The sequence below is a fragment of the Triturus cristatus genome, chromosome 4_2 (assembly GCF_964204655.1).
Source record: "Triturus cristatus chromosome 4_2, aTriCri1.1, whole genome shotgun sequence".
Taxonomy (NCBI): domain Eukaryota; kingdom Metazoa; phylum Chordata; class Amphibia; order Caudata; family Salamandridae; genus Triturus; species Triturus cristatus.
Window position 1 is genome coordinate 152,563,194 of NC_140586.1, and position 72,089 is coordinate 152,635,282.

Sequence of the window (72,089 nt, forward strand, 5' to 3'; positions counted from 1 at the left end):
CTTGTCCCATTGCGGGCACACTCAGTGATGTTTGAGTGTGTGTGTGTGTAGTGTTTGGAATGCAGTCACGTTGTTGTGGATGCTCCCCCTCTCAGGGTAAGGCCTCTTCCATAGGGACGTCCTCGAAAAGATAGTCTTACCCACTGGCATTGCCAGTTTTGTTGTTTCCCTGGTTGTTGTCCTTGGCTTAGCCCTTGGTAACCTTGTTGATATGACTGATGCGAGATTGTAGGGCGATGATTACCTCTGCCCGTTAGCATCCTTGAGGGGGTGCCTCTACGCATGCCACCTCTGAATTGCTCAGCCCCCACAGATATTGCCGTCTCGTCTTTCTTTATTTGGTTGGTTCAATGTGTCGTCCACTACGCTTCCAAAGAGCTGTTTCCCATTGAATGGTGCATTCAGTATATTGTTCTGCACCTCTGGTTTGAATACTGAGATCCGCAGCCATGCGGGTTTTCTTTCTGTGATGCCGATAATTCTGTATGCTTTATGTTTCTGCAGCATCGAGGGCAGATTTTAAGCATGTATTTGCTATATTCCTCCCTTCCTCTACCAAGTGGCTTAATCTTTTTTGGTAGTGTTCTGGTAGGTGCTTTAGTAGCTTCTCTATCTCCTCCCAGTGTTGGTATGCATGTCTCTTCAGCAATGCATTTGAATTTGCGAAGCACCATAGGTTTGCAGCACCTCTCGACCTTTCTCCCCATAAGCTCCATACTTTTGCTGGTCTTGTCTGGTGGTGGTTGGTACATTAGCCCTTATGATTGAGTCAGCTGCCACCGAGCCCTTGGAGGAGTGTTTGTATTTTTTCTCTCCACTTCATGCCTTAAATGTGGGAGGCTCCTTAAATGCCTCATTTCCCAGATCCAGCACTCTTGGTAGCATAGGAAGGAATTGGTTCCTTCATTGTGTAGGCATGAACGTCTTGAGGAGAAAACATGATTGGGGTTTTTCTTCCTCTCGCTGTACTCCATAGGTATCTGCTGCCTTCTTGATAAGTTGGTTGTACAGACCGTGGTCGTCTGGCGGTGAAGGCCTCGAAGGATAGGTATTGACCGCTTCTTCTGGAGAGTCTGCGTCGAGGTCTTTCCGTTGTAGCTCTTAAACCTCCGAGGTTACTGAGCCCACTTAAGTCTGTTCTTCCCCAAAAAAGAAGGCTTCTTGCTCCGAGCGGTTTGGGAGTCGTCGGATGGCTGTAACTCCTCAACGCTCTTTTCCATTTCTGATGAAGATTCCGGCGGTATCTTGAATTGCTTCAAGCTTTCGTCAAACTCTCTTTGCAAAATACTATCCATTTCTGCTTTCAGCTTCTTCTCGATCTCCGAAGTGTACTGCATTTCTCTTTGTGGTCGACGGCACCTTCACCGCTGTTGGGGCATGTTTTGACAGCTCTCATTTGGACGTTGATGCGTCCTTTCCTGGACCATCTCTCGACGTCTTGAATTGGAGGGTCTTTGCTTTTATGAAATCTTTGTCCAAGGATCCAACAGTGTTTCTCTCTGGACGCAAATGCGGATGTCGAGTGCTACGATGCCAAGGCACCCTTCGAGGCCCTGGAGATGACTTTCTGGACTCGTGTAGTTTTTGATGTTGACAGCTCTTATCTCTCTCGAAGTCATCTTTTTGACCTTGACAACTTGGATGTCCATGTCTGCATCAACTTCTGGACCTTCAGCGGCATTGTCCTCTTCCTCACTGTGGAGGCCCAGGTCTCGTAAAGATGGTGCTGTGCCCTGCGCCCCTTCATGTAGTAGTTGGCTCTTCTGTCTCGCTGCAATCTTCACTTCGGTGATCCAGTGGTAAACAGAGGTTGCAGACTGGATGTTGGTCCTTCTGGGCGTACTTGTGGTGACAATTTTGGTAACATTTGAATGGAGTCTTGACCATTACCACGCACAGGGAGCCCCCTGTATGTGCATTGTCCAGTCGTCTGCGAGGTTGTTCTATCACCTCTCGGCGGCCTCTGGCATCTTGATTCGAAGTTCGGTATCTTGAATTATAGTACTGTATGTTCTTGAAGATTTCATAATATTAGTTTATTCTGCTCTTCAAATTTCTGGTGCTCCTTTCGTATCGATCCAGACCCAACTGCGGAAAAAAGAGAAGCTGAAGGCGACCAAACGTGGGACATTCAAGAGAAGCATGATGTCACAAGGGGACATCAAATGGTGGTACTTCGGCACCCACCAACAGAAGAAAAAAAAAAAAAAAAAAAAAAGGAAATACAACAGTTCCGGACCCAACCACTAGATGGCGGAATATTGCACAGCATGCGATTCAGAAAGGATTCACGCTGCAAAAGCAGACCTTCCATTAATTCATCTATTCTGGTCTGTGGCCATCAAAACAAACCATATGACTGGAACAACATGAAGACTCCATTAGTCAGTACTTGGCTTTGCTTTATACAAAGCCGAATGGAGCCAGTAGATGGTGCACGCAAGGGATACTGCTCATGCAAAAGTTTCCAGATCCGGCCAGACGCCTGGGAATATCTACGGTAAGGAATCTGCAGGTAGAAGTCTATCAAATAACCTTTGACTACATCTGTTCCCTTCTGGGACACCATAATAAAACTTGCTTGGCACTAGCCGACGAACTTCACAACTTCTTTCAACTGCCTTGTACATCACACTAGTGCTATCACACATTTATCCTTGCAGACACACTGGAAACTACAAACATCACACTAGAATCTGTTTCAAGCACAAAAAGGGAAAAACTGTCTTAGGTGAATTTTCACTGACATTCCTGCCACCAATGTGCATCAAAAAAAATGTACAACGTTATACATTATTGATTTTTTAAATTCTATAATAATTTACATCAGCCTATGTGACATATGTTCACGATATATACATTTGTTTTGGTTTCTTTTGGGTCAACTGTACTTTTTGAAAAAATAAGATGGGAAACTAAAGAATTGCTTACAGGTTGAAAGTGAGGCCATTGTTTTGGATGAAGGGGTCAAAGGCCCAGATTTACCTCTTCTAATAAAGCCCAGAACATCCAACTAGAAAAACTGCAGGTTATATACCCAGGAACAATTCCTGTTTCGAGATTGAGGCATTGTTATTTCTGACAGCTACCTAAATATCTTCAAAGACTGAAAGCCACGTAGGCTAGAGAGGCCCATATAACTGCGCCTACATCCTTCACTCGCCCCTAGTGCCATTATGTGCAGTCACCATAGGTGGTGTCATACTATGTGCTAAGGGGAAGGTTACAATTGAATGGAGTCTCCTGCGTGGTATAAAGCCGTAAAAGAATACACTCACTGCCTGGCTTTTACTCAGCCTATCTGTGCACCTGGAATTAAGCCAACACTCTCACCTAGGTCCAAGTCAGAACCAGCATAGCACAACACACTTCACAGGCATGATACAGTGTAGTCCTCTGGCAAACAGATTTGGACTCTGGCACTGAAAACATATGTGGTGGGGGGGCGGGTATATAGTTTTTTTACTTTAACTACACATTTGAGCAACAATAAGATCTTAAGCTGCAGTGTCACGAAATAAAACCTTTTTGGGTCTACTTTAAAAAAAAAAAAAAAAAGTACGTTGCAGAAACAGTTACACCGTCACACACAGGGAGGGTTAAATTCAATATATCCCATTCTTTTGTCTTGTACAAATGAGACCGGTCTTGGTTGCTATAATTAAAAAAAATAGTTAAAAAGCCAACTGTCATTCTTAAGCCCAGTATGGGTTAGATTTCTGGCACGCTCCATAATAAGTGCTAACTTCTACCTAAACGCTTCCTGGAGGTGAACACTTCCGCGTTTCCGTGGCACAAAGGCAGGATAAGACCTTGGAAGGTGGCTAGGGTTTCAGTACAAGCCACAAAAAACAAAAGGACTGGGAGAAAAGGTGACCTGTCCAGCATGATAAAATGGCTGCCTCTTGTACAAAGTGTGGAAAAATGCACGCCACCCTTTCCTCTCTTTCCCACATTGCCTCCCTTAGATGTAGTACTGCCTGTGAACACAACACATTGAATTTAAAAACAAAAGCTTTAGTGGGATTGTAAATTACATTACAAATTCTGAAGCAAAATAAATACAAAAGCATTTTCTATTTACAAATTCCATATTTAGTTAAAGTCTTTAAAAGCATATAAGGGGGATAAGTATGCGAATATTTCTTGCTCGAGGGGCAAAGATGGTCCGAGATACTGCATGCATGTTTCTCATAGCCAAGCTTTTCAGCACAGAAAAAGCGAGATGAGAGGGTAGGAATTGGGTGTTCCAGCGGTCCATCGCACTGAAGGGTGACAGTGTAAATGCCAGTTTGGACACGTCAAAATAAAAAACATACAAAACAGAGCCAGGAGTCATTTGCTAGAGATCAAGTATAAACCATTCAAAGAGCATCTAAAGTGTCTGTATTCTTGCTGAAAATAGTACTATCCATCAAGGTTTTAAAATCTATAAGTCTTTTATATTTTTTGCAGCCGCTCTTGATTTAAAGCTTTCGGAAAACTGCAGGAATATAGGAGGCCTGGAGTAAAATTCGTGTGAGGTTGCCACTGAACCACTGGTACCGTCCATCACTCTGGTCATGGAATTAGCTAAATAAATATTGCCAACAGCTCACTTCAGCATGGGAGAGGCAAAGAAGTTTCCTGGACGGCCAATGCTGGTCACAGACTTGCTTTTGCTCCCAAACCTAAACAAGAGGAAAGAAAGCAGAATAACTGAGAATACATATACACAACACTTTTCAAAGTATCCTCTTGGAAAAGGTACCCAAGAGCGCACCAGCTAATAATTCAAGAGAAAGATAAAAGGAGAGTATTCCGTGAGAGGAAGGTATACATAGGTAGAAGTACCAACACTTCCCACAGTTACTGCACAGAGCAAGTTCATCTTCTGTGAGGAACTGCTGAACAAGGTAGCTTCTCACCCACAGGTAAAAGGAAGATAACTGTTCTTCTACAGAAGATATACTAACAATGGACAAGAGACTTACTTGGGTGTGGTTTTGCCAAGGGTCGACCGGACTCTCTGGGACAATGAGCTGGACGAGGGGGTCTTGGAGAGTTGCTGCTCCGGGGTAGTGATTGGTCCAAACAGGGTCCCTAAAAGAAATATAGACCAAAAATAAACACCCCAACCAGGAAAACAAAGACTGGTGAAAATGAACGACGGTACTGCAGCACAACCATCAAAGATAAAGCAGGATACTTGTCCAGGCTTTAACAACTGGTGAAATGTTGCAGATAGCAAAAACAATTAGCACATTCATTGAAATATTACGTGGACGAGCTAGTCAAAATCTTCGTAATGCATTCTGTAACATTTGGTTCAGTCTGGAGTCCCTATGACTGACCATAATTTTTGGGACGGACAATGAGCAGAGAACAGCCAATAAATTACCGCTGGATGAGATTAGTTTTAGCTTTCAACCCAATACTTTTTCTGATTTCTTTTCTTCAGAGGCAAGATATGGCGTGCAAATGAAACTGTCCAGCCAGCAAGTTATTGTATTAAGCAGGTGGTAAGGTAGGTGACCAATACTAATAAATTAACAGTCTTTGTATGCAATATTGCGAGAAGAGGGAGGTAATCCAGCACTGCAAGGCTTTTCATAGATCATTGAACTTTACTTTAGATAACTGATGGAAGGAATGAATGTCCTTAATGCAGGAGTATTATGCAGAGCAAAGTTTGCCTTTGGACACTATGGGGTCCTGCTTTTGTTTTGTTCATCTGCAGACATAACATTGAAAGTCAACTTTCATACGAAAGAAAAGTTAAACATTTCACTTTGATCTGCAGCCAGTGGTACTTCTTGGTGAGCACGATCTGAAAAAGGTTTCTCCAAAACATAAATTACTGCACACAGGTCTTCTACTTTTGAAGGATGCGCTGCATCAAAGTACAAGAAAAGCCATTATAATTACACAGCTCAATTAGAACTGTACCTTTTATGTCCGGTGTGCCTGGTGTGTTGTAAGCATTTGTGTTTTCTATGATGTGACTTGGGTCCATGTTATCCTGTTCCACCATCATGAACTGGCTCCAGTACTCCACAGGCAATGAAAGCAAACGCTCTATCACCTTAGGAAGAAAGCACATGGTAACAGAAGCCAGAGTCTAGCTACAATTCAATGCTTGAACTCAGTAATGTATACAAAGCAAGTTTACCTTGGGCTGTCTCTTGGTGTCCTGAAGGATAGTCATGGGGTCCGGGTCCGGCACAGCGTGTGCAACAAGTGTGGGGCCAAATACCCTGGCTAGGTTAGAAATATCCATCTTACAGTCTGGACTCTGGGAAACTCTAGACAAGAAACAAGCAGTTTCCATTGATACCACCAGAAAATCAATCCACGTTATAATCAGACTTGTAACAAAATAAATAGCTTTTTTGAAGGTTTCACATTACAGCTCAACAGGCAAGGCCAACCCTTTCACCAGGTCCACAGAATCAACAGAAGGCTTTGAGCCCTCACCACTGCACCTTTCCCATCAGCAGATTACTGCTCACATACCTTTGTAAGTGAATCATAAGGAATGCCAAGGTATCCCGGTGTGCAGGGGGAAGTTCATCCACAGCCTGATAAATAGCAGCAATGCTGTTATCCTCGTCACCGATTTCTGTAAAAGTAGATGTTCGATAAGTCTCCCTTGTGGTGTTATTAAGCTCTCAGCATTGAAACGGTTTAGGTTAGTTACGGCAAGAATAATAAAAAATTAATTAAAAAAGGATGTACAGCAGTAGAGGACAATTCTGTTTGCTTTATATATTGTTGTGGAATAAAAGAATTTTCGCCCAAACTGCAGAGGAGTTTGTGCTTTTCATTTCCAGTGCTACGAGTGTGAGAAAAGCCAAGCGATATATCAGGTTCGAAAACTTCAACCCCCTCCCCCCCACCCCAACAGGAAAATGAAGGTACCGCACTCGATAGAGGTGAAACTCGGTTATTTTATTTCACCGAGATGAAGCACAGGACGGGTTTCGGCTTCACACCTTTTTCCACAGAAAAAAGTGCCACAAGTTCAACATTATTATATCCTGGTATACACATTTCACTTCCGGTGCATTAGCAGCAACATAAACAGACTCCAAAGAATATACTATAAGGAGTCATCATCCTAGCCGTGGTCAGGGGGTCCCAGAAGGACCCCCAAGGGCCAAAAACAATTTATTTGTTTTTTTCCGAAAAAATCTGCGAGTGCGCGCACCACCCAAACGGACAAAATTCTGCGAAGTTCGCGCAGCGCGCGCGATTTATCGAACAAAAAAATGAATTAGGCCCTTGGGGGCGAAGCGCTCCGTGCGCGCACGGCAAGAACTTTGTAAAGTGGCCTGGCGGTGTGCGAAGCGCACCGTGTGCCCACCATGCACGCACGGCACGAACTGCGTAAAGTGGGCGCGCGGTGCGTGAAGCGCACCGTGAAAAAGTTTTGTTTAAAAAAATATTGAATATGCTACTTACCAGTATGCATCTGTTCTTGGCATGTAGGGCTGCTGACATTCATATCTGTGCATAGATCGCCGCCTAGTGTTGGTCCGGATGTTTGCACGTTGTTGTCCTGGAAGAGTCTTCGAAGTATCCTGAGATAGGTGACTCCTCCCCTGGACCACAGTGCGCATGGGCATCCTCTCCATCCTCAGATTGTTTTTCGCCATTGTGGCAGTGATGGAGTAGATACAGAAAGTGATGACCATGCTTACAGTAATTGAGAGCTGCAGCTGCTACAGGCGCCAGGGAGGAGGGTGGGCGATATGAATGTCAGCAGCCCTACATGCCAAGAACAGATGCATACTGGTAAGTAGCATATTCAGTTCGAGGCATGTGGGCTGCTGAATTCATATCTGTGCATAGAATATATAGCAGTACCCTCTATTAGCGGCGGCCACCAGTGCCAGCTGCAGCGGTCTGAAAAAGAGTTTTGAGAACAGCCTGTCCTACAGCTGCCTGCTGTTTTGATTGCACATCTACACAATAGTGTTTGGTAAATGTATGTGTAGTGGACCAGGTGGCTGCTCTACATATATCATGCAAAGGAATGTTTCCCAGGAAAGCCATGGAGGCCCCTAACTTACGTGTTGAGTGGGCTCGTGGGGGAATCGTTAATGTGCGTTTAGCTTTTTGATAGCAAATTTGAATACATTTAACGATCCATCTGGCTATACCTGCTTTGGAGATGGCGTTACCTTTGTGGTGTGGGGCAAAGGCAACGAAAAGTTGTTTTGTTTTCCTGAAGACTTTAGTCCTGTCTATATAGTACATGAGGGCTCTCTTTACATCCAGTGTATGGAGTGCTCTTTCTGCGACAGTTTGTGGGTTTTGAAAGAAAACAGGCAGTTCAATAGTTTGAGTCATGTGGAACTGCGATATCACTTTGGGCATGAATTTTGGGTTGGTACGTAGTACGACCCTGTTTGCGTGAACCTGTATGAATGGCTCTTGAATGGTTAGTGCCTGGAGTTCACTAACTCTCCTCAAAGAAGTGATCGCTACTAGGAAAGCTACTTTCCAGGTGAGGAATTGAATCTCGCATGAGTGTAGAGGTTCGAAGGGTGGACCCATCAGGCGTGTGAGGACCAAGTTGAGGTTCCACATTGGAGCTGGTGGGTGGCTTGGAGGAATTACTCGTTTGAGTCCTTCGAAGAATGCTTTGATGGCAGGCACTCTGAATAAAGAGAGGTGCTGCCTGTTCTGGAGATAGGCTGCTATTACGGTCAAATGGACACGTATTGAGGTGTATGCCAGATTGCATCGGTATAGGTGTAATAGTTAACAAATTATGTTTTGGATGGATGCGTCTAGCGGGTTAATGTCATTGTTATTGCAATAAATTACGAACCTTTTCCATTTGGCTGCATAGCAAGCTCTGGTAGTGGGTCTTCTAGCTTCCTTAATGATGTCCATACAGTCAGGTGGCAGATTCAGGTAGCCAAACTCTAGGACTTCAAGAGCCAGATTGCCAGGTTCAGCTGTTGCGGATCTGGGTGCTGAATCTCTCCATGGTTCTGCGTCAAATGCGCGGGTTTGATCCGCAGCCTTTGATGCGGCACCACGGAAAGTTCGAGAAAGGTGGTGTACCATGGTTGGCGTGCCCATGTTGGAGCAACCAGGACGAGTGTCAGTGAGTGTTGTCTGAGTTTGCGCGCCACCAGCGGTATCAATGGTGCTGGGGGAAAAGCGTACGCAAATCTGCCGGACCAGTTCATCCATATCGCATTGCCCTGCGACTGCGGATGTGGGAACCTGGCGGCAAAGCTTTGGCATTTTGCGTTTGCTTGTGGCGAATAGGTCTATGTCTGGATGACCCCACTGCTGGAAGTACGGTTGGAGTACTGATGGGTGTAACTCCCACTCGTGCATCTGGTGGCTGTGTCTGCTGAGCAGATCCGCCATCTGGTTGTCCTTACCGGGGAGGTGTTCCGCCATGAGGAACATGTTCCTCTGAATGGCCCACTTCCACATGCTCTGAGCCAGATGAGACAACTGTGGAGAGTGTGTTCCTCCCTGCTTTTGTATGTAGTACATGGCGGTCATGTTGTCCGTCCAGATCAACACGACTTTGTTGCACAAGTGTACTTTGAATGCTTTCATTGCTAGGAAGATTGCCATCAGTTCCAGAAGGTTGATGTGCATCTTCTTTTGTTGTATTGTCCATAGTCCCTGCACTGTGTAATTGAGTACATGAGCTCCCCATCCCTGGAGAGACACGTCCGCTGTCAGTATTTGTGGAACAGGCTCTTGGAACGGTCGGCCCTTGCAAAGTTTTTGTGGGTTCCACCAATGCAGAGAGTTGTATGCCCGACCGCTCACCAACACTAGGTCTTTTAGTTGCCCGTGAGCCTGATTCCATTGACGTGCTAAGCACTCCTGAAGCGGGCGCATATGTAGTCTCGCGTGTGGGACTATGAAGATGCAGGAGGCCATCATGCCTATCAACTGCATGAACACTCGCGCAGGAAGGGAGTGTTGTGGTTTGAACTTGGAAATCAGCATTTGCATGCTGTTGATCCTCACTAAATTTGGCTGAGCTGTGGCTGCCAGAGTGTCTATGGTCGCACCTAGGTACTGTTGTACGTGTGCGGGTTGGAGATGTGATTTTGGGTAATTTAGTGAGAATCCCAGACTGTGAAGAAGGTGAATGGTGTGGGACATGTGGCTGGCACATTGCTGGGCTGACTTTGCCTGAACAAGCCAGTCGTCCAGGTAAGGGTAGACGTGAATGTGTTGCCTCCGTAGATGTGCAGCCACAGTAGCTAGGCACTTTGTGAAAACTCTGGGTGCTGTTGTCACGCCGAAGGGGAGAACCTTGAATTGGTAGTGCTGCCCTTGAATAGTGAACCTGAGATATTTTCTGTGTGAGGGGTGAATGGGTATGTGGAAATACGCGTCTTTGAGATCTAGCGTGGCCAGGAAGTCTCCCTGTTTGAGCAGCGGGAGGACTTGTTGTAGGGTGAGCATGTGGAAATGCTCTGAGAGAATGTAGCGGTTGAGGGGTCTCAGGTCTAGTATAGGTCTGAGTGACCCGTCCTTTTTTGGTATTAAGAAGTACAGGGAGTATATCCCCGTGCCTTGCTCGTGGACGGGTACGACCTCTATTGCGCCTTTTTCCAGCATACTTAGCACTTCCTGCTGTAAGAGCGCTAAGTGCTCTGAGGACATAGGACGGTGTTTTGGCGGTATTGTGGGCGGAGTGGAGGTTAATTCTAGGCAGTAACCGTGTTTGATAAGATCTTTGACCCACATGTCCGTGGTGATGGTGTTCCACGTGGACAGGAACCTTTGTAACCTTCCCCCGACAGGTGTTATGTGGTCGGGAGGAAGGGAGAGGGCGTCACTGTTTGTTCTTGGGGGGAGGACCTGGTATTGCCGTATCCGCGTCCTCTGCCCTTTGTGCTGGAGCCACGATACCCACCCCGGGTGTTTTTATCGTAGGTACTTTGTGTGTTGCCCTTGTTGTAGGTTTGCTGTGACCCCTGTCCTCTGCCTGCTCCTCTATTCCCGGGGCGACGAAAGGAGCCACTCCGAAAGGTCTGTGTTTGGAGAGCCCCCATGGACTTTGCAGTGTCTGTGTCCTTTTTTATTTTCTCTAGGGTGGCGTCAACTTCTGGCCCGAATAAGTAGTCGGGGTTGACCGGCTGATTGAGGATGTTATTTTGAACCTCAGGTTTGAATCCGGAGATTCGTAACCAGGCGTGTCGTCGTAGCATGACGCTGGTGTTTATTGCTCTGGCAGCTGTATCTGCGGCATCCAGTGCACACTTAATGGATGCGTTTGTGAGGAGTTGTCCCTCCCTGATGAGGATCTCTGCTCCCTCTTTGTATTGGTCAGGGAGATGTTGGAGTAGGGTTTCTAATGTGTCATAGTGTGCGCGATCGTAGCGAGCTAGGAGCGCCTGTGTATTGGCAATACGCCATATGTTAGCTGCCTGGGCTGCAACCCGTTTGCCGGAGGTCTCTAGCACCTTGGACTCTTTGTCCGGGGGGAGGAGCATCCCCAGTTGTTTGCGAGTGCGCCCGTTTGCGAGCATTTGCGACTACGATGGAATCCAGAGGCAACTGGCCTCTAATGCACGTAGGGTCCCCAGGCGCCGACCTATATTTTTTGTCGATCCTGGGGTTTATCACTCTTGCCCTGGTGGGTTCTTTGAAAATGTCCTTTGCTGGTTTGAGGACACCTTTAAACATGGGTAGAGTTTTGATATTCCTTTCGGAGGATGCAAAAGTATCCATTAGAAAATCGTCCTCGATTGTGTCAGAGTGGAGTTGCACACCATGATTTTCCGCAGCACGTTCAATTAGGGCGTTGAATGCGGCAGTGTCCTCTGTGGGAGACGTTTTTGCGCCATAGAGCTGCATGTCCTGTGTATCCATAGGTGCACCTGTGTCTACAGGGTCATCCCAAGCCTGGTCAGGGTCCTGTTGGCCCTCAGGGTCCATCTCTCTTGGGTAGGGGATGTCGTCACCCATATAGTCCTCCAAAACGTCGGTTTCGGAGTGTGTCGGAGAGAAGGACTGTGGATCTGGGTAGGAGGTATGGAGACGTTCGTAAAGAACTGGTTCCGAATCTGCTGGCAGCTTTTTCTTTAGCGGGATCCGGTAGGAGTCCAAAGCGTGTTCGGAAGATATTCTCCGCTTGTGGAGCATAATTCTGCCGGTGTCGGCATCGATGATGTGGGATGGTGACGTCTCCGTAGGAGAGCGTTCGGCAGGTGTGATCCGAGTTTGGGTGACACGAGTTCTTATTTCAAACATTTTTGGCGCCGTGGATGGTGGCAGGCCAAAAGTGATATGGGGTGTTGCTGGAGAAGCTTTTTGAGCTTTTTTCGGCTCGGGGCCCGACGTGTCCTGGAGGGCTGCCTTTTCTTTGATGCGTTGCAAGGACTCTGCAACTTGTCGCACCTGGAGCGCCGACGGTTGTTTGGCGCCGAGCGGTTCTGTAGAGGCAGGCGTGGGCTTCTTCGGGGCCACGGGGTCATAGAGTCGAGGAGAGGCTGTAGCAGTCGACGGCGTAGATGATTGGGCCTTAGGTGCTGCTTTCGAAGTGGTGTGTGACGCAGCGGCCATTTTGACCTTCGTGGCCGGAGCTGATTGTTTCGGTGCCGAGGCGATTTGTCGGTACCGATGGCCTTTTTCCGTGTGTCGGCGCCGACGTCTGCTGCTGCGAGTTCGGCACCGAAGTCCCGTTTGGTGCGGTCGGTGCCGACGGGTTTTGCTGGCGTCGAAGGTGTAGTGGGCTTCGATCCGACCAGTACCACTTTCAGTTTCGGTTTCTGTGGAACCGACACGACTTTTGGTTTCGGTTTTGAGGAAGGGAAACCAGCCGTTTTGGGTCCTAATGGCTGACGCTGAATGTCCAAGGCTGGGCCTGAGGGCGGGGCCGAAGAACTGCGGGATACGTCTTGGGTAAGGCCCGAAGGCGATCCCTCGACCGGAGCCATAGACTGACGCACTGGGATATCCTCCGTCTGTACGGGTAGGCCTTGCTCGTCACCGGAGCCACTTTCTTCAGCCCCTAAGGCCTCATTGTAGTCTCCTACCTCGGTGTAGTCTTCATCTCTGTGAAAGAGTTGTTCTTCGATGTCTTCCGATCCGGAATAGTGTTCGGAAGCGGGGCTGGAGGGTAGGTTCTCCACGCCTTCCACATCTTCGTCCTCGGCGCTGAAGATGTTGGTCGGGGCTGGTGCCGCTTGCTGCGCTTCAAGTCTCGCCGCTCGTCGATTCCGAAGAGTCTTCTTGGATCGGAATCTGGCACAGGCCATACATGTGGATTCGTCGTGATCCGGTGAAAGGCATTTGTTGCACACCGGGTGGACGTCGACATGGGGATATTTCGCATTGCAAACAGGACACCGCTTGAATGGTGTCCTCGATTCCATCGTCGATGGTGTCGATGCGAAAAAGTTGTTTCAGAAGTTAATAAACTAACAAGTAACTGTCGATACCGATCGGGAACAGTACCGACGCGAACTAAAGGCCTTTTGGCCTGAAAAAAGTTTTCCTAACTTGAGTCAAGATAAGCACATCCGAACCCAATGGCGGAAAAAAACAATCTGAGGATGGAGAGGATGCCCATGCGCACTGTGGTCCAGGGGAGGAGTCACCCATCTCAGGATACTTCGAAGACTCTTCCAGGACAACAACGTGCAAACATCCGGACCCAACACTAGGCGGCGATCTATGCACAGATATGAATTCAGCAGCCCACATGCCTCGAACATTAATAAATACATAACTTAGCATTTAAAAAAACGTACAAATTCACTGAAAAAAACAGGTTTCACACACGTTATAGTTGGGAATTAGCATTTAAAAAACCTTGCAAATTCACTTAAAAAACCATAGGTTTCACACATGTTTTAGTTAGCTGGGCATTTCCCTCGTAAAAAACCAATGAAATTCCCCTGTTATAGTTCGTGCAGGCAACTATAACTCACGCGATTGCAATCCTCTGCTGATGACGTCAGATATTACATCACTGATGACATATGTGTCTTTCTGAAAAAAAAAAAATGTAATATATGTATAGCTAAAGATGAATGGAAGAAGACATGGGTAAATAAGTGTCTAAATACAGTGATGTAATATCTGACGTCATCAGCAGAGGATTGCGGTCGCGTGAGTTATAGTTGCCTGCACTAACTATAACAGGGGAATTTCATTGGTTTTTTACGAGGGAAATGCCCAGCTAACTATAACATGTGTGAAACCTATGGTTTTTTAAGTGAATTTGCAAGGTTTTTTAAATGCTAATTCCTAACTATAACGTGTGTGAAACCTATGTTTTTTTCAGTGAATATATATTATATATACATATATACACACATACTCACACTTCTCTAATGAATGTTACTTACCCTGTTAACACCAGTTTGTGGCATGTAGTGCTGTAGATTCACAGGACTAGCATAATTCCACCATTTAGTGTTATGCTCGGAGATGTGTGCACTTTGTTTTTCTTTGAAGAAATGTTTGGAGTCACAAGGTTATGCAACTCATGCTCTTGCTTGCAATGTGCATGGTCCTTGACTCCCATTGTTAGATTGTTTTCGGCTCGCCGGTGAGGATGGAGTATAAAGGATGATTAATCCTAGCAAGAGGATCATGGGAATGTAAGTACGATAATTGCAACCCTCATAGGTTCCCAGAGAGGAGGAAAGGCGTATGTGAATTGTTGGACTTGGCCCTTCTGGCAGGTTCACCCCTGAACTTTTTTTTGCTTTTTATTGGTTACTTGGTGTGGTGATTTTTCGTTTCTGCGCACTTTCCCTGTGTCCCAGGGTAAAGTGCGTGCGTGCTCTGAGTGCATGTGGTGAGATAGTCCTGCCCTCCCATAGGCATGCATGGGGAATGTATGTGTCCCTAGTAGTTCCTGATGCGTGGGGTGTGCAGGCCAGAGTTTGGTATGTGCGGACTCGTGGGAGTGAATGCTACGCGATGGTGTGCGGCGTGCATGTACCTAGTGTGAAGTGCCACTTCTAGAGGTGGGCACCTGTGTGCAGTGTGTCTGTCGCGTGATTGGCTGGTCATGTCATGTGACGGGCTAGGGATTCCCCAGAGTCAGGATGAGTCACCCAGTGGTGAATGGGGAGATCAGCAGCTAGATGGGTGGGAGGAGTACACCTGGGTCCTGAATAGGACAGGGTTTTCCACACACAATGCTGGCTCCGCCCCCTGTGGTGCGACTGACGACCCTAGCCCTGCCAGTGAATAGGGTGAGGGGCTGAGCACATCAAGGGTGCTCCCCAACCAGCTGCGACTGGTTTTCCCCCTCACCCTGAACCCAGAACAAAGGGGTTTGCTGTATAAAAATGGGGCTGTGTCCCCACAGAAACTGTTCTCTGCCAGGATCTTACCTGAGGGGGGCTGCTGCTGCTGGACCAGAGGACCGCCACCTGGACTACCTCCCTGCCTGGAGGCCCAGTGAGCTGGCTCTGGGTCCAGCATTGCCCCCCCACCCCTGCCCTGCTGCATGCAGGGGAGAACTTTGCTGGACTTGGTGTCTGTGGGCATCCCTAAGCGCCTGGAAGCGCTTTTATTTTTCTTAGCGCTAGAAGCGCTTTATTTCTGAAAGCCGGTGCCCACCCGGCGTTTGCCCCGTATTTGCAGATTCCTAGTCTCCTGGCAGGTGCCCAACCTGCCAGGGACATTGCCGTAACTGTAAGCGGGTGCCCACCCCGCGGAACATTGTTTTATTATCACGAGGGAGCCTACCCCTCTCATTGCCAAGATTTAAAAATCACCGCTGCAGCCCGGGACATCCAGGAAGTCAGGCGGGCCGGGGGCGGGCCGCCGGGACAACCGGATCAGGAAGTAGGAGGGCGGGAGCCTACCCCGCCTCCCACCGAAGACTGGCGGTTTGATTCGAAGCCCCGGAGCAGGCAGGAGCCTACCCTGCACCCCGGGGCCCTCAGGAGAAGCGCCGTGTCCCCCACCCAGGCGGGAGCCCACCCCGCACTGGGACGCGTGGCCTTCGTGTTCGGGGCCCGTAGGCTCCGCATTACCGACCAAGCCTCGCAGTCCAGAGAAGTCGGAGCGCTGTGTGCTCCGCTCCAGATCGGCCCAGCGGAGATCGACCCACCAGCGTGAGCCTTCCCCGCCGCGAAGAGTCCGGTGAGTGGGGGAGGGGGGGGGCTCCTGGCTGCCCGGTGACTGGGGGGTGCGCTCCAACCCCGGGGGCATTGGCGCATTGCTGGATTTAGAGTCCGTAGGGACTCCAACGTTAGGGGCCAGCATTCTTTGCCTGGGAGCCCACGAGGCTCCACCGCATACGGGGGCAGTTCTTTTGGTGCACAGAGCGGCCCCGGAAGGCAGCGGGCCGCTCCGTTACCCCCCCACATTTGTGCACGAGCCCATCGAGGCTCCAACGGCGGGGGACATTCTCGTTATTCAGAGCCCCGTGAAAGCTCCAACGACGGGGCACATTTGTATAGAGTCCCGAGGGACTCCGACCACGAGGGCATCTCTCTGGTGCTATGAGCGGCCCCGGAAGGCAGCGGGCCGCTCCGTGAATGGGGGCATATTTGTTTAGGCTCCAACGTCGCAGCCTTACTCTCGAGCCCCTGAGAGGCTCCAACGAAGGGGGCAGTGCTCCTGAGCCCCTGAGAGGCTCCAACCTTACGCTGGGCAAAATTGTGTTTTAGAGCCCACGAGGCTCCCACGCTGTTTTGGGGGCATCCTTCTTTTAGAGCCTAGGTGGCTCCAGGGCTGTATATTGTTCTGGGAGGCACAGTGGTGCCCACGCTCATTTTCCCAGCTGCCCAGCACTTAGTGGGCAGCTGCAACGTTTAGGTTGTGGCCCTCTGAGTTTTGGACTGCGCCTCCTGCGCAGTCTTGCCCCTGACTTTGTTGGACACCGGGCGTCCTTGCCCCTTCAAGGCCAGTTGGCCTAGGGACTGCCACAGATAGTGGCTAATGTGAGTTTTTGCGCCATTGTTCCTTTCCTGCACCTCTGAATGTATTTTAGGCATCATGTGTTTATGTGCTTAGACCCCTACAGGTATTGTGATACTAAGGTGGCTGCTTTTCTCCTAGTACAGGTGGTGCTAGTGAGGTCCCGATTCCCTGCGCAATATTTGCCTAAGGTGGTTAGGGTTGCGTAGGTGGTACTTACCTGATACCAGTAGTCACTGGTTGGGTGCTACATGTTCTATTTTAGTGCTACAGTGATTGTAAGTGCTATGGTCTACAGTATTATTCCTATGTTCTAAAAAGTGCTAATTCCGGACAGTGGTCCATGTGGCCCTGTCCCCTGTACATATAATCCCTTGTAAATTCTGCCCGTGCCTGTTGGCACATTGTAGAGTGTGTGTTTTTATCTAATGTGTTGTGTATAATACAAAGGTTATTTTTATATAATACCTTGTGTGGAGTTTCCTTTGTGGTGGGCCTTGAGTGTTGTTGCTGGGTGCGCGCGTAAACGCTTTTCACATCGCCTCCGGGATAAGCCTGTCTGCTCGTGCCAAGCTACCAAGGGGGTGAGCAGGGGTTATCTTTGGCGTGTAACTTCCTTGCCCTGACTAGAGTGGTGGTTTCTGCCTGACTTTGGCGCAAGCCTTAGCCAACCAGAAATCCCATTTCTAACATGAATCTACAGCACTACATGCTTACAGGGGAACACTCACCATTTGATAGCCTGTGTGGCTGTAGATACACATGCCTAGCACAGACTGTGAAGCAGTTTCCCTCCCAAAGCGGTGGCTAATTTGTGAGGGGTGCATTTGCTTGAAATAATATGCGTAGAACCGGTTGGCCTACATTGGCTCGTTGACGGGATAGGACATCTACACAATAACGTTTGGTATATGTGTGTGGGGTCCACAAAGCTGCCTTACAAGTCAGCCATGGGTAGATTTCCTAGGAAACACATAGTTGCTCCTTTTCTGTGAGTTGAGTGAGCTTCTGGAGGGATAGGGAGAGCTCCTTTATCTCTTGCTTAACAGGTTTGGATACATTTTACAATTCAACGTGATGTGCCCGATTTAGAACATGCCCGATTTAGAAATTGTTCTTCCTTTGTGTGGCTTGTTGAATGCAAGAATGCTGTTGAGTCTTTCAGAATGGAGGAGTTCTATTAAAGTAGTAATTAGGTGCCCTTTTCAAATCTAGTGTGTTTAAAGCGCTTTTGGCAACTGAATTGGGTTGTGCAAAGAATACTGGCAACTGAATAGACTGATTCAAGTGCAATTGAGATACTACTTTGGGAAGGAATTTAGGGTTAGTATGTAGTACCACCTGGTCTTTATGAAGCTAGAAGAATGCTCCTTCTAGAGTTAATGCCTGAAGCTCAAGGACACATCTGAGTGAAGTGATTGCAATTGGAGGTGCAACTTTCCATGAAAGGAATAGGAGAGGGCATTTGTGGAGAGGTTGGAATGGAAGGGGGGGGGGGGGGGGGTTCAGGGGGTCCTATTAACCTGGTTAACATATTGTAACGTTGGGATTCCAAGCTGGAGTGGGAGAAACTCTAGGCAGAATAACGCTTGACACCCTGCAAAAAACGATAATAGGGATCCTGAAGATAGGAGGTGTTTACTATTTTGTAGATAAGTATCAACTGCAGTTAAGTGCATCTTTATGGAAGTGAACGGTAACTCTGAAGTTTGAAAATACAGCAGGTAACAGATAAAGTCCGGAGCCTGTGCGGTTTGGGTGAGAGGGTTTCAAATAAGAAATCCTCTTTGAATGCCTGTGTGTACACAGGCACTTAATAGTATGCGACTGCCCTACTAATCAGGCCATGCTAGATTGTTGTCTCATGGGGGGGGGGGGGGGGGGGGAATACAAATCTAGATCAGTATTATCAAGTGTATAGGAAATTGCCCTTTTTAGGGTACTTTCCCTGGACTTTACTTTTCGCTTTTCTCTTTCCCAGTTTTCTAGATCAGTATTATCATGTGTATAGGAAATTACTCTTTTTAGGGTGCTTTCCCTAGACTTTTTGCTTTTCTCTTTGTTTTCCATTGCGCTGGATGCTAGCCGTAGAACTTGGATGCGTTTGGCACTGCGTGCAGTGTCAAAGCGTTGCACCCATGTACAAACTGCAGAGAGGTGTGTATATATGATTGGCTGATTCGAATTAGCTGCAAGTCACTTGTCATGGGGTAAGACCTTGATCAGGGGCATGCATCTAAAATGTGCCTCTGTGGGCTGGTAGTACTGGTTGTGCCGTTCACTGAGTCAACCAATTGATTATGCCACAGGTTTTCCCTGGTGGGGCCGGTGTTCACAGTTTACTGTTACTCGACTTGGCGTTTACAAAGCTGTGTGCCAAGGTTCTGCATGTCTCCTGCTATATCAGAGTTCTCCCTGGTGACAGGGTGCAGTTAGGAAAGTGGTTGGACACCAGGTGTGTTCAGTACGACGGGGCCTGCTTCTCGCATTGGATTAGCATGCGGGGGATGTAGGGAGGGGCTGTACCATTATTTCCTACAGGGAGAACAGCATCAGTATGATGTTTGTTATTAAGGAGTTAGTAATGGCAAAGCCACTCTGATGGTGGGAGTGGGTTAGACATTAGGGTGATGGAAATGTCACTTTTGGAAAGTGGTTATTTCGATGCGAGGAGCCGTATGTGTCTGGCGGCCTGTCTCCTAATTCTCAACTGGGTGCTGGTGGGGGGGGGGGGGGGGGGGGGGGGGGGGGAAGCACATCTCTGCATTCCTAAAAAAGGGCTATAAGCTAGGGGTTCTCAGGAAACTGTAGACCTCCGACTCTGAAGAACCTTTTTGGGACAGTTACGTCAGGGTAGAATTGGCACCTGCATTCCAAGTGGGCAAGGTCTTGACCCCACTAAAGATGTTGATCAAACCTCGAGGTAGGATGGCAGACAGGACAAAAATTAGAAAGGGCATGCGCATTTCAAACGGTGGCCTTTCAAACTGATCGATTTTTCAAAGGCCATGGTGGGTATAACTAACTGGGCTTCAGCCTCTGAGAGTAGAGACATACTATGCGGTTTCAATACTGGGAATCATTAGGGCAGGAGGGACTACAACTGGACTATACGCAGACTTGTTTCGGCTTGGAACTTGTCGTGCTCCATGAAAGGGAGTATCACACGGTGGAGTTTGCCTGGACGTTGCTGGCCTGCAACTAGTGCCAACTGTCGTGGGCTGGATCTCAAAGCACTCTGAGAGGACGGATGAGCTGGCCTATTCACGAGATCCTAGGGACACAAAGGATCTCGCTGTCTTCACGAGATCATATGGACCATACTGGTTGTGGAGGAGACAGGTGGAAGGGATAGTGTTAGGGACAAGGACCGTCCTTACATACACCATTTCGCTTTGCAAGAGGATTGCTGATTGCAGCATTTGGCCGTATAAGATTAAATAAAGTGCCTGTGTCTAAACCTCTGAAGTCTGGCCTACAGCGTTTTCCTTCCTAAAGGAGAGTTTGGACACACACACATAGTTCATGACAAATAATTTCATGCACAATCTAGCAAGATGGCTTACTGAGTTAAGGGCTGTGTGTGTGATGTAAGTCTCATTACATGATCCTTGTGCCTTTCAAAGTCCTGAGACCTTTTCATTGCAGGTATTGTAGATGTCATTAGTTACCAAAGGCCTTCCATTATTCACCAAGCGTTCAAAGCCCAACCAACTTTTGAAGAAACGGATCTTTAAAAAAGACATGTGCTTGCCTGCTGCAGTCATGAAGGTCTTGTTGAGCCGAAAGGTAAGAAGAGGCTCTTTCAGATTTCGCAGAAAGTCTTTCAGGAAACCACATACGGCATGGATGTCTTCTATCTTACTCAGCAAAGGAACAGTCTTACTGCGTAGAAATTTCTCTTTCAAGTCCTTCACTGTGCGGTCGCATCCTGAAATTCGGTAAAGACCAGTCTGGCAGGGAAAGAAAGGCTTCAAAGTCAAACAAATGTCATCAACCCCCTTCGCCCACGCATCCAAAAAATCTATCTCCAGTCATTCCACCAACCCATCTCAAAGCTCCCACATGTAACTCCTTGTACCAAACCATGTTAGAGGCTCTTCACCCTGCTCCTTTCTCTTAAGTTTTTCATGGCCCAACACCCCCCACTCTGAGGTCCACGATCAAACTTCCCCCTTCGAGCTCAGGTCTTGTTCTCTCCCTGCCCATCTACTGCAAAGCTCACACTTTCAACCATCTCCCTGTTCCATCTCAATGAACTGTAATATAGCCGCACCCCAGGAAGTTAATTGCCACCTCACCGTTTGTAATCATCAGGTGGCCACTGGTCCAGCCCACCTTTGTATCGGGCGTCTGTAGCAATTACTTCCCATTCTTGTATTTTACAGGTGCATGGTCGAGCCCAACCTCCAATCTATCCCCCGTATTAAGCCCAGTTTATCCTGCCCCCCCCCCCCCAAAACCCATTACCAAGTTTTAGGACCCGGATACGCTGCGTGCCAACCATCAATTCTGCTCTAGTCAAATCCCTCCCAATCTCCATGGTTCAGACCTTTACCCAACCGTATCCATTTCACACACCCCACATTCTACTCCGATGTCCATGGTCCAACCACCCAACTCCTACATACATAGCCAACACACTTCTAGCTTAAAAGATCCCTGGTCCAACACCATCTTAAGCTCCTTGCCCATCCTCCACTTGAAGCTAGATTGCTACAACCCCCTCCTTTGACAATCTTATAGTTCAATTGGCCATGCCATCTTTTGAGGTCTGATTATGGTCTCTTTCACCTTCTCTTTCCCAAGAGACCAAAGGTTACAAATTCATCCATCTTAAAGCGCCATGGGCCAACCCACTTCCAACCCCATGATGCAGTCTCCATTGACTTATGGCAAAATTAAAAGCTCGAGACTCAAACAATGCCACCATCAGTTCCTGCATCAAATTTGCTCTATATTCCCACCCGATAATTTGTGGCACCATTTAGCTTCCCTAGCTGACCAGCCACCTTAGGAAAGTCACCAGCATCTCTTACCTCATGGAGTCCCCTCTGCTCAATCTCATTGACACAGTGCACTACAACAGAGGGGATCATAGGTGGCTTTGACGACACAAAATCAGCCAGGGTGCCCTGAAAAGCAAGAGAGGGTATTAAGACATATCCTACAGGTTTACATTTCTGCAATTTTTACAGTTAACTCCCTCTTCACCCACACCCAGCACTCCATTCAGAGGCCAAGAAAAATAGAGATACTTTAACTACGTGCTCTTTAATCTCAAATCTCCCAGTGTCACATTGCTTACCAAATTTACCCTAAAGATTAGAGATTTAATTATTCCTCTTACATTCCACCCATCATCTTTCCCACACATTTTTTTCTCCTGCATTCATCCTCCTAGCACACACTCCCACTCAAAATTATTTGCAGAGTCACACGAGCAGCCTTTTTTTCTGCCCACGATTCACCCTGCATTAACATCTTTTATTGCTTTAATGATTCACTCGGCTGAACTTTGAGAAAGTCTGTTGTACCTCTCCAATCCGGACAGGAGTGCCCCCCAGTGTTGGGATACAAGGAAGGGGGCAACGATCACGGCACTCTGGATGAGATACTACTCGGCAGTCTCTACACTTGAGTGACAGCTTCCCAAACTTTATACGCTTCCCACAGGGAACGCACGACTCTGGCTTGATAACCTGATCATGGAAATGAGGAGAAAACGCACAGACATTTTTAATTAATAAGGACAGTCTTTTTAAAGTGCACTGCAAAGCATAGAAACAGCGCAACACCATAAAATGATTAATCTCTCACTTTGTTGAACACCCACCGTTTTTGATACAAACTCATGCAACCTCATTCCCCCTGTACCCTGTGGGGTTCTGGTGCCGTCACTTGCAGAGTTATAGTCCAAATTCCTGCTACCCAGGGTGGAGTCACTGCTCCATGGTTGCAGATTGGCTGAAATAGAATTGAACAGCAAGTCACTTCCCAAATACATTCTCTGATGCTACAGCTAATGAATCCCCTCACCCAGCCCTTGGAATGAAAACCTTCTTCCTCACCTCGCTATTCATTAAGTCCATAGCAGATCTTGTGTTGCCTAGTGTTAGGCTTTCAACAGGCAACATTAGTACCTGTACAAGCGTTTATCAACTACTCAGATTGAGCCAATAGGATAAGTGGACTAAGATCTTTCCCAGAGGCTTTCAGATGGCTGGTTAAAATTCCTGCAGGGCTGACTCGGGTTTCAAAGGTTGATAAGTCCCTTGAATTTGATCCAATCATCAATTATGCAGAAGTCCCTACATATAGTCCTTATATATTATACATCATTTGTAAACTACAAAGAACAGTGAACCGTCAAGGTAGATAAAATAGCAGGATTTGATCAAGGGACTATAAACTCGATTCTGAACAGAGGTCACTAACACATTAGTTACAGAACATTAATACCATTGTGAATTTAGTGCACCTGAGAAGTAAGGGAAGATGAGTGTTAGCCAAATGTATACCTTACTTATGAAAACCCAGGCGCCTCCCAAATTGAAGGATGTAACAGTAGACGATCAGAAAGGCAGTGAGACACTAGCTCAATACACACAAAAATAAAAAAGGAGGGCATGCCAAACAGTGCTAACTGGGTAAACCATTAAAAAAAAAATTATATATTTTAGGGAAAATCAGGGTAGAGCTGCTACAATTTAAGAGTCCTGAATAAACTAGCACCCAAGCTATGGCACAATCAAGAATCCCTAGACTTTGTTAACCCGTGGAATCTGCACGTCAAGCACGTCATGTTTAACATTTGGAAGGAATCATCTGACCTTTCAACTCACCTGTACGCCTCCGACTTCTGGTCCAATATGGCCCAGTCTCAATAGTGGAGATAGCCTCAATTGGACCACCATTGTTTGGAACCGTCACAGTCGTCGTTGCCACAATGGATTCATTCTGAAACACCGAAAACAAGGTTCAGGTTATGATGTAATCAAACAATGCTGTGTTGGCAAAGTACGGGGAGGTGTGTAAAGGTCTGGGTCGCATTATACCAATCTCATACTGAAAACATGCAATTCATATTCACAGTATTTCCTCCTCCCATTAAAAACTGTGGGACTGTCCCATTTATATCAAAGGGTTTGAATCCACTTTGCCACAGATCACTCTATAATAGTTATTGGATGGCACATTTGAGTGCCTCGTAAATAGGCGGTGTTTATTTTTGGTTTCCTTCCTACACTAACTTGATTCAGAATTAATGTCCTAAATGGCCAGGGTTTATGTACTTGACTCAAAATAATCCCCCCCCCCCCCCCAGTACATTTCCATTTACTAGAAAGTTGAAACATAGACCTACAATAGAGGTTTACCCGAGGTGTTTGAATGAACCAATATACGAGAACACTCCCAAGTTGCACAATACAAAAGAAGCACTATATATTCCCCACTGGGGCACCGCCCACCTAAATGCATTATTACACTAGCTTTATGTCCCCAACTGCTTTATGCTGGTGCCAGTACTATATGGAAATGCAGCTTCTTTACAAAGGTCACTGGAAACTAAGGAATCTGTGTTTCTCACCTTAAAGCCAAATGTAGGGACATTTACCATCTGAATAACACTTCAAGTGAAAGTTTAACAAGTCCTTGAGTTTCAATGATGGGCTTCTACAAGAATCTACACATCTTTTCTACAAGGGAAGGCAGCACTGGCACTTCAGTTCACATCTCTGCTTGATAGTTTCAGAGGACTCTAGACTTGCATATTTTCGCATTTAGGGTACATATGATGGCTTTCTTCTTGGAACGAGAAGTACCCATGGCCCCATTTAATTTAATTCCTATACCAGCTACCCTTGTTGTCCAATCACCTCTGGGTGAGGTGAAAAAGATTTGAACAGATATGGTCCTCTGAATCACCCACACTCAGACATCCTCAAATACAGACTCAGTACAACGGTGTAGCTGCTGAGGGTATTCTAAAGCAGTGGTTCTTAATCTCAACATCTGTGGAACCCCATTCAACCTTTAATGGAATTCAGGGACCCGCCACTGAATACATTTTGGAACCTGGGAACCCCCACTGACTCATTGGAATTTGGGGACTCTAGCCGAAGCAATTTTAATGATTTGAATGGGAAAACAATACACAAAATTACAGAACAAAGCATTCAAACAAATGCACATGATTAAATATTTTATCAGATTCAAAAATAAATATTTTTAATGATAATTTTAAAGACAATGTTGGAGCTTTTCTACATTAAATTGAGGTCACCCATTGATACTACATTCTGTTTGATGCACTTGCACTGCTTCCACAAAGCAATCGGAGGATGGCAACTTCTTAATTTTGCCTCAAATTTAAAATTCCTTTGCAGAACGTTTTTTTTCAACACTGCTTCTTTGACACCAGCATACTCCTTTGAACGATCTTTCGAGGCTTGCCACAAGGATTAAGACAATCTTCAGGATGCTCCTGCCTACTGTGTTAAAGAGCAAAACATAAATTTGGGTTTGGTACCGCTTGGGCATTTAGTACCAAATTAAGTTTTCTGGAGTCACCTGTCCCAGAAACTTCATTGATGGGTGGAGGTGTAGAAGGATTAAATACTGTGGTTTCAACAGTATGAAACGCAAATTGCTTTTTGAATCGGGTCTCATCTACACTTGTGCTACAAAGCTACCCTTGCATCAGCTACCCCTTCACTGGCATTGGGGAATTACTTAAATACAAATTAGAACATTGTATAGTGAGTGAATTGTCCGTACCTGATCAGCAGAAGCTCCGATGGAGCGAGTCTTCTTAGCAGGTCCTGGGGGGCCCTCAGTATGAAGTCTGGAGGAACGCTGAAGATAGGGAAACAAATTCGAGTAATGGCAGAGTACAAGGGTTCTGAGTAAAAACATCCAAATAAACATCAAGCTGTACAGACAGAAAAGCAAAGAAATAAAGAACTACTTTCTGGTAGTGTCTTCATTTACTGTACAAGCGCTGCACACCAATGACCTTTCCTTGGACAAGCCCATGGAGTACTTGAGGCTGAGCCTACATACTGCCACCGCTGCAATGCACACAGCAACATACAAATACCATAAACTCATCAATTATATGATTAATAACATACTCTCTTCTCCCGCTTCTTTAACCGTACAGTTCTCACCAAAGACGAATCCCAGTCCTACAACACAAAAAGAAGACATTACCACACTGCGCAAAGAGTAGGCAAGATCATAGAGATTAAATAGAAACAAATGATAACCCCCTCCACTGTAACAGCAGCAATCAGATTCAGGTCACAGCTGCGATTTTTGACCACCGACTCAGCTAACTTTCATAAGCTAATTGTGGTGCACCAGATGCCTCAATAAGCACAAGTCACTTTACTAGCACTTTTTGCCAAGGCACAAAAAGACTAAAGGCTCCGTTTGAAGCAACAACATTTCAACCGTAAAATCCTCATACACAATCAGGGTTACCCATCACAACATGTTGGCGTGGCACTGATCCCAGTAGTGGCTGTTTCTACTACATTCCATTGCCATCTGGTATAAATTGAAAACTATTTTCTACTCGTGCCATCATACTGATATGTCCAATCATGCCCACTCCACCACATGCATATAAAGGTCACTTTACCACAGAATCGTCAGTCTTGTCAAAACTGATATCCGAGAGGATGGAGGCAGATTCATCAATAGTGGACAACCTAAAAAACATAAGTGGAAGATAAAAAGTGGCTGTATCTTCACAGCATTAACACCTACATGTATATGTGGATGTCTGATCTCAGCTACAGGTTTCAGGCAATTGGGTTTAAAACTGAACCTGAAAGAAAACATTTTGCAAGACTATGGTTGGTTGGCAGCATTGTGGGTGCCTGGGGAGCTGGTTATCAACCATGCTTGCACAGACTGAACAACCAATTAAAGAACCGGATTGGCATTGGAGATAATTAAGCACGGCCTATGCAGCTTTTTTAGTCAAAGCCAGCACTCTACTAGAAACGCATAATTATGCAAGGGCAGGTTTACTGTTAATAAAAATAGGTCACACAAGCTAACAAAATGCACATTCAAATTGCAAGGACTCTGGTCAGAAAGAAGCCCCAGTAAAATGGTATATCAACATTAAATTGTGTAGACACTTTAGTCAAAACCCCTGCACCAGCGCTTCTGAAATAGCAGAAATTTTCAAATGCACTAGAGTGGGCATTATAAAAAATACCAAAAGGCGTCACTCATCATAACCAGCAAACCAACACCAAGGTATTAAAATGGAAACATTTTAAGTTTGGGACTAAAAAAATTATTTGGCTTTACAGCTTGGGAATGGCAATTTATTCTTGGAGCCAAAGGCAGTGACAGGCTGGCAAATATCACAAAACTGTGCGGTTAATGGATTTTGAAGTAGAATGCAGTGTTAGCTACATATGGAGCCACAATAAAGACTGAGAAACCTGAATTCTGTAATTGGAATGAACAAAAATATACACCGAGAATTGTCAGATTCTACCCCAGAGTTCAAAGACTGCACAGTCTTTGCCACCCCTGTAAAAGTGTTTTAAAGGCTTTGTATTGCTTGACAAATACCAGGTGACAGCGTAAATCTCCGCCCTTTATTAGTTGAGACTAAAGCTACAGATTAACCTACACCAAAAATCAGAGTATGTCTTTGAGTGAATGTAAAACCTTTTGCGACCAGAGAGGTCTCACCCAAAATAAGGCACCTATAAGTGGATGAGAAAAGCGATGATGCTCCATTGAACATACAGGACACTATCAAGGGTTGCATGGCAGAGGGACTGGCTTACAGTAGCTGGCAAAACCAGAATTGAGTTTCAAGCAGCAGCATCAAGTCAATTGGTAGACAGCCACTGTTTCTTGAAAATCCAGGGCAGTGATGGTCAGATGAGAAAGCGCTTCATCATCCAAGAGCATGTACATGGATTTTAGTTGGATATGCCAAGGCTTAGCAATTGTCAACCAGTCTCAAACAATCTATTAACTTCCATTATTCTACTGAAGTGTTCCTGTGCATTTTCTATTTTGTTGTGTTTTAATTTTTTTTAGCCCAAACTTGACTCAGAGGTATTAGAGCGATTTAGACGAGCACCAGTTATATTACACAAGGTCACGTTAATTTTTTAAGCAAGGGGAAATTACTTATTTGCCCAGAATCACATGATTTGGAGCGGACGCCAAAACTTTGATCTGGTTCAGAAGCACTCCTGAACCAGACTAGTGATTCACTGTGCTTATACAAACAAATAAAATATACACACACACCTTTTGGCACCGTCCGATGAGCGAGTGCGGTTATTATTTAAGAACGCCAGGGCATTCTTCTGCTGCTCGCTGAGCTGAATGGAGCCAGAGGCATCACACATTAGCAGCTCCCGAATCAGCTGGATCTGGCGCTCCTGCGATAAACATAAAAAGAATTAGGGGCAGCTGGACAATCACATAATCCAAAAGAGGAGAGCTTCAGAGAAGAATCCTTGGGCTCAGGAGCCTATAAAACATGTACAGGAACAACGAGATTGTTCAAAGAGTAAAGTCATTTTTAAAAGTATAAAATAGACCACTTTTCCCCTCATCAAATAAGTATGTCTGAAGGAGGTAGATGCTGTCTTCATGGCTGTACTCACCAGTCGCTCACAGTCTGCCTCAGCACGCTGCCTCCGCTTGATCTCCACATCCACCTGATTACGAGCATGTTTCAGTTTCACCTCTAGGGCACTGCGCTCTGTCTCAGTCTTCATCAGGGCCTCCTTGGCCCTGCCTAGCTCTTGTTCAGTTTTTTGCCATTTCTTTCGGAATTCATCAAATGTCTTGGCCAGCTGGATAAACTCTGGAGCAGAGAAAAAGGGTGACAATTCAGTGATCCAAAATAGGCCAACAAAGGCAGTAAAGGGTGCAGTCAAGCAGACACAGGCACTGTTGAAACAGATTTGCGACTGAAAAGATAATTTGTTAAAAAGCAAGCAACCTCTTTCCAGCCATGTACATGTCCACCCACCAGGGTCCAACCCTTTTCTTTCCTATATACAGAGCCACCTTATTTGATACGTGTCACCGTGTTGATGCTGGAGCCCACTATAAACGGCAGACCTTCAACCCCTGTATTAGACACTGAAAGATGGAGTGCAAGAAAAATGTACGTGTTTTCTTCTCCATCTGGAACCACAAAAGACCCCGAGCGCACTGAACAAGTGCACCCTTCCACTCTCCTACTCAGATGACTTTGCTGAACTACCATTTGCACAACCTCATCACATCCTAATGTTTCTAGTATAAGCATGTCACAACCTAACTGTGTTGTGCAAGTCGTACTACAGCTTACTCTCAAGCCAAAAAACACTGGGATCAATCCATCCTGTAAGGACTATTTTTTTTCTAGTAAGGAATTCCACTTCAGCTGCACGACAGCATGCCAAGTGAAAACCCTTAAAACATACCCAACTGCTCTGCTACAGTACCTGACATCTCTGCTAAACTGTACCGGAAAGTGTCCTCGAATGGCGATAACAGGAGGGGCTTCTTTTAGTGTCCATGAAAATGGAAAACCAAGGGAGGGACCATTGTGTGCCTTTGACCATCTCCTGACTTACAGACCAACACACAGTGCCACTGGCATTCAACGGGCATGGACAAGTCCTTAGCATGAATCATCCAGTTACATATCTAGTAATTATAATGCAAGTTAATATCAATTTATGTTAATGGTCTAAAGAACCAGAGATATATTTAAAATCTTTTACAAATAGTTGCAGCATAACAAAGAACAAATAGAATTGTGTCAGATCAGAGTCCCAATGAGTTGCACAAAATGGAAGGGAGAACTATGTAGAGTGGAACTGACCATACAATAAACATTTGTATTCACTGCCAGATACTTGATCATAAATTGATCACTTGTTCCAGCAGACCAATCAAATGCAACACACCTGCAAAAAATCCTTTTCAGAATAAAGTCTCAGGACACCACTCTGTACATGCTCACATGTCCACTTTATTTCATGCGTGCTTCACTGGTATTTTCTTATATTTCTTCAGCAGATAAGACTTTAACCAAACACTTGACAAGAGCACCAGATGGTACCAAAAGCAGTGATGGTAAGGCAGGCAACAGTTCAAGAGAACCATTAAGTCATCGATGTATTGCACCCGATGTGTGGTTATTACAGAAGACAGGTGTACACGTACAATACTTGCACTTGTAGCTCACTTAAGCATTCAGACGTGAGATGTACATATTTACATGAAATTGAAAATAGGACACAACTCCTTTGTGTTCTTCTGTTTGCAATAGAGATCTTTCCAATGTTCTTTTGACCAAATAGCCCCATCAAAAACATACAAAGTACCAAGACTTTCAATACAGCTAATGAACAGACAATCACCACCCCCAAAAAATAGAACACTTACGGGGTTCGACGCCCTCATTTAACACGTCCACCTGGCGGATCAGCTGCTCGAAAAGATTGCGCAGATTCATCATGGTCGTCATTGCCATCTCCCTGAAATGTGCAGTGGACAGTCAGTTACTCTGATTTGAAGGAGGCAGCAATGCCACAGCTGCAGATTTTAAAAAGTGTACAGTTTTAGTGAACATCTTGAGAACTTTCCTTGGAGAAGGAAACACAGGAATGTCATCTGATTTCAGATTCCACAAAGGTCTGCAGAGTCTCGTGTTGAAAACATCCGTCTCTCTGCTGAGCACCATATTCCTTCTAGTTGGCATGGGTGAAATCTCTGAAGAACCCAATTTTGTGCAGTCACCCCGCTACACTGCCCTTTCTTACAAAGCACAGCAAGTGCCTTGGGCAGTCAGGTCAGACACACTTGCAGACTAACTGAAGCTTGGCAAGTAGGAGTTAAATGTGAGCGCAATACTCAGTACTGGTTTGGTAACAGCCTTTTAAATCAATTAGGGAAGGATGGACTGTTTTTTTGTTTCTAAAGCTGGTGCTCTAGGCTTGGTAATTTGTATTTCCCTCAAATGACACCACACTCCATACTTCTTCCTTAAACAGGACATGTATACAATATTCTGCTACAAGTTTAACCTGCGGGCCCAAAGAGCGAGTGTGAACATGAAAATATATATACACACACACACAATAGCTGCTGTACTAATAGCTTTGAGACCTCAGTGAACACAGATTCAACAGACAGGTTTTATCTACAAAGTCATTTGACTTGCACCTCAGCTGACATGTCCTCCCCCGCCTTTATGTGAATTGACATGAATATGATGCACTGCCATTTATTTTTTTAGGTCTCGCTGAGCCAGCGCATGCGCTGCTCTGCGATAAATTTAGTGTGTGGTTCTCAAAGTGCTGCCACAGCCTTTTGGTGGCCTAGCGCTTGCGTTCACGGGAGCGGCCACCATCTGTTTTTGATCGAGATCACTTTCACAGGCCGTGAAAGCCAATGCTTGTTACTTTTTGCAAACTTATTGTACCTTAAGATGGCTGCAGTTTGACTTTTTACTAATTTACACTTTTAAAGCCTTTCACATGTGTTTGCAAAAGGGAAATAATGAAAATCACAGGCTGGCAGAGGTATAGCTCTTAGCTTTGCCAATGCTTCCATTACATAATGTGTGCCACACCTCGCAACGAGTTGTTTTGAATTCGACTGCTTCGATGGCCTTTTGCGGACCTTCACTTTGTGTTCCCTTGCCACTCTTCCGTCTAGCAGCGCGAAGCCTGCCAGCAGTACTGTTTCGCCTAAAGGGAAGGTACAAGAAGAGCAGTACATCTCTATCCCTCTCCTTTACACACACAAGTTCCTCCCCACATAAGCTCCTTCCCCACACACATTTGCTCGAAACGTCTTCGCCCGTGCGTGGAGCTAACCGTAGCGACTTGGACTTGGTATGGGGTAACATTTTCCATCTCCTGGAAGGTACAGTGCATGGAAAATTCTTTAACGAGAACTGTTTTATTTCCTTATTTTTACACCTGGCTTCAAGACAACGTTAGCTGTAAGACCAGCTGCATATAAAACCGAAAATAAAATCACATACGTAAATGTATGTAGAGCGGGGGGTTTCAGTCAGCAGTCTTCTCATAGTGGTGTGTTCACGTGCCATTCACTTTTGTTTCTGTCCACCACAGCCTACTGCATGGGACAGTGGATCAGCACTCTTCAGCCATTAGTTATTTCACTGTGAGTGGCAGCATTATGATTTTTCATATGTGCATGTACACCTTAAAAGCAGTTCACTTCACTGCCAGGGCTGATTGGCAGTTATGCTTACATCTCATATTTGTTTTTAATTTATTCTTGCAGTGGTTCCATTTTTATGTGCCAAATAATAAACACCATCCTTAAATGGCAGCAGTTGTATTGTCTATTAAATAGGTTTTTTTTAAAGTAATTAAAAAAAATACAGGTTTGTCACGGTCGGACCGATTGACTTTGCCAATGCTTGTTCATTGTCGCAGTGGCTTTTGTTTAAGCCTTCAAAATGCTTTATCTTACTGCAAGTACTCGTGGAGGCAAGTATGACTCCAAGCAGGAGAGTAACTTGTGATTTAGTGGGTCTGCTCCCGATTCCTCCCAGCTGATTCAGAAGCAGGTACTTCATTATCAACTGGAGGTCACCAAGCTAGAACAAGTGCTGGTGAACCAGAACCTGAACATATCTTGTCTGGGAGTCACAGAGCATTACAGACTTCAGTGCTCTCATTGCATGGTGACTGACTCCTGAAAGACCCTCTATAGAAAATGGTTATTCCCAATTCCACACCTAAGTGTTACACTTGTGCTCCTGGTGAGACTACATGCATTTGGTGCCAGGTATCGTGAAAATGCTTTCTTATTTGACTGACTTACAAAAGTTATAAGAGCGAGTATGTTGTAAATCTTACCCGGGGCAGGGGAGCTGCCAACAACAAAGGGGCTGCTTCGGTTTCCCTTTTTTGTTGATAAATGCCAACTCTTTCTGATAGACAGTGCTGGGACCAGAGCTTCTCTTGTTTAAGACATGTTTACGTGTCTTTGTATCTAATCTGCATACTTCCAACCAGACCAGTAACAGTCAACCAGTTCTCCGGTTTGGCATGAGTATTAGAGCGTGGAATCATTCTCTAGAATTCTTGGGAAGAGATGACATGCAAAACTACCTGTAGACCGATTAAGTGCAAACGTGCCGAGCCATTTGTACAGAGCATTGTTGTTTAAGGGCGTCCCTTAAGCAACTGATTCTTTTCTGTTAGTCGTCAGTGACATGATCAGTGTCTGTTGATTTTGTCTAGCTTGACAGAAGCAAATAAAAATAAATAAATAATAACTTCACTAAAATTGAATTTGCCCGTCGTCAATTTTTTCTTTTTTACTAGTTTGCTTCTTATGCTGTACTTTTGCCTTTTCTCAACGTAGCAAATAGTGGTGTTCATACCCAACTTATTAGTACTCAATTCACCGACCTCAGAACGATCTAAGACTGAGCTGGCTCTGCCACAATTTTAGCTCATGAGCTGTAGATAACAATATATCTCAGCTGTGAGCGCCTAACTCACGGCCATCAACTGCTTTCCCACCTCCTCATTAAAAATTGCTTTCAGAAATATCTTCCCCCTGGAAAAGTCTTCAAATTTATTTTGTGGCTTTAATTAAAAGGACTCCTTTCTTATACTTCACACAAAGGTCTTTCTTTTTGTATGTACCTCTGCTCAGTTTACCAGGTGATCAAGATTGGACTGGAAATGCTTTACTTCCTAGTCTTTCTTCAGTTTTGTTGTTTGAAAATCCACACGACACCGGAGCACGTGGTTGTCCAGAAACGTGCCTGCTTTGCTAGTTCTTTTTCATCTTAGCTATCTTCGATTTGCTGAGCACAATCAGTTCATGTATTTAGGATGCCATTTATAGCCGCTTTCCCACTGTTTTATCCAACATATTTAAACATTTTTTACTTTCTTGATCAAACGTCTTTTCCAAAAGCTTCGAGTGGAGTTTTAAGCAAATGAACAAGAGAGCGGCATTGTGGACTATGGCAGACTGGTTCGGAGGGTGAAAATGTAAAAGCAAAAGCGTACATAAGAGCGCCTCGAAGGACAAAGTTGTGGATAATTACATTTTTGTAGTGTTATAGAAACAAATACGCAGGGAGAAGAGGGGAAACACTGAAGGGGGAAACTTAATGCACCTAATGGAGCAAATGTGCTGGAGTTAGTGAAAAACACAGAGAACAGGGGAAACACATGCACCCTCATGGAGTGCTTTTAGACAAAGAAAACAAGCATTGGCATAGCCAATAGGTCTCGCTTTTGGGACCTTATACGTATTTAGTTATGCAGCACAATATCCTTGGTGCAACAACATCAGCTGTTGCATGGCTAAACCGTGTACCTTATAAGCGTTTAGCCATGCAACAGTTGATGTTTTTGCACTAAGGATATTGTGCTGCATAACTAAATACTTATAAGGTCCCAAAAGCGTGACCTATTGGCAATGCCAATGCTTGTTTAGCTTTTCTATGCGATAATCTAATGTTGGGGCATTATGTACACTGCCACAAAAATTAATCTGCTACACCAGCATGTTGCTTTTAAAAAAAATATATGGTTATTCAATCGCATTTCATTTGTGAAGTCCACAAATATGCAATATGAAGTTGCGACATGAAATGTAATTTGGTGTAATGATTGGCACACCACTAGCTCGCATTTACTTTGATGTTTACTTAGCCATGTGACTTTCCCTCTCTCCGATGGTGATGGGGCACAGTGTAGTTGTAATCAGACTGTGACGAAGCCCCCGAGGGCATGAAAAGCTTTGGCACTGTAAACTATTGTGGAATTGAAGTTTGTGGTGTGCAAGTCTTTTCAGAGTCTGATTTCCTGACTCTGGCCATCTATAAGAGTCCTGCACCAGTGTGCTTGCACTGATCCTGCTTGGTGGACGTGGTCTGGTCGCCACAGGGTAGATGTGGATATATGTTTTCCCACCATCAACAAGAACACATGGGGAAAATATACTCCATGATAGTAAGAACTCATGGGACAGTAAAGTATCAGGCAAGGCTGTAATCTCAGGAAAAGTTCCTTAAGAGGCCAGCTGGCACACATGCAATTGGGCAATGACTGCTGTGATTACAGCGAGGTAAGAATTATTGTCACAGAATTTTGCTTTATTGTATGCTACTGTTTCAAAGTCCATACACAATATTGTTATGCTCTGCAAAAATGGTCGGTGTCTTTTTTTTTTTTAATCAAATAGTTCCTGTAAATACACTTTGCAGCATATAAATAGGGTCTAGTTTTTGAGATCAAGTGCCCCTTAAAGAGACTCCAGAGCATGAACATAACACACTGGAGGGAAGGAGGGGCACAGTACGCTAGAAACAGACAGTTCAGGTCCCGTTGAGTATAGTAGAGCACCCTTGAACCAGAGACTGCTATATGGGACTGGACAGCAGGAACATCGAAAGAGCTGATGCAGTATCAATAATGCTGTACAGGCCAGTCTCCCCACAACATGACAGCCGAAAGAGCCCTTTATGCAATAACCACCTCTTGTCTCCATATATTTAACAGAATTTCACCAAATGTCAAACAGCTCCACAAGCTTCCAGTACTTGCTCTAAAAACTAGTAATACTTGCTCATTGGAGTAAAGACGATAACACCAACCCATCGTAACTGATGACAATTAAAGATTGGAAGAGAGCTTTGCAAAACATACAGAATCAGACTGGAACAAGGTTCTGCTTCAGAAAAGAAGTTGATACACTACTTTAACGCCTTAGTGCGGGGGGGCTTTTTGGCTTATAGGGTGTGAGGAGAACCTCTCCCTCACAATACCCAACCAATCCCCTCACTACTCCTTCACCTGCAGTGTACTCATTAATGTATACCCACCCACCAAATCTCCAGCAGTAACCAGTCCCTGCCACCTTTATACAATGTATTTGCTGTACAGTGCAGCAATGCTTTTTAACTAGATGTGTGCTATACATTTAAATATGCATGCATAGCATATTCTTTCTGTTTGACTTGCAAAGCACATAATACATGGGATTCGGCAAACCCTGCAGAAAAGCCTGCCTATATTTTCTATATAATTGGCTACTTTAATGAGGTCAGAACTCAACTGTAATAACTTAGGTCATGGAGAATATTTAAAGTAGCTGTTTAAAGAACGAACACTAAACTTAACTTTTTTCTTCTGCTCTTTAACTTTACAGTGACAAGCAGAAAGAGGATATTTTTGGCAACATTTATTTTTGCACTGCCTAGGTAATTAATTACAGAAAAGTTGCATCCTAGGGGGGCACACACCACTCTAATTTACGTTTGTTCCCTGTCAGGTCTTCTTAGATAACTGGTATGGTTGGAGGGGAAAAAAAAAACAAGCATTTACAATGCAATGGTCTCGGCATTGTTAAAGTTAGAGCTATTGGCATTGCTCATGACATTATTTTTGTTTTTGTTTTTCAAACATTTAAAGAAACGGCATTGTCATTTACAATGTCAACAGCTTAATCCCTCTCAAATGCGAGACCTATTGCATTTGCACCCACACACAGAGCCACACACACAAAGCCACCCACACACACACAGAGCCACCCACACAGAGTCACTCACATAGAGCAACCCACACACAAATAGAGCCACCCACAGAGCCACCTACACACACACAGTTACCCACACACAGACAGAGCCACCACGCATATAGCCACCTACAAAAAAAGCCACCCACAGAGCCACAGACACACAGAGCCAGACACACACACAGAGCCTCCCACACACACACACAGAGCCTCCCACACACAGAGCCTCCCACACACAGAGCCTCCCACACACAGACAGAGCCAGCCACACACACACGCACACACACACACACACAGAGCCAGCCACACACACACAGCCACCCACACACAGCCACACACACACACACACTTCAATGAAAGACAGCTACGATTTCTAATACAGCATTATTTAAATAATTATTATTGGCTCCGTTACGGAGCTCTAAACACAAACTAAATTGTTTCTGATAAAGATCAGGAATTTAGTTGCTGACTCACCTGGGCATCCTCCAAAATAAATTGACGCCGGGACCCCGAGGGTCTCACTTAACCCAGGCAGGAGCGTAGGGTGCGGGGGGGGGGGGGGGGGGGGGGGGAAGGAAGAGTCCAGGAGAAGGGAGGGGCTGAGAGTTGATCTCTTAGCACAGCCCACCGGACACAGCCTGATTACCCCATAGTAATCAGAAACGGGGCAGTAAAGTATGTATATACACGCGTTTGCCTGGGAATCATTCGAAGAGTTTTTAGGACGATGGGTCAACATAAGTGAAAAACAATGCCAGCGCAAAAGTTTTTATTGGAATATCTCCTCCAGCCTCGGGTGGGAAGGCTCTCTGGCTGCCTTCAGGTGGGTCTTGGGTGGTCTCTGCCGAAGCCGTCTGGGGGGCTGGGGATGGTCTCTGCTGGGGGGCGGTGGGGGGGAATTCCCCCCGAGTGCGGCTTGGTGGCGGCATGGGCTTTTGGAAGAAGAGGGGCCCCCCTGTAAATGCCCTGTCTCATTACCACCCCACCTCCAGAGAAGCAGCAGCAGCCGCCCCTACCTCTGCGGCTGGTATTCTGCAGAGCCCCGGGGCGCTCTGTTCCAGCGAGTCTCACAAAGGACTTGATTTACAAGCGTGCAGGTTGCAACACGAAATGCTTGGGAGGCGTTTTTTTTTGTTAATAGTCATCAGTTGTGCAGAACTCCAGCTTATGCTTAAATCTGCTTTAAAGCTCCGAACCCTTTCATTTTTTGCCTTTTAACTCCAGACTGCAGTGCCCTCCCCTGTTTGGCTCCCTCACACACCACCCCCTTGCTCATCTTCCCCAGTGATGACGGTCCGGCAGGAATGTCCCGGTGCAGCGGCGTGACGTTTATTTTGGGGGTTGGGATCGTGTGGCGCTGCGATGCGAGAGGTGCCGGCTATTTGCAGTGCTCTTAGTAGTGCAGGAGGGAGCGAGGATGGGGGAGGGCCGTGCAGTTGTGTCGCGTTGTTTTGGGAGAGAGTTGTATAGTGGTGCTCAACAAAGGCAAACTGATTAATGCATCACTGCAGGTGCCTCAGGGCGTCAGTCGCGTTTGAATGAGACCCCGGCTTGGGACTGGGCTGGATGGAGGTGGACACATCGCTGCTGAGCGCGGGGGGCCGCCGGTGCCCAGGGCTCGGCTTTGGAGGCGATGTGCCGGTTTTACAGCTCCTCTTCCGTGTTTGGCAGCTGCCTGGGACGGAAACGCCGCGTCTGATCGCACGTCGGGCAGGGGTAGCCAGCTCGTCGGTGGCTGGCAGGCTGCAGGGCCGTGTCCTTACTTGCCAGGCCGCCCTGATACTGCAGCCGGGGGGCTAAAGGAAGTCGTAGAGCGACAGGAGAAAGAAGCAGTTATTCTGACCTCAAGTATCCACCTATTGTTAAAATGTTAAGAGCTGGGACGTGTCAAGCTTCAATCCACCGCCAGCGGTATGGCGGTCCCCTGGAACACAGAGCGCATGCGAACCCTGCGAGCACAACACTGGCATGAGCGCCCCGGGGGCGGCCTTTAGAGCATTAATTTTGGCAAACGACACCAGAGCTGCTCAGTATGCCATTACTCTTTTGGAAATGTCTGAGGCAGGAGCTTCTGTGCACATTAAACTGGCTGCAGTGACGCCCTTGACCGGACGATGCCAAGCGAATTCTTGTGATGTGTTTTTTTTTTCCAGTTAAACCATACAACTCTACTGCAAAATGTGGAAGGCCTAGTTCTTGAGAGGGCTCAAACAGTGTTAATGCATAAAACCATAGTTATAGAAACCAGCTTACCTGTTTGAAGATTTAGATCTAACACAACTCTCCCGTCAATCAATTTAAGGTGAGGGAGCAACGCCGGGACACCACCGCCTTTCTCCGAGGCAGAGAAGAACTGCCTCGGAGAAACGCAGCCTCGGTTTCGGATTCGGGGGCGTGTTTCTTTTTCTCTCCTCTTGCCATTGGCTGGAGGAGAAAAACACGCCCTGCGAAAAGCAACGAAAAAACACGCCCCCCGATCCGAAAAAGACGGGGCTTCAACGGAGTGACTGGACCTCTTCTCCAGTGGCTGGCCAGCATTTAAGAGGCCAGCCAATGGAGAACAGGATAGAAGAGGGGCGGGTGCAAGCCCCTCTTCTCAAAGTCACTCCAACTCATTAAATCTCGGAGCGAGACTGCGCAAGCGCAGCCTTTCGCAGCCGAGACCTAAAAAACGACGGGCACGAAGTGCCCATGCTTTTATCATGTTCACCGTCCCAGGAGGGGGTTAATTCATTCAGCTTCAGCGGGGAGGCAGGAAGTCTCCTCTGCTAAAACCAAAGGTAAACGAACAGACAGGCTTCATAGAGGAGACTCCTAGCCTCGCACTGCAGCTGAAATGCCTGTCTGTTCCTTTGCTTTCAGTTTAAGCAGAGGAGACATCCTGCCTCTCACTGCAGCTGAAGCATTTCAGCTCTATGAATTAACCTCCTCCAGGGAGGGTTAGCGCTTCCCAGAAAGGAGACAAAGTTGCTATTAAAACTATACAGGCAGGCGCGCAAAATGCCAGCCGGCCATGTGTTCTTTTAAACAGACTGCAAATTGCTTGTCTATAAATAAAGAAGCATGTTCCCTTTTATCAGCCATAGATTATTCAGGCAGCCCTAGAACACAAGTAAAAGTTATTTTTATTTATATTTGCTGTTCAAAGTATGCATGGACAAGTACTGACAAAACAGCTTTAGGCGACTGCTTAATTTTGTACCAACTGGGACATCAAAATAATGAGCTGGCAACCCTAATCATAAGACTGAGTTTGTTGCACGATCACCACATTATTTATTTCCTCCACCCTGATCCCTGGTTACTGCCATATTAGCAACAGTTTAACACATTTGAAACCCTATGATGCCGTCAATAACATTCTGAGTTACTTCAAGTGTCTGGGAATGCACCTTGCATTCAGACAACTCGCTTCTCATTATCGCCCTTCACTTTCACGCTCGCCCTGCAGTCACACTGATCCCCATGCACTCACACCATTTACCCACTTACCCTGCACTCACAGTGATCACTGCACTCACAATGCACTTGCACTGTTCACCCTATACCGCACCCTGCAGTCACAAGAGCACACTACTCAACCTGCACTCAAGTGACACTTAACTCACCTGTCCCCCTCACTGCTCAATCTGCAATCTCACTCAAATAAGCCCACCACTAACCATACATTCATTTGTCCCACTCTGCACTTATATCTGCAACCAAATTCATATGGTCACCTCGCTCACCCTGCAGTCACTCCTCTTACCCTACTCGCAAACTGTCGCATGGCTCACCGTGTACTCCTGCCACCCACACAGCACAGAGGGTTAACGTGCCTGCTCCATAGAATATTCAGCTTTGAGAGAAACTACTACTATCAAAACTCTCTTGCCTTTCAGCTCTTCCTATTTAAGTGAGATTGGGTTCTCAGCACTTGCTGTATTAAAGACTAGGGGGCAGATTTACAAGCGCCCTGCACCACCAGTACGTCACTTTTCGTGACGTACTGGTGGCGCAGGGGGAGCCTATATATTTACAAGGACGGGAAAAGCCACCCTGCGTGACCTGTCCCGTCCTTGTAAATACAGCCCCTTCAAACGCAGCACTTTGTGTTGAAGAGTTGTTCCATGAGTATTGCTGTGGGTGTTCCCATGCAACACCCATGGAACAAGACACATCTCCAGATTTATGAGGAATCGTAAATCTGGAAATGCGTCTGAATGCTACGCCACCCTAGAGGTGGTTTAGCGAGGTGCAACGATTTCATTTCTCCTCTCTTTCAATGCGTGCTGCATTCTACAGCATGCATTGAAAGAGGGAAATGCCTATGGTGATTGTTTTTGTGCAGGAAGGTGCCCCTTCCTGCTCAACCTACAAACGTTTGAAGACCTCTGTTATAGAGGATCTACGTTTTCAGCCTTGTTCCACCATATGGTCATGAAATTCCTGTGACTTGCAGAGGGAACTGCATCCAATATATACAGCCAAAATTGTGCTTACTGGCTGTTGTGCTGCAATACACAAGTGATGAGCACTGCCGTGACAAGTGCGTCTGTCCAGGAAATACTAAAAGTGATACAAATAGTGCTTTGAATTCTCTCTGAAAGTGCTTATATGTAGTGCATCACATTATAACCCCCGGCCACACTAAGGTTTCCTAATCATCTACACAAACATCTATCTATTTTACGGTCTGCCTTGACAGCACAGCTATCATTAGACTTTGTGATCCACCTAAAAAAAAAAAAAAACAAATGAGTACTACAGAGAGGCTTTGGCTCAACTCACATGTTTTGGTAGGCAGGAGTATGTGCCTTATTGGTCAGAATGTGAGTGCTTCCACAGAAAAAGTGCTTCCCTTCCATGCAACTATGATTATTCTGTTTGTTTATCCAGCAGCAGTATAGCTGTCCAGAGAAAGCGCACCAACAGGCATAAAGTATCAATCTAATAATGGGATGGAGCTTGACTGATTTTTGGGGCATACAAATGGCACCGTTATGCTATTCAAACACCTTAGATAAGTCGATCATTTATGGTGCTTGCTTTTTTCCTGACAACAGCACAGAGGGGAGGATGGCAGTCACGAGGAAATGTGCTGTTTTCCAGTCTTAGGCCCCTCCCTTCCCATCATGTTCTTTAGACCTCAAAATGCAATTGTGTGTTTGAGAGCAGTATTGGATGCCAAGGGCCACACTAATCCAGATGCATTTTAAGGTATGACTTGACACCGACTTCTGAGTTCAAATAAAATAATCTATAGGTCTGAAGATGAGTGCTCCCACTAAGAGTGCTTGTATTGCAAATTTCAGTGAGTAGCATAGCTAATATTCAATACAGCAGGACTATGTTTGATATGGTGGCAAGCAAATGATCATGACTAAATGCCTGACGCATGTATTGTGAAAAGCATGTTAACACCAATCCATTTGAGGTCTGATTGTTACTACTCTGTATGAGAACCAGCAGAAAATAGTTTTGTTACATGGAATCTCACAGATTACTGTAGTAGGCAAGGGTGTCGGTTACCTCCTGTGGGAAACTGAGATGGATGTCTTCTTGCAATGGATGCAAAGAGTACAAAGATGATTAACAGTACAATAGGACTTTGACATCAATGACCAGAAAAGCATTTTCATTTGTACGCCAGACCTAGTGGCAGGCCAATAATTGTTCCAAAAGGCATAACTATCCTGCGTGTATCAGATAAAAATGTATCCGTCCAGACTCAATGCCCAGATCCTACATAACCATGCAAAATTTGGGGGTTGTGTACCAAGGTTAAGTCTACATAGCAAGCAGTACGATGCTAGAAAATGTTTGTGTCCTTTAATACTGGTATGTTTGCACTGATCATTAGGGCTTGTTCCAGACACAAGCCAAGAGTAGTTCCTTAATAGATAGATATATATATATATATATCTATTATATATATATATATATATATATATATATATATATATATATATATATATATATATATATATATATATATATATATATATATATATATATATATAAAAAAAAAGCAGTCCACCTAATAAAAACATTTAGACACTACAAAGGTGATCGGCTGGAATGTTTGTATCACAAATATGTCCTTCAACATAGTTGGGGTTAAGGGAATATAAAGGACCTAAATACATTGTTAAAATGTCCTGCAGACCTAATGGTGTTAATGCAGGCTACAATGTACTCCAGCCCAGTCTTGCAGAATGCCAAACGCCACACATAGCCACCCAATGGTACTGCAACACACTCCAGGAGAAACAGTTAAAGAAGGGAATCAATCTAACACCACATAAGAATTAATGTTAAATTATTTGTTTCTAAATTCAAATATTATACATTTAAGTGGCAAAACATAAGTATAATTTTTTATACATGCAATTATTCACTTAATTTCAAAAACGTACATTTAGTTAAAAAACATAATAACAGTAGCTAACCAAGTTTAAAAAAAAAGTGAGCAATTCATTTGACAATACTATTATTTGAATGTGCCAAGACATTGAGGAAGTAATGTGTTATAACTTATTTTATTAGTTTTGCATCAATATTTTTTACTTTAATTTACATTTCCCTTTTAAATTAACATAACTGTACTTATCATTTCCCTATATTTTGTATATGGAGACCTTCTCCACAGTAGCAATGATCTCCACAAAACACCAAAAGTACTCCACCCCATGTTTGATGGAGTAGAGACATAGGGCCTGATTACGATGTCGTTGGAAACTGCTCCAACCGTTGGTCGGAGCCTTTCTGACTGCAACGTAATATGCCAGTCAGATTCCTTCCCGACCGCTTCATTACGATGGAGGCAGTCGGAAAGGAATCCGAACAGTCATTCAGACTGGCTTCAGACAAGCTCGGAGAGCCTGTGCGCCAGTCGGAATGCAGCTAGTAATCCCAAGGGCGGCTCTTTCCACCCCTGGGATTACGATGTCTGGTTTCAGCAGCCTTTCTGTTTATCTGACATGGAAAGGTTGTCGGAACTTCGACTTTGGGGGGCCCTCAGGGGTGCACGGCCTCCGGTTGGAGGCCGAAGGGGCACCTGTGGTGCTCTTCTGTTGAGCCCTGCACCTTGTGGCAGGCACCTTGAGGTGCCTGCCAAGGGGAGCAGGGATGAACTGCACCTCCTATTTTACAATGGGAGCATGCATTCCGCCCAGAATACATGCTCCCATTGTAAAGTATAGAAATGCAACCAGTGTTCGGTCGCATCCTAATAGGTCGGTGGGGAACGCTGACCGGATTTTTGTCTGTCCCTTGACAGAGAGGATGTCAGAGGGAGGAAGCTCAGTCAGACATCGTAATGAGGCCCATAGTGTACACCTAGATGCAACTCCCCATTAGGAATTGGCAGATAGCCTAGATATGAGAATAGATCTACACGTTATTAGATCTACTAATGTAAATTGTCTCCTCCATGTGTTATGTTTAATTTTAAAAACTAAAATTAAAATACACTGATGGAACTTTCCATCAATTTCAGTGCTAGAGATCTCTTACTTAGCCAACAGTGAATCAATGATCTACTTCTAGCTAAAAAAAAGGGGTCTTTTGAATTCCCACAGCTAATGCATGTCAATGTTGCACAGTTGTAATTCTTTTTAACTAACTTTTTGTGGGATACCAGAAGACTACTGTTGCACTGCCAATTGAAAAAGGTTTTTTGGGGCTGCAAATGCAGTTTTACATACTATTGTTGAATGTTATTTTCAGCTAGTCCAATAAAACACTGTCAAGAAATCTACTCGTTCACTCCCTATGGCGAGTCAGATTTCATCAGGGCGAGCTGTTTTTAGGGCCTACTGGTCCGTTATGGTGAGCTTACAAATAAGTGTTCTGTTCACTCAGAGTGAATGAGCAATAAAAATGCCTTTAAATCTTGTTTTTATCTTGTCACGTTTGCTCTACATTCAGAGAGCGAGGTCAAAAGTCAGTTTGTCTTACATTTACTTTTCTTTCTCTCACTGCGAAGTTAGAGGATTTTGTAAAGTAAATTGTCTGACAATCCTGCTGTGCAAAGTATGTAAAAAGGAAGGCTGTATAATGTCTGCCTTTTTTTCCAACAACATTTAAATAGCTAATAAGTAAACTGCACAAACATTTCAAATTGTATTTCAGTAGTAACGAAAGCGCATTTTGGGATTTCTGTGCGGTGTCATTTTTTTTTAGAAGATGAAGAAAAAAAAAATCTGAATACTTCACTTAGTGATGTGCAAATGATAGATATTTTGTTGAAAACTACTTTCCAAATATTGTTTATGGCCTATATATAGTTTTGCATTACAGTTAAGTCTAGTAACATTCTATGATTTTTCGAGGCCTGAAACATAATTTGGTGGGTGTGAAATTAGCTGTGGATGGTAAGAATTTTCAAATGAGGAACACTTAAGAGGTAGGCATGACTAGATAATTCAGCATAGCCGTACCTAGGTGTACATAATACCCGCTTAATACAAGTTATAACGACTACAAAGTGTTCTGTTTAACCAGGTTATTTTTGTACACAAAAGTCACTTCTTGGCAGACTATGTTCTACAAGCTTTGTCCATACCAAGCTAGATCGATGGCCTGCCAATTTCAACCCAGTTACTACTTTAGTCCCATCACGTTTGCTGAAGACTTCGGCTATCTATTAATTAGTGAATAACACAATGATATTATACCCGTTTGTAGTCCCTCTTATTTAAAAGTGCAATAGCAGTTGGTTCAAATCAATTGAAGCATTTCCAGTAACTATGCTTACTGTAGAGCTCACAGCAAATCAAGAGCAAAAGACAAATCAAAAAAATGCTGCTTAAGTGCATAAACGTCCCCTCATTTGAAACTAACTTTTTCATATGCCTCAATACTCAACCTAAAAAAGTTGATCCCTAATACAAATGTTTGATCATTCATCCTGCAGATCCCTAGCTCCCACCCACTCTACATCCATAACTTCCAACCCTACTGATTCTGGGTGGTAGGCACTGGGGTAGTTTGCGGAGCTTTGCTACGCGGAACTCCGCGAAGTAACAAAAACCCTCAGCGAAGTTCCGTAAGGTGCGGAGTGCAGTGCTAATTGCCATTCGCGGCAGTCATCCTGCCGCTTGAGTAGAAATTCTTCCGCCTTTCTTTGACACCTCTTCTTTCCAGCTCTTCTCCCATCTCCCCCCCCCCCCATTTTTTTTTTGCTTCCAGGCTGTCCTTTTATTGGCTTTATCTCCTCCACTCATCATCCAATCTCTTACTTCCTCAACTGTCACCCACTTGAGAAACAAGAATCCTGCTCAGAAAAGGGGTTGTCTTATGCCCGAGGGCTATCCATTTCCCGCAGCAACGCCATAATCGCTCATAGAGCAGGTGTTATAACAGTTCTGTGATCTGGCAGATCACCAGTAGGTGGTTTAATGTAGCTATTAGAAGAATCAAAACTATTAGGTGATCGGTCTGACTAAAACGTAGGCCCGGGTGGTGAACTCTGCTCCATTCGCGGAGTTTGTGGCGCTCACAGAGTGCAGAAAACATAGAGCATAGTGCAAGAGTTTTTTCCCCGCTCGTGGGCAGTAAGTTCGCGAGAGGAGAGAGGGGCTAGAGAGAATAGAGAAGATCGAAGACCGAAGTAAACCGGGTTTGATGGATAAATTAAAAAAAAGGAATGAAACTCTAAGAGCAGAAAATAGGGCAGACTGAAGAGGAGATATGACAGAAAGAGGAAGAAGGGCCAAGGTTAGGAAGAAAATTGTAAGAGAAGTGGGTAAACAATCCCTTGGAGCAAAGGGCAAGACTGGTGTGGTTGTGGAGACAACGGAGGAGCAGGGCAGGAAAAAGAGCGAGGAAAGACTAGAGTGCTATGGAATAAGAGATGGATGAAAGGAGAGAGACAAACGAATAAGGACACAGGGGCGAGTAGACAGAAAAATGGGAGAGTTGTAGAGATTAAAACGGCACTAGGGTCACAAAGCTCTTGATACTTTCCACCAGTCCATGTCCCTAAGCGTGCAATGTAATTTCCGATTACATCATCGTAGCGTCAATGGTTCGATGATGTCATTAACAGGGACGCCAGAATTATATGATAATGACAGGGTTTATAACTTGGAAAGAATCCTACATCCTTTATCCATAAAATTTAGGCACGTATGTACCTCACGCCTTCTTCCGGATCCCCTCCATAGATCACCCATTCTTCAGTTTACCCACATCCTCATGTGCACCTCCACACGTAATATCCTCCACTTTTCAGCGATGCCCCATACCTCCTGCAAGTGCTACACAATTATTAATTTAATATTTCAGATCCGCCTTCTAGTCAATCCTCACGCCAAGCAAAACAGTATATTTGCAACTTCCCAAAACCGAATCGGTGAATGTCTTATCGCCCCTCCTCCCTAAGCTACCCACAACACAGTTTCCTTCAGAAACTCAACATCAACCACTCTGACTACAGTACAATTTCCCGTAGCTTCACAAGCAACTCACCCACTCCCCGGGAGCCCCGAGTCTGGTCTCCGTTTCTGCGGCCAGCTCGCTCCCTGTTCTTACTTCCGGCCCCGCGCGCTTTCCCCGTAAACCCCTGTCTTCGGTAGGTAAACGAACAGCTACTCAAACACGAAGCTGCGCGCCTGCCTCGTAGGTTTGAAAACTCACGTTTGCCCAATCCGCGTGCACTTCCGGTTAGTCGCCATGGAGAAAAGTTGGCTTCCTCTACTCCTCCGCAGGGCAATAGAAAGTGGCTTTCATGGACATAGTGAAAGGACTCGGGCACAGAGATAAACGCTGTGATACTTAGTTCAACTGCTACTGTGAAATGCTGCAGCCAGATTCACATTAAGGAAAATATTACTCTTGTTATGGGTCAAACAATATTTCACAAAAAAGTTATTTAAATAAACAATATTTTTAAATTCAGTCATACAAACACAGGCATAAAAATGTAACCGTAGTATTTTTTTTAAGGTTTTTGCTTTTCGGTTTGTTGAAAAATTGAGTCCTTACTGTATCAGAACGAAATCAGAATATTTAAGTAACATAAACAATACGTTTTATGTTTCAATAGAAAGTTAATTGATTAAGCAAAGATGGCCCCAAATTGTCTAGATTTGCCAACTGTGAATACAATTAAAAATTGGCCAGAGGTGCGTTAGAGATTGAGTAGCGACTAGCCGAGCTTTAATCTTACTTTATTCGGCTGTTGTCAATTTAAAAACCATAAAAGCAGTTACATAAAATGAAAACAGGTACATCTCATATTGTACATTAGTATCCGCTATTAGTTTAACAATTTTAAAAAGTGTTAAAAACATAAAAATCCATTATAAAATGCTGTTTTCATGCTCTAAGGTGTCTCTGTAATAGTACGGATCATTAGTTTAGAGAGACAAGTTTATTTATTCAGGTTCAGATTTAAAAAAAAATCAGGTCCCAGAGTCTATAGCCGTAAAATTTTTATAAGTTCAATCGGTGTCGAAAAATACATTTCAAAAACGTAACAATAAGCCTTGCTTTCCATTCCTCACCCAGTTGCTGTAGGGACAATAATGCCGGACGGCACCTTCTGATGCCCGTAAGTTTTAAAAGCGGTATTAGCCATATTTTTCTGTGATCCCTATAGAAATGACAAAAAAAGACTGTATGGATTGTTGCCTGTGTAGAGCTATTATCACAGGGACAACCTTGTCCCAGTTGTTGCTTGTTGGAAAAGCTACCAGACGATGGAACATATTCAACCTAGATCTAAACAAAAGGAATCTCTCAAATATGGTGAAATCATAGGTTAGATATGGCTGAATGCTAAAAATAGTTTGCACGGCCATACTTTGTTGTATGGTTAATTTTGACACTTCTTTAGCAGTCCGTAATTCTTCAAGATGGCTAAGGGACACCATTTTCAATGTTTTTCTATGTACCGATCGAATCGAGGTTGGAACCAGATAGTACTTTTCCATACCTAGATCAGTTAGGAAAGTTTTTATGTGGATTAACCAGCCAATCTTGGTTACAAAATCCAGCTCCATACAGTCTCGGATAATTTGCTGTGTGAATATATTCTTATCCGAGGACCATATACGGTGCCAGAGCAAGAGAGGTTGTATTCTGGCTAGATCTGATATGTGAGCAATCCCCAATTCCAAGTGACATGAGAAAATCGATGCACTCCTAGGGAGGGATAGGAGGTATCTCAAAAATGCATTCTCTATCACTTGCAAGGAGTTTGTTTTTACGTGCCCCCACACACCAGCCCCATATAGCGCTACAGATTGGCATTTGGCTGTATATATTTTTAAGAGTTCTACAGGGTGTCTCTTTCCCAATTTTGTGGCAAAATTGACAAGAGTGCTGGTAGTTTTTACAAGCTGGAGCTTTCTAGATTCAATAGCTGCATTCCAATTTAGTTTACGATCGATGATAATTCCCAAATATGGGTATTGAGTTGAAGTAGCAAGTTTCTCCTGATTCAGATACATTTCCTTTATTCCTTTTTTTACCAGGGCCAGCAGTCATAACAAAAGTTTTTTTAATATTTATTCGTAGTTCTAGGTTACCCATAAAATCGGAATATCTGTTCAGTGCCCTTTGTAGCTCGATCGGGGTTCTGGCCAATATCACTGCGTCGTCCGCGTAGAGTAGGGCCGGAATCTGGCGATCTTTTACGCATGGGAGGTCCTGACTCCCTTTCGACATGGCTCTCTCCAAGCCATTAGTATAGAGCGTAAAGAGAAAGGGGGCCAGGACACAACCCTCTCTAACTCCTCTCTCTACCTTGAACAACGCAGTTATGTCTCCATTTACCCCAAACCTTACCCTAGCTGAGGCGTTGGAGTACAGTTCACGTAGGAAATTTGGAAGAGATATATCTACTCCCATATCCCGTAATATCGACCATAATTTCGTGTGACTGACACAGTCAAAGGCCGCAGACAGGTCCACATATACCATGTAGACACTGCCTCCCTTTGCAGATACATATTTTCCCAGCAATAATGTCAGGTTTAAGGCCTGATCGACTGTCCCTAGGCCCTCCCGGAACGCAAATTGGATATCCGATAGGATCTGTCCGTCCTCAGCCCAGCCCTGAAGGCGTTCTAGGATAATCCTCCCCACCATTTTGCCCACGGAATTCAATAGTGAGATTAGTCGATAGCATGTTACATCTTGACGATCCCCTTTCTTAAAGATGGGGACCATGATTGTTTTGGACCACGAATCTAATAGTCCCACCCCACATGCCGCGTTCAATACTCTTGTCAGAATAGGGGCCCAAAGTCCTAGATTGGATTTAAATAGGTCTATTGGGACCCCATCCGGGCCCGGAGCCTTACCATTTTTGCTGGCTTTTAATGCTGGTAATACCTCTTCCATGGTTATACCAATATTTAGGGGATAAGATGTTCCTGGAGGTGATAGAATTGCAGGATCTTGGCTGTCGCCTTCTGTGAGAAGTTGGCCTGGTATATGATGCTCACTAGTTAAAGTGATCACCTTGTACCATGCCAAGCAACCCTTATGGTGTGGTTGTAAGTCAACCTTTTCGGACTAGCTGCCCTAGTGGTAGCGTAGGCTAAGCAGTCTTTGAGGCTAAACTCGTGAAGCGTGTTAAGCCAGCTGTTTTACCAAATGCAACCCCCTTTTATACCAATGAAAGGACACCACACAGATATATATTCAAAATATATATGTATTTATTTCTCAAAGTAACCCCTAGTCTCTTTATGAGCACAGGAGCACAAATCGTCAAACAAGATTACAGTAGAATACACAGAAGTTGCACTTTATATGGATAGGCCCTGGTGGCCACTCGAACCATATACTAAAATAGTGGTATAAGTACCACGAACAGAAAAGGGAACAGGCCTAGGGCCTCTAGAATTGCTGGGCCTACAAGGAGCTAACTTCAGTTAGTGACCAGGAGGTCCACGGGTGGCGTGTGCAGAGCAAATAGTCACACGCGTGCTCCCATAGGTTTCAATGGGTGCGTAAAAAGTACAAAGTTACTGCAAAGAGGATCTTCCGGATGGACTAGGAACTCAAGATTTGGAACACAGGCACTAGAGATGTAATACTACACTTGGGCACAGGAGTGCCAGCTTTACCTCACCCACAGGAAGCGGGTGCATAGGCCTCGAAGTGCGTCGGGTTTCTTCTATCTGTTCCGTGGAGCCTGAAGACAAAGATGCTGCAGGCGGTCGGTCCGGGAGAGATGCAGTGGATCCAAGAGTGGATCGGAGATGTTGAAGACCTGTAAGCAGAGGGGACAGTGTTCACAGTCACTAGCCAGTGACTGGCGTGGCACCAGGTGGGTACCAGGCAATGTCGGGTGCAAACAGGAAGAAAGGTGTAGCTTGTCTCTGCAGCCACGTGGTCCCTGGAGGTCGACGACGTCCAGGAGTCGGTTCACGAGCTGTCCCACGCAGGCTCTCGCTGTCGGCGGTGACGGCGACTTGATCGAAGCAAACAAGCCTTGGCAAAAGCAATTGTTGTAGGAGATGAAATAAGCTGATGGTTCTGACCAGCAAGGTCAGAAGGACTGCTCCTTTGGAGGGGAGCAAGGGCCAGTCTGGAGCAACCAGACCAGCGGTGTATTTCTTGAAGTTCGTCGCCAAGATCGCTACTAGCCAGCGGGCCAGCAACCGGTTAGGCGCGTCGAGTGGCAAAATGCAGAAGGGCCCCACGCAGATCGTGGAGATGCTGGAGGGCTCACCTTTGGTGCAGATGCTGCTCGGGTGTTGGGCTTCTCAGATCCCAAAGCACAACTTGGAGGGACCCTCGGTTGTTGCACTTGTCAGCTTGTCGTAGTCGTTCCAAGATGGCTGGCTCCACATGTCTCGGTGCCTCCACGGGTCTCCTCTTTTCAGGGACTGTGGATCGGGTGGTGAGAGGTCTGGAGGTCCAGGTCTTGTCAGTCTCTGGGCTCGGGCTCCGGCGGGAGGCGGCGGCAAAGCAGATGTTGATTCGCTGGATGGTGCTTGCGTTAGCAAGGTGGTCACTCCCTGACCACAGGGGAGATTGGCTTCAGTCCTCTGTGCAGCAGAGCGTCGAAGTTCCCGTCTTCTTCTTAGTGTTAAGTTGATTCCAGGATGTCTGAAGTCTTAGGACACAGCTCCTACCTTTAAGCGGATTCTAGGGGCCGGACTACCTGCTAGGTCCCTCCCTAGGGGTGGGACCAGGAAGGGGGGTGGTTACACCCCCAATCCTTTGTCCAGCTCGCCCCAGGCCCGGGACTGGTGTGCCCCAGGACCGGTTTGAACTGGCATATGCACCGAGGCTCCTTGTGAGCCACAGGCATGTCTGGTTTCTTTCAAGCCCTACCTGACCAATACACAAAATCCTGTCTGGGGTGGTGCACGCACCTCCCCTGGCAGGAAACCCTTTGTCCACACCTCCCAAGCTGGAAGGACTCCCAGCAGCAGGAGGGCAGACTTGTGTCTGTGGTGGCAGCATCCATTTTGTGGAGCTGAGGCTATGTCTGATTTTACCCGGGTTTCAGGTACTGTACATGTCGTGTCCCTCTAGAAGGGTGGAATGCTAACCCCGTCGCCAGAATTGGTGAGGGGTTAGTATTCCAATTCGTATGACACCTTACTCGACATGTTTTGATAAAGCCAAACCAAAGATAGCATTTAACCGCGAGGTTCATAATGCACTTAAGAGTATATGGTATGACGATATCTGGAAACAGTAGAAGGAAGTTGTTCCGACCACTGCAGACAGGCTCAGCTCATGCCAGAGCACCATCTCACATGGAACCAAGCACTCTGCCTTCAGGATTGTTAAGGCCTGCCATAGGAGTGACTTATAGGTTACCAGGTGTCCCATTTAAGGTTAGGTATAGGTATACTACACCTAAGTAAGAGGTGATTACACCAACTTACCCCAGCTGAGTGATCAGCCAGTTGTGTCAAATTGTTAGGCCAAGCCTGGGGTGGCATAATACATGCTTCAGCCCCTGGCAGGCCTTGGGTACACCAATGCCCTGGGTACCTAGTGTACACTGGTACAGGGGCTGACAGGGTGATCCACTTCCAATTGGTTATGCACCTAGGGTGCATAGTTTTAATTTAGTAGAGAGAACAGCAGGCTGGGGGTCTGATTGGCAGGCCCACAGCCTCAATATGTCAAAAACCAGTGAAGCAAAAAGCAAAAATTTGGGGTGACCATAGGATAGCAGACCCTACTCTCCTACACAACCCCCCCCCAAACGCTGGGACATTAAACTAGCCTTGACCAGTCTCGTCTTCATGTCCTAAGTGGAAGTACCTGGAGAGACCATCTGCATTCCCATGGTCAGTACCTGGCCGGTGCTCCACTGTAAAGTCCATCCCCTGTAGGGAAATGGACCACCTAAGCAGTTTGGGGTTTTCACCCTTCATCTGATTTAGCCACAAGAGGGGCTTATGGTCGGTCTGAATCTTGAAGTGAGTGCCAAACAAGTATGGCCTCAGCTTCTTCAGGGCCCACACCACAGCAAAGGCCTCCCTCTCAATAGCTGACCAATTCTTCTCTCTGGGGGTCAACCTTCTGCTAATAAAAGCAATGGGTTGGTCTTGACCATCTACATTAAGTTGTGACAGCACAGCTCCCACACCCAACTCAGAAGCATCTGTTTGGACAATAAACTCTTTGGAGTAGTCAGGACTTTTCAGGATAGGTGCAGAGCACATGGCCTCCTTCAGGTCATCAAATGCCTTTTGACAGCTTACTGTCCACTGAACCTTTTTGGGCATCTTCTTGGATGTCAGATCATTAAGAGGAGTCACAATGGACCCATAGTTCTTAACAAACTTCCTGTAGTACCCAGTCAAGCCCAAGAAAGCTCGAACTTGAGTCTGGGTGGTTGGAGGGGACCAGTCCTTGATGGATTGTATCTTACTCTCCAGTGGTTGAATTTGGCCTCCACCCACAAGGTGGCCCAAATATACAACCTTACTCCGCCCTATCTGGCACTTAGTAGCCTTGATAGTGAGGCCTTCCCTTTGCAGAGCCTCAAGAGCCTTCTTCAGGTGGATCAGGTGATCCTCCCAGGTGGAGCTAAAGACAGCAATGTCATCAAGATATGCTGCGCAAAAGTCATCCAACCCAGTAAGGACTTGGTTCACCAGCCTTTGGAAGGTGGCAGGTGCATTCTTCAGACCAAAGGGCATCACCACAAACTGGTAGTGCCCACCTGGGGTTGAGAATGCTGTTTTGGCCTTAGACTCCTCAGCTAATCTGATTTGCCAATAGCCAGCTGTTAAGTCAAATGTGCTCAAAAACTTTGCAGAAGCTAGTTTGTCTATGAGCTCATCTGCCCTTGGAATAGGGTGTGCATCTGTCCTGGTGACAGCATTGAGTCCTCTGTAATCCACACAGAACCTCATCTCTCTCTTGCCATCTTTGGTGTGAGGTTTGGGGACCAGAACCACTGGGCTAGCCCAGGGGCTCTCTGAGGGTTCAATGACACCTAATTCCAGCATTTTATGTACCTCAGCCTTTATACAGTCCCTGACGTGGTCAGGTTGTCTGTAAAGCTTGTTCTTTACAGGCAGACTGTCACCAGTGTTCACCACATGGGTACACCAGTTAGTTTGACTAGGTATCAAGGAAAACATATGTGAAAATGATTGTAGAACCTGTCTACATTCAGTCTGCTGATGGGCAGTGAGGTTGCCTCCAAGGGTCACTCCTTCAACTGAGCCATCTTCAGGGTTCTGAGACAACAGGTCTGGGAGAGGGTCACTCTCTTCCTCCTGTCCCTCATCTGTAGCCATGAGCAAGCCCATGTCTGCCCTGTCAACATATGCTTTAAGCCTGTTAACATGGAGTACCCTGTGGGGACTCCTGGGAGTTCCTAGGTCGACCAAGTAGGTGACCTCTCCCTTCTTTTCCAGGATTGTATGGGGTCCAGACCATTTGTCTTGGAGTGCTGCTGGGGCCACTGGCTCCAACACCCATACCTTGTGTCCTGGCTGAAACTCAACCAAGACAGCCTTTTGGTCATGCCAAGCTTTCTGTAAGGCCTGGCTTGCCTCAAGGTTTTTGGATGCCTTCTCCATATACTCAGCCATCCTGGAGCGGAGACCAAGTACATAGTCCACTATGTCTAGCTTAGGCTTTTTGAGAGGTAACTCCCATCCTTCCTTCACCAAACACATTGGGCCTCTCACAGGGTGCCCAAACAACAATTCAAAGGGGCTGTAGCCAACTCCTTTTTGTGGGACCTCTCTGTAAGCAAACAGAAGGCAGGGTAGAAGGATGTCCCATCTTCGCCTGAGCTTTTCAGGTAATCCTTTGATCATACCCTTTAGGGTCTTGTTGAATCTCTCAACAAGCCCATTGCATTGTGGGTGATAAGGGGTGGTGAACTTGTAGTTGACACCACATTCCTTCCACATAGCTGTCAAGTATCCTGACATAAAGTTGGTACCTCTGTCAGATACTACCTCCTTAGGAAACCCCACTCTGGAGAATACTCCCAGCAGAGCCCTGGCCACAACAGGAGCTGTAGTGGTCCTAAGGGGAATTGCCTCTGGATACCTGGTGGCATGATCCACTACCACCAGTATAAATATGTGCCCAGATGCAGTGGGAGGATCCATGGGACCCACTATGTCTATTCCCACTCTTTCAAAGGGGACCCCCACCACAGGTAGTGGTATTAGGGGGGCCTTTGTTGTGCCACCTGATTTGCCACTGGCTTGGCAGGTAACACAGGAGCGACAAAACTCCTTTGTATCTTCATTCATGTGAGGCCAGTGAAAGTGAGGGACAAGCCTGTCCCGAGTCTTATTCTGGCCTAAGTGTCCTGCTAAAGGAATGTCATGGGCCAAGGTAAGAAGGAAGCCCCTAAATTGGTGAGGTATAACCAACCTCCTGGTAGCACCAGGCTTGGGATCTCTAGCCTCTGAATAAAGGAGCCCTTCATCCCAATACACTTTATGGGTACCTTGAGCATTCCCAGCAGCCTCAGCAGCAGCCAGCTGTCTGAGGGGTTCAAGAGAGGGACAGGATAACTGAGCCTGCCTCAAGTCAGCCCTTGAAGGTCCCCCTGTCCCCAGAAACTCAACCTGATCAGGTTCAAGCTCTTCAGGGACAGTTCCTTCAGGGTCCTCTAGATCAGCTTCCTGGGAAGGCTGATCATCACTCTGAGGCAGGGGGGAAGGCACAGCCTTGACCCTCCTGTTCTTCTTCTTGGTAGGTGCTTGGTCCATCGTTCCAGGATCCAAGACCTGAGGTTCAGTGAGGCACTTTTTGGCCTGTGACCTGGTCACAGCAAGGACATGTGATGATATACCTAACATCTCTGCATGAGTCCTGTACTCCACTTCTGACCATAGAGAACTCTCTAGGTCATTGCCCAACAAACATTCTACTGGGAGGTCTGCACTAACCACAACCCTTTTGAGGCCAGTTACCCCTCCCCATGAGAAGTTAACAACTGCCACACTATGTGAAGTAGTGGAATTGCTGGCATTGGTCACCAGGTAGTTCTCACCTGGTATGTACTGTCCAGGGTCCACAAAGCCTGGTGTCACCATAGTGACACTGGCACATGTGTCCCTGTAGGCTTGAGCCACTTTGTCATTAATTAAAGGAGTCTGTCTGTACTTGCCCAGGTTACTGGGGCTCACAGTCAGGGACAAATCAATGTCCCCATCACAGATCAAGACTGCCTGTGTCAGGGTTCTGTCTAAGTCAGAATCTCCTTCAGTTCCCATAGTGATTCCCACTACACCCTTTGTCTGGGGACCAACACTGCTAACAGTAGTACTGGGAGCAGGTGCCTTAGGGGCAACAGTGTTGGGGGCTCCACCCTTTTTGCAATCACTAGTCCAGTGAGTTGTATTTTTGCAATGATTGCACCAGGGTTTCTTTTGACCTTCTTTCTTCTTTTTGGACTGTTGTTGGGACCCACCCTCCTTAGCAGTAGTTTGGGGCCCTGTTGAAGACTTCTGGTCTTTAGATTTCTGATCTCCACCCTTCTGGTCTGTTTTCTTCTGATCACCCCCTTGGCCCTGGTTCTAGTTCATTTGCTTAACCCTGGTTCTGACCCATTTGTCTGCCTTCTTTCCCAATTCTTGGGGAGAGGTCAGATCAGAGTCAACCAAGTGTTGATGCAGTTGCTGGTTTTGACAGTTATTTAAAATCTGTTCTCTCATCATCAAATTATACAATCCTGTAAAATCAGATACCTTACTTCCCAGCAACCAACCCTCCAAAGCCTTAGTGGCACATTCAACATATTCAGACCAGTCCTGAGTCTGTGTCTTTTGGGTGTCTCTGAACATTAACCTGTACTGTTCAGTGGTTAAGCCTAACCCATCTACCAGAACACTCTTCAGGACTCTGTAGTTTCTGGCATCCTCTTCTCCAACAGTGAGGAGTCTGTCTCTGCCTCTTCCTTCAAAGGAGAGCCAGAGGATTGCTGCCCACTGGTCCTCAGGAACCTGCTGTACTTTGCAGGCTCTCTCAAGAGCAGTTATCCATTTGTGGATGTCATCCCCACTTTTGTAGGGGGGCACAACCTTAGACAGGTTCCTATTATCAAAGACCCTATCTTTGTCCTTAGGGACAATGCTGCCACCAGTGGGTATAGACCCACTCTCTCTAGGTTGCCTAGCCTTGTTCAGTTTTTCTTCCATCAGGGCTACCTCTAGCTCCTGCTTCCTGATCCTCAGCTGGGCTTCCTGCATTCTGGCCTCATGTTCCCTCCTCTGAGGGGTGGTCATCCTTTTCCTGGAGTGACCTTGAGAGCCTCTAGAGCCATGGGAAGCATTGGAGTCACCTGAGCGATTCCTTTGCCTCCCAAGCCCTGTGTTAAGTCCACTGGGGAGATCCAGTGGGGTAAACCCACTGTCAATCCCCAATAGCCTTAGTTTAGCTGGGCCAAGTATAACACTTGGCACTGGGCTAGTTCTCCCTTCATCATCACTACTTTCTGTATCCTCACCACTTTCCTCCCCTGTCGTATGATTCTCATCTAAGGGGTGGCTATTGGAACTGGGTACCTCTGTAGCATCTTCAGAAGGGGGGCCTCCTGTTCCTGACCCTAAGGGGGCTAACTGGGAAGCTTTCCTGAGTTCTCTCTGATTCTCATCATTCTGTAAGAGTTCTCTGAGCTCAGCAGAGGTAGGGTTCTTGGGCTGTTTAAGGCCTCTAAGAGTTGCCAAATGCCTGAGCTCATTCTGATTAAGGGAAGCAAAGCTGGATGGTGCCCTCTGGGGGTCACTCTCAACAGAGATGGGTACAGTGGACCCCTCTGCCCCGGCCATTGCTCTTAAGTGTGGGTGGATGTGTTGCAATCTACCTACACTTGGGTTTACCTACTAAACCTATCTAGTAGTTGTAGTCAGGGTGTGCTACTCCCTTTGCTCTACAACAACTAAGTTCAGTAGAACTTATGTATATCTAATCTTGTTTTATATGTACCTACAGGTACCTATGTGATCTTTCAATTGGTAACCAAGAGATTACAATGGTAAAACACAGTAAGCTCAAATCCAACCGCTGCTCACCAATGTGAGAAGTTGGCCTGGTATATGATGCTCACTAGTTAAAGTGATCACCTTGTACCATGCCAAGCAACCCTTATGGTGTGGTTGTAAGTCAACCTTTTCGGACTAGCTGCCCTAGTGGTAGCGTAGGCTAAGCAGTCTTTGAGGCTAAACTCGTGAAGCGTGTTAAGCCAGCTGTTTTACCAAATGCAACCCCCTTTTATACCAATGAAAGGACACCACACAGATATATATTCAAAATATATATGTATTTATTTCTCAAAGTAACCCCTAGTCTCTTTATGAGCACAGGAGCACAAATCGTCAAACAAGATTACAGTAGAATACACAGAAGTTGCACTTTATATGGATAGGCCCTGGTGGCCACTCGAACCATATACTAAAATAGTGGTATAAGTACCACGAACAGAAAAGGGAAAAGGCCTAGGGCCTCTAGAATCGCTGGGCCTACAAGGAGCTAACTTCAGTTAGTGACCAGGAGGTCCACGGGTGGCGTGTGCAGAGCAAATAGTCACACGCGTGCTCCCATAGGTTTCAATGGGTGCGTAAAAAGTACAAAGTTACTGCAAAGAGGATCTTCCGGATGGACTAGGAACTCAAGATTTGGAACACAGGCACTAGAGATGTAATACTACACTTGGGCACAGGAGTGCCAGCTTTACCTCACCCACAGGAAGCGGGTGCATAGGCCTCGAAGTGCGTCGGGTTTCTTCTATCTGTTCCGTGGAGCCTGAAGACAAAGATGCTGCAGGCGGTCGGTCCGGGAGAGATGCAGTGGATCCAAGAGTGGATCGGAGATGTTGAAGACCTGTAAGCAGAGGGGACAGTGTTCACAGTCACTAGCCAGTGACCGGCGTGGCACCAGGTGGGTACCAGGCAATGTCGGGTGCAAACAGGAAGAAAGGTGTAGCTTGTCTCTGCAGCCACGTGGTCCCTGGAGGTCGACGACGTCCAGGAGTTGGTTCACGAGCTGTCCCACGCAGGCTCTCGCTGTCGGCGGTGTCGGCGACTTGATCGAAGCAAACAAGCCTTGGCAAAAGCAATTGTTGTAGGAGATGAAATAAGCTGATGGTTCTGACCAGCAAGGTCAGAAGGACTGCTCCTTTGGAGGGGAGCAAGGGCCAGTCTGGAGCAACCAGACCAGCAGTGTATTTCTTGAAGTTCGTCGCCAAGATGGCTACTAGCCAGCGGGCCAGCAACCGGTTAGGCGCGTCGAGTGGCAAAATGCAGAAGGGCCCCACGCAGATCGTGGAGATGCTGGAGGGCTCACCTTTGGTGCAGATGCTGCTCGGGTGTTGGGCTTCTCAGATCCCAAAGCACAACTTGGAGGGAGCCTCGGTTGTTGCACTTGTCAGCTTGTCGTAGTCGTTCCAAGATGGCTGGCTCCACGTGTCTCGGTGCCTCCACGGGTCTCCTCTTTTCAGGGACTGTGGATCGGGTGGTGAGAGGTCTGGAGGTCCAGGTCTTGTCAGTCTCTGGGCTCGGGCTCCGGCGGGAGGCGGCGGCAAAGCAGACGTTGATTCGCTGGATGGTGCTTGCGTTAGCAAGGTGGTCACTCCCTGACCACAGGGGAGATTGGCTTCAGTCCTCTGTGCAGCAGAGCGTCGAAGTTCCCGTCTTCTTCTTAGTGTTAAGTTGATTCCAGGATGTCTGAAGTCTTAGGACACAGCTCCTACCTTTAAGCGGATTCTAGGGGCCGGACTACCTGCTAGGTCCCTCCCTAGGGGTGGGACCAGGAAGGGGGGTGGTTACACCCCCAATCCTTTGTCCAGCTCGCCCCAGGCCCGGGACTGGTGTGCCCCAGGACCGGTTTGAACTGGCATATGCACCAAGGCTCCTTGTGAGCCACAGGCATGTCTGGTTTCTTTCAAGCCCTACCTGACCAATACACAAAATCCTGTCTGGGGTGGTGCACGCACCTCCCCTGGCAGGAAACCCTTTGTCCACACCTCCCAAGCTGGAAGGACTCCCAGCAGCAGGAGGGCAGACTTGTGTCTGTGGTGGCAGCATCCATTTTGTGGAGCTGAGGCTATGTCTGATTTTACCCGGGTTTCAGGTACTGTACAAGTCGTGTCCCTCTAGAAGGGTGGAATGCTAACCCCGTCGCCAGAATTGGCGAGGGGTTAGTATTCCAATTCGTATGACACCTTACTCGACATGTTTTGATAAAGCCAAACCAAAGATAGCATTTAACCGCGAGGTTCATAATGCACTTAAGAGTATATGGTATGACGATATCTGGAAACAGTAGAAGGAAGTTGTTCCGACCACTGCAGACAGGCTCAGCTCATGCCAGAGCACCATCTCACATGGAACCAAGCACTCTGCCTTCAGGATTGTTAAGGCCTGCCATAGGAGTGACTTATAGGTTACCAGGTGTCCCATTTAAGGTTAGGTATAGGTATACTACACCTAAGTAAGAGGTGATTACACCAACTTACCCCAGCTGAGTGATCAGCCAGTTGTGTCAAATTGTTAGGCCAAGCCTGGGGTGGCATAATACATGCTTCAGCCCCTGGCAGGCCTTGGGTACACCAATGCCCTGGGTACCTAGTGTACACTGGTACAGGGGCTGACAGGGTGATCCACTTCCAATTGGTTATGCACCTAGGGTGCATAGTTTTAATTTAGTAGAGAGAACAGCAGGCTGGGGGTCTGATTGGCAGGCCCACAGCCTCAATATGTCAAAAACCAGTGAAGCAAAAAGCAAAAATTTGGGGTGACCATAGGATAGCAGACCCTACTCTCCTACACCTTCCCTAGGATAGTTTGCAAAAATCTTTGAAAAATGCTCTACCCAAGCCCCCGCATCAATTGCCACTTCAATAGTAGGAGAGTCTTTGGAATTCAAAAGAAAGGGGGATTTAAAGAAAGGGGGATTTAACTACGGTCCAAAAAGCAGAGCTATTTTTGTTTTTACTGCTTTTCTGGAGTTGTACCCATAGATCCAATTTAAGTTCAGCTTTCCTATTTTTTAAGGCTGAGTTATATTCTCTCCTCAAAGTTGTTATTTCCTGCGGCTCCCTGTCTGTTTTTTGCAATGCTTTTTTAAATTTGGAATCTGCTACTGTACATCTATGATTAAACCATCCTACATTTTTTGGCTGTTTTTTTTTTGTGATTTCACAAACAAGGCATTGTTAATTGCTTTCAGAATCTCCCCAAAGTGGGCCAGGAGTTCATGATCCGTAGTGTGTAAATCTAAGCATTTTACAATGGCATGAGGGACCTCTTTCATTATTCTATGTATAATTTCTACCGAATCCACTTTTTCCCATTTCAAGGAATATCCATTAAGTTTATCCAAGTAGAGAGAATTTTGTCTTAATACGCTGGATAAAGTTTGGATTCGATGTTCATATAGTGGAGTAAATGTTACGGTCAGGGCACAGTGGTCGCTTATTACGAGGATATGTGTGTCGAATTCCTTAACCCGATTACCCGCCATATTTGATATTAAAATAAAGTCAATGATAGAATGACTATCTCTACCTATGAATGTTGCCTCCGGCCACTGAGTTTCAGGGTTCCTTTTATTGGCAATCACGAGATCCATATCAATTAATATTTCATTTAACAAAGCGCCCGGGCCAGAATGCGAAAAATGAAAGATTGGTTCCTCTTGCTCATCTATTAGCCCACACAGAATCCCGTTGTTTATTTTACACGGATGTAGGTTAAAATCCCCTCCCCAAATGATGGTAGCACCCTTAAAGGATGCCTTCATCAGTGTTGTTAGTTGGAGGCAGATCTGTCGCCGAACCACCAGTAGTTCGGGCTCCTCTAAGTTGTTATAAAAGTTAATTAGCTGCTTACCCCTTATCCTATCACTAGGTAGGGGCAACCTAGATACAGGTTTATATGAAGTCTCCTGTTCAGAGGAAGTACTATTTTTGCCGGCCTCTCTCTCTTCTCTCAGAGTTGTACGGGGCTTAGTATGATGCTGGGGGATTGTTGGGACAGCTTCTTTCACTACTGGAGAGCGTTGGTTTAGTAGTTTCTCACCTAGTAGTTCTTGGTGCGGTTTGCCGTCTGTCGATTTTGGGTTTCTAATTTGAGTAAAGGCCCTAATCGTATCTGTGTTGGTTATAAGAGTTTGTTCCATGGTCCCCAGTTGAGCCGACAATCTTTTGACTCTCTCTAGGAGGGGCAATATCAGAGATTTCACTAATAGTTCCATCGATCCTATTAGTTCTGTCATAGACTTAGGTGAAATAGAAAGGCCATCTTTTGTGGTCTTCCCTGTCCTATATTTAGAAGTAGCTAAGGGGGTATCGTTTGTTTTTGGTATTTTGGCGATCCGCCCATTCTGGATAATCCCCTTTCGCTTCCTTTTGTTATTTTTCTGGGAGGAGTCCACCCGTATTTTATTCTGTTTTATGCCACGGGGCTCATCAGAGGAAATAATTGATGTTTGCTCAACAGATATAGCTTCAGGTGATAGATTTGAATACGAGTCACCCACATTCCGTTGAGTTAGGAGAATTTGATCCTGCAGCAGTAAAGGAATACTAATATCACCTATTTGATCTGTTTCAATCCTTTTATTGGGGGAAGGAGTGATTGCCCTCTGAATATTACCCAATCAGGAGCGTTTTTTATAGAGAAGTTCCGAAGAAAGACGCCGTTCTGTTATGGCTATCTCATGCTCAAGAGCTGATGCAGCTCTAGTTATAAAAAGATCCAGCGTCCCCCTCACTGAAGCACCCACCATTGATTCCCTACCTCTAGTTGTGCGGGAACACATGTTCCTAAAGACAATAACAATTTTAACAATACGCTGAACACAGTAAAGAGCTTATGAATATTACAGTACAAGAGATAACAAAAATAAATAGGCAGAGTATCCTGACATATGTGGAGAGACTATGACCAGGGGAAAAAACAATGCACTAACGAAAGACAGATTGTACATTACGGTTTTCCAAAGGGGCAGGCGGATGATGGGTTAGAGGAATGGCCCAGCCCAGCCGCGGCCATCCCCGGATGGCCACAGACGGCCCGCCCTTTGCCCGGGCTTAGCCCGGCGTTGCCCGCGCGCGTTGCCGCGACGCGGGGGCTGCAGTGATTTTTAAAGCGCCTCCAGGCGCGGATGCTACAGTGACAGCTTCCGGTGTAAAGGTGTAAAGGAGCCTGGGAGTTGTAGTCTCCCTCCACACGGCAGCCGCGAGATTTACACGATGCGGCGGCGGGAGGGAGACAAGGGCAGGCAGGCACAGGCGGGAAAAATCAGATGTCGAGCAGGTGAGCACAGAGTCCGTTAGTGTAGTTGGCCAAGTGTTTTTACAGCGCCCGCTCCACCGGGGCTGCACTGATTTTAAAAAGCGCCTCCAGGCGCGGATGCTACAGTGACAGCTTCCGGTGTAAAGGTGTAAAGGAGCCTGGGAGTTGTAGTCTCCCTCCACACGGCGGCCGCGAGATTTACACGATGCGGCGGCGGGAGGGAGACAAGGGCAGGCAGGCACAGGCGGGAAAAATCAGATGTCGAGCAGGTGAGCACAGAGTCCGTTAGCGTAGTTGGCCAAGTGAATGCAGTTTTATATAGCGGAAAATTTACCCAAAGCTGTCAGACTGCTTTACAAAAGAACCAGGTACGTTACAAAAGGTACACAAGATAGACTAAACACGCTAACAAGTTACATATATACAGTTACAGGTACACAAGATAGGCTGATCACGCAAAAAAGTTACATATATGCAGTTACAATGCTAACAAGTTGCATATTTATATTGTAAAAATATAAAAGGTGGCAGCATTAGGTTAGAACAGGAGTAAAATACATATTGACAAAGTTGACCTCATTTGAGTGACAGGTATACTACAAAAGGTACACAAGATAGACTAAACATGCTAACAAGTTACATATGTACAGTTACAGGTGCACAAGATAGGCTGATCACGCTAACAAATTACATATATGCAGTTGCAAAAAATATGAAAGGTGTCAGCGTTAGGTTGAAACAGGAGTAAAATACATATTTACAAAGTTGACCTCATGTGAGTTCTAGATGGTGGTAATGGTCAGGAAATGGGTTGAGTTATTCCAGGGAGTGTCTTTGGAGGAGGAGAATTTTAAGATCTGTTTGAAGATCCTGAAAGAGGTTGTTGTCGAAGGGATGGAGGAAGTGAGTTCCAGATTCTGGTCGCATTACCAGAGAAGGATTGAGCCATAAATCTTTCCCTTTTGAAGGTAGGAGGTCGAGCAGTACATTTTCCACATTGTGTGAAGGTCTACAGCCTCCTGAGATTTTGAGTTTATTAGCCAGACAGCCTGGGGTGGAGGTGTGCAAGCCATTGTGGGCGATACAGGCAGTCTTGTAAATTGACCTTGAAGGAGGTGAGAGTGGTGTTGAGGATTGAAATGTCATGAGTGGAAGAAACCTTTAGGTTGATCTGGGTGTCATATGCATATAGGTGATAATGGGTCCCAGATTGTTTAGGAGATTGCCCAGCGGTTCAATGGAGAGGTTGAATGCGAGGATTGAGCCTTGAGGAAGAGGATGTGGTCCGTCGGCTGCGCTGCCGCCTCTGGTGCAGGAAACCAGGGTTCGAGCCTCAAGGTCGCGTCCACATCCTGTGATTCTGGGCAAATCACTTAATCTCCCCGTGCCTGAATGTGTAATGTAAATACGGTGCTATGTAAAGCGCTTCAATACCTTCGGGTCGAGTTCGCGCTATATAAATATGCAAAAAAAAAACACCTTGTCCAACAGCCTTTGAAGTGGAGAGACAATTAGCTATTTTGATCATCTGGGATCTGCCCGAGAGGAATGATTCAAACCATTTGAGCACTGTGCCTTCAAAACCCATTCTTAGCTTTAAAGGGTTCAAAAGAGTGTTGTGATTAACAGTGTCAAAGTCTGCAGATAGGTCAAGAAGGATCAGGAGACAAGATTCACCAGAGTCAAGTACTCGCAGGGCATCATCGTTCACTTGAAGCAGGGCTGTTTCGGTACTGCAACCTTGGGTAAAACCAGATTGGAATTCATCAAGGAGGGAGTTGACCTTGATATGTTTGGAAAGTTGCTTCGCTACACAACTTTCTGTGATTTTCGTAAGAAAATGAAGGTTGGTGATAGGGCGAAAGTTGTTGAGATCTTGTGCATCAGCAGAAGCTTTCTTAAGAATTGGGGTAACCTGTCCTGTTTTAAGGGCAACAGGAAGGGAGCCTTGGTTGAGGAAGAGGTTTATCAGACTGGTCCAGTAGGAGAGTGTGTATGTGTAAAAGTCAATGGCAGTGTCAGTGGGATGGGGTCGATGGAATGGTTAGAGGGTTTAGTTTCTAGAATGCTTTCAAGGAGGGCCGTTTCGGTGATGAAGTCAAAGTTCTGCCACAGGACTAGGGATTTGCGTTCTTCAGGGGGGGGGGTAGGATGGGTAACCTGATCCACAAGTGATTTTACTTTTTCATCAAAGAATACTACAAATTCTGCCGCTATCTTGGGGGGCGACAAATATGGTGGGAGAGGGAGAGATGTTGGTGCTTTTGATAAGGTCGAATAACTTTATAGGTCTGTGTAGGAGAGTAGGGTCTGCTATCCTATGGTCACTCCAAATTTTTGCTTTTTGCTTCACTGGTTTTTGACATATTGAGGCTGTAGGCCTGCTAATCAGACCCCCAGCCTGCTGTTCTCTCTACTAAATTGACACTATGCACTCTAGGTGCATACCCAATTGGAACTAGATCACCCTGTGAGCCCCCTGTACCAGTGTACACTAGGTACCCAGGGCATTGGTGTATCTAAGGCCTACCAGGGGCTGAAGCATGTATTATGCCACCCCTGGCCTGGCCTAGCAATGTGACACAACTGGCTGATCACTCAGCTGGGGTAAGTTGGTGTAACCACCTCTTACTTAGGTGTGGTATACCTATACCTAACCTTAAATGGGACACATGTTAACCTATAAGTCACTCCTATGGCAGGCCTTAACAATCCTGAAGGCAGAGTGCTTGGTTCCATGTGAGATGGTGCTCTGGCATGAGCTGAGCCTGTCTGCAGTGGTCGGAACAACTTCCTTCTACCGTTTCCAGATATCGTCATACCATATACTCTTAAGTGCATTATGAACCTCGCGGTTAAATGCTATCTTTGGTTTGGCTTTATCAAAACATGTCGAGTAAGGTGTCATATGAATTGGAATACTAACCCCTCACCAATTCTGGCAACGGGGTTAGCATTCCACCCTTCTAGAGGGACACGACATGTACAGTACCTGAAACCCGGGTAAAATCAGACATAGCCTCAGCTCCACAAAATGGATGCTGCCACCACAGACACAAGTCTGCCCTCATGCTGCTGGGAGTCCTTCCAGCTTGGGAGACGTGGACAAAGGGTTTCCTGCCAGGGGAGGTGCGTGCACCACCCCAGACAGGATTTTGTGTATTGGTCAGGTAGGGCTTGAATGGAATCAGACATGCCTGAGGCTCACAAGGAGCCTCGGTGCATATGCCAGTTCAAACCGGTCCTGGGGCACACCAGCCCCGGACCTGGGGCGAGCTGGACAAAGGATTGGGGGTGTAACCACCCCCCTTCCTGGTCCCACCCTTAGGGAGGGACCTAGCAGGTAGTCCGGCCCCTAGAATCCGTTTAAAGGTAGGAGCTGTGTCCTAAGACTTCAGACATCCTGGAATCAACTTAACTACAAGAAGAAGACGGGAACTTCGACGCTCTGCTGCACAGAGGACAGAAGGAAATCTCCCCTATGGTCAGGGAGTGACCATCTTGCTAACGCAAGCACCAACCAGCTACTCGACGTCTGCTTTGCCGCCGCCTCCTGCCGGAGCCCGAGCCCAGAGCCCGACAAGACCTGGACCTCCAGACCTCTCACCGCCCGATCCACAGTCCCTGAAAAGAAGGAACCCATGGAGGCACCGAGACACGTGGAGCCAGCCATCTTGAAAGACCCACGACAAGCTGCAAGCGCGACAACAGAGGCTCCCTCCAAGTTGTGCTTTGGGTCCTGAGAAGCCCAACATACGAGCAGCATCTGCACCAAAGGTGAGCCCTCCAGCATCTCCACGATCTGCGTGGGGCCCCTCTGCACTTTGCATCTCGACGCGCCTGCCCGGTCCCTGGCCCGTTGGCTAGTGGCCATTTTGGCGACGAACCTTGAAAACTACGATGCTGGTCTCGTTGCTCCAGACTGGCCCCTGCTGCCCTCCAAAGGAGCAGCCCCTCTGACCTTGCTGGTCAGAACAATCAGCTTTCTTCATTTTCCATGACTCCTGCCTTTGCCAAGGCTTGTTTGCTTCCTTTGAGTCGCCGACACTGCCGACAGCGAGAACCTGCGTGGGACAGCTCGTGAACTGACTCCTGGATGTCGTCGACCTTCAGGGACCACGTGGCTGCGGAGACAAGCTACACCTCATCACCTGTTTGCACCGGCATCGCCTGGTACCTCCCTGGTGCCACGCTGGTCACTGGCTAGTGACTGTGAACACTGTCCCCTCTGCTTTCAGGTCTTCTACAACTCCGATCCACCCTTGGATCCACCGCATCTCTTCTGGACCGACCGCCTGCAGCATCTTTGTCATCAGGCTCCATTGAACAGATAGACGAAACCCGACGCACTTCGAGACCCATGCACCCGCTTCCTGTGGGTGAGGTAAAGCTGGCACTCCGGTGCCCAAGTGTAGAGAAACCTCTCTAGTGTCTGTGTTTTAAGTCTTAAGTTCGTAGTCCATCCAGAAGACCCTTCCAGCAGTAACTTTTGAACTTTTACGCACCCATTGAAAACCTATGGGAGCCCGTGTGTAACTTTCCTCACTGCACACGCGACCCGTGGACCTCCTGGTCACTAACTGAAGTTAGCTCCTTGTAGGCCCAGCGATTCTAGAGGCCCTAGGCCTTTTCCCTTTCCTGTTCGTGGTACTTATACCACTATTTTAGTATATGGTTTGATCGGCCACCAGGGCCTATCCATATAAAGTGCAACTTCTGTATATTGTAATACTTTCTTGTTTAACGATTTGTGCTCCTGTGCTCATGAAGAGTCTAGGGGATACTTTGAGTAATAAATACATATATATTTTGAATATATATCTGTGTGGTGTCCTTTCATTGGTATAAAGGGGGGTTACATGTGGTAAAACAGCCTGCTTAACACGCTTTAATGAGTTTAGCCTCAAAGACTGCTTAGCCTACGCTACCACTAGGGCAGCTAGTCCGAAAAGGTTGACTTACAACCACACCATAAGGGTTGCTTGGCATGGTACAAGGTGGTCACTTTAACTAGTGAACATCATATACCAGGCCAACTTCTCACATTGGTGAGCAGCGGTTGGATTTGAGCTTGCTGTGCTTTACCATTGTAATCTCTTTGTTACAAATTGAAAGATCACATAGGTACCTGTAGGTACATATAAAACAAGATTAGATATACTTAAGTTCTACTGAACTTAGTTGTTGTAGAGCAAAGGGAGTAGCACACCCTGACTACAACTACTAGTTAGGTTTAGTAGGAAAACCCAAGTGTAGGTAGTTGCAACACATCCACCCACACTTAAGAGCAATGGCTGGGGCAGAGGGGTCCAATGTACCCATCTCTGTCGAGAGTGACCCCCAGAGGGCACCAACCATCTTTGCTACCCTAAATCAAAATGAGCTCAGGCAGTTGGCAAATATCAGGGGCCTTAAACAGCCCAGGAACCCAACCTCTTCTGAACTCAGAGAAATCTTACAAGCTGATGAAGATCAGAGAGCTCTCAAAGCCTCCCAGTTAGACCCCTTAGGGACAGGAACAGGAGGCCCTCCTTCTGAAGATGCCACTGAAGTACCCCTTTCCACCAGTCGCCCCTTAGTGGAGAATCTGACTACAGATGATGAGAATCAGCATAGGGACAGGGATGACAAAGGGGGTGAATCTGACAGTAGTAGTAGTTCAGATGGGAGAGATAGCCCAGTGCCAGGTGGTAGACCTGGCTCAGCTAACTTAAGGCTACTTGGGACTGACAGTGGGTTCACCCCATAGAATCTCCCTAGTGGACTTAACCAGGGGCTTGGGAGGCAGAGGAATCACTCAGGTGACTCTAATGCTTCTCATGCCTCTAGAGGCTCTCAAGGTCACTCCAGAAGAAGGATGACCACCCCTCAGAGGAGGGAGCATGAGGCCAGAATGCAGGAAGCCCAGCTGAGGATCAGGAGACAGGAGCTAGAAGTAGCCCTGATGGAAGAAAAACTGAACAAGGCTAGGCAACCTAGAGAGAGTGGGTCTATACCCACTGGTGGCAGCGTTGTCCCAAAGGACAAAGATAGGGTATTTGACAATAGGAACCTCTTCAAGGTTGTGCCCCCCTACAAAAGTGGGGATGACATCCACAAATGGATGACTGCTCTTGAGAGAGCCTGCAAAGTGCAGCAGGTTCCTGAAGACCAGTGGGCAGCAATCTTATGGCTCTCCTTTGAAGGTAGAGGCAGAGATAGACTCCTCACTGTTAGAGAAGAGGATGTCAGAAACTACAGAGCCCTGAAGAGTGTCCTGGTTGATGGGTTAGGCTTAACCACTGAACAGTACAGGTTAATGTTCAGAGATACCCAGAAGACACAGACTCAGGACTGGTCTGAATACATTGAATGTGCCACTAAGGCTGTGGAGGGTTGGTTGCTGGGAACTAAGGTTTCAGATTATACAGGATTGTACAATTTGATGATGAGAGAACAGATTTTAAATAACTGTCAGAACCAGCAACTGCATCAACACTTGGTTGACTCAGATCTGACCTCTCCCCAAGAATTGGGAAAGAAGGCAGACAAATGGGTCAGAACCAGGGTTAAGCAAAAGAACCAGAACCAGGGCCAAGGGGGTGATCAGAAGAAAACAGACCAAAAGGGTGGAGATCAGAAATCCAAAGACCAGAAGTCTTCAACAGGGCCCCAAACTAATACTAATGAGGGTGGGTCCCAACAAACTAAAGGGAAGAAGAAAGAAGGTCCAAAGAAACCCTGGTGCAAATCTTGCAAGAATACAACTCACTGGACTAGTGATTGTAAGAAGGGTGGAGCCCCCAACACTGTTGCCCCTAAGGCACCTGCTCCCAGTACTACTGTTAGCAGTGTTGGTCCCCAGACAAAGGGTGTAGTGGGAATCACTATGGGAACTGAAGGAGATTCTGACTTAGACAGAACCCTGACACAGGCAGTCTTGATCTGTGATGGGGACATGGATTTGTCCCTGACTGTGAGCCCCAGTAACCTGGGCAAGTACAGACAGACTCCTTCAATAAATGAAAAAGTGGCTCAAGCCTACAGGGACACATGTGCCAGTGTCACTATGGTGACACCAGGCTTTGTGGACCCTGGACAGTACATACCAGGTGAGAATTACCTGGTGACCAATGCCAGGAATGCCACTACTTCACATAGTGTGGCTGTTGTTAACTTCTCATGGGGAGGGGTAACTGGCCTCAAAAGGGTTGTGGTTAGTGCAGACCTCCCAGTAGAATGTTTGTTGGGCAATGACCTAGAGAGTTCTCTATGGTCAGAAGTGGAGTACAGGACACATGCAGAGATGTTAGGTATATCACCACATGTCCTTGCTGTGACCAGGTCACAGGCCAAAAAGTGCCTTACTGAACCACAGGTCTTGGATCCTGGAACAATGGACCAAGCACCTACCAAGAAGAAGAACAGGAGGGTTAAGGCTGTGCCTTCCCCCCTGCCTCCAAGTGATGATCAGCCTTCCCAGGAAGATGATCTAGAGAACCCTGAAGGAACTGTTCCTGAAGAGCTTGAACCTGACCAGGTTGAGTTTCTGGGGACAGGGGGACCTTCCAGGGCTGACTTGGGGCAGGCTCAGTTAACCTGTCCATCTCTTGAACCCCTCAGACAGCTGGCTGCTGCTGAGGCTGCTGGGAATGCTCAAGGTACCCATAAAGTGTATTGGGATGATGGGCTCCTTTATTCAGAGGCTAGAGACCCAAAACCTGGTGCAACCAGGAGGTTGGTTATACCTCTGCAATTTAGGGGCTTCCTTCTTACCTTGGCCCATGATATTCCTCTAGCAGGACACTTAGGCCAGAACAAGACTTGGGACAGGCTTGTCCCTCACTTTCACTGGCCTCATATGAATGAAGATACCAAGGAGTTTTGTCGCTCCTGTGTGACCTGCCAAGCCAGTGGCAAATCAGGTGGCACAACAAAGGCCCCCCTGATACCACTACCTGTGGTGGAGTTCCCTTTGAAAGAGTGGGAATAGATATAGTGGGTCCCATGGATCCTCCCACTGCATCTGGGCACAGATTTATACTGGTGGTAGTGGATCATGCCACCAGGTATCCAGAGGCAATTCCCCTTAGGACCACTACAGCTCCTGTTGTGGCCAGGGCCCTGCTGGGAGTATTCTCCAGAGTGGGGTTTCCTAAGGAGGTGGGTGGTTTCTGACAGAGGTACCAACTTCATGTCAGGATACTTGACAGCTATGTGGAAGGAATGTGGTGTCAACTACAAGTTCACCACCCCTTATCACCCACAATGCAATGGGCTTGTTGAGAGATTCAACAAGACCCTAAAGGGTATGATCAAAGGATTACCTGAGAAGCTCAGGCGAAGATGGGACATCCTTCTACCCTGCCTTCTGTTTGCTTACAGAGAGGTCTCACAAAAAGGAGTTGGCTACAGCCCCTTTGAATTGTTGTTTGGGCACCCTGTGAGAGGCCCACTGTGTTTAGTGAAGGATGGATGGGAGTTACCTCTCAAAAAGCCTAAACAAAACATAGTGGACTATGTACTTGGTCTCCGCTCCAGGATGGCTGAGTATATGGAGAAGGCATCCAAAAACCTTGAGGCAAGCCAGGCCTTACAGAAAGCTTGGCATGACCAAAAGGCTGTCTTGGTTGAGTTTCAGCCAGGACAGAAGGTATGGGTGTTGGAGCCTGTGGCCCCAGCAGCACTCCAAGACAAATGGTCTGGACCCCATACAATCCTGGAAAAGAAGGGAGAGGTTACCTACTTGGTGGACCTAGGAACTCCCAGGAGTCCCCACAGGGTACTCCATGTTAACAGGTTAAAAGCATATGTTGACAGGGCAGACATGGGCTTACTCATGGCTACAGATGAGGGACAGGAGGAAGAGAGTGACCCTCTCCCAGACCTGTTGTCTCAGAACCCTGAAGATGGTTCAGTTGAAGGAGTGACCCTTGGAGGCAACCTCACTGATCATCAGCAGATTGAATGTAG

General features: G+C 46.3%; 1 protein-coding gene across 2 annotated transcripts; it reads right to left on the reverse strand.

Moving 5' to 3' along the window:
• Positions 1-3,996: 3,996 nt before the first annotated feature.
• RACGAP1 (Rac GTPase activating protein 1) lies at positions 3,997-47,113 on the reverse strand. Of its 2 annotated transcripts, none has more exons than XM_085600873.1 (17): positions 47,074-47,113; positions 30,310-30,401; positions 28,530-28,732; positions 28,168-28,301; positions 26,519-26,588; positions 26,007-26,060; positions 25,651-25,728; positions 23,715-23,829; positions 22,706-22,836; positions 22,407-22,571; positions 21,909-22,004; positions 20,624-20,822; positions 6,496-6,601; positions 6,152-6,284; positions 5,929-6,064; positions 4,974-5,082; positions 3,997-4,670 (listed from the first exon to the last, which is right to left on the reverse strand). In XM_085600873.1, exons 1-17 carry the CDS (start codon positions 47,109-47,111, stop codon positions 4,595-4,597), a joined length of 1,935 nt encoding a protein of 644 aa, XP_085456999.1. In that variant the 5' UTR covers positions 47,112-47,113; the 3' UTR covers positions 3,997-4,594. The 2 variants fall into 2 exon arrangements, with proteins under 2 accessions (XP_085456999.1, XP_085457000.1); XM_085600874.1 differs by having other exon boundaries at positions 46,906-47,092.
• Positions 47,114-72,089: the final 24,976 nt, after the last annotated feature.

Coding starts and splice junctions, on each gene's coding strand:
- RACGAP1 (XM_085600873.1), bottom strand. CDS start 47,111: ATGGCGACTAACCGGAAGTGCACGCGGATTGGGCAAAC. Junction 26,589..28,167: donor TCATCGGACGGTGCCAAAAG/GTGTGTGTGTAT, acceptor TATGTTTTTTAG/GTTGTCCACTATTGATGAAT. Junction 23,830..25,650: donor TCGGAGCTTCTGCTGATCAG/GTACGGACAATT, acceptor TCGGTGTTTCAG/AATGAATCCATTGTGGCAAC.